General features: G+C 40.8%; 4 protein-coding genes across 6 annotated transcripts in view; 2 read left to right on the forward strand and 2 right to left on the reverse strand.

The window, feature by feature from the left end:
• Positions 1-4,433, reverse strand: part of prpf39 (PRP39 pre-mRNA processing factor 39 homolog (yeast)) — a 7,368-nt gene extending 2,935 nt beyond the window's left edge. Inside the window, exons 1-9 of the mRNA XM_079344135.1 lie at positions 4,290-4,433; positions 2,757-3,215; positions 2,352-2,536; positions 2,057-2,182; positions 1,632-1,750; positions 1,352-1,519; positions 965-1,145; positions 436-543; positions 167-331 (exon numbers count right to left, since the gene is read on the reverse strand). Of these exons, the coding sequence (XP_079200261.1) occupies positions 167-331; positions 436-543; positions 965-1,145; positions 1,352-1,519; positions 1,632-1,750; positions 2,057-2,182; positions 2,352-2,536; positions 2,757-3,215; positions 4,290-4,302 (1,524 nt within the window). The 5' untranslated portion in view covers positions 4,303-4,433. The remainder of the gene's footprint in view (positions 1-166; positions 332-435; positions 544-964; positions 1,146-1,351; positions 1,520-1,631; positions 1,751-2,056; positions 2,183-2,351; positions 2,537-2,756; positions 3,216-4,289) is intronic.
• Positions 4,434-8,692: 4,259 nt separating this feature from the next.
• arf6a (ADP-ribosylation factor 6a) lies at positions 8,693-11,851 on the forward strand. Its single transcript, XM_079359415.1, has 2 exons — positions 8,693-8,974; positions 9,095-11,851. The coding sequence occupies exon 2, from the start codon at positions 9,710-9,712 to the stop codon at positions 10,235-10,237; it is 528 nt and encodes a 175-aa protein (XP_079215541.1). The 5' UTR covers positions 8,693-8,974; positions 9,095-9,709; the 3' UTR covers positions 10,238-11,851.
• A 9,498-nt stretch (positions 11,852-21,349) lies between these two features.
• On the forward strand, positions 21,350-30,771 carry LOC306839251 (E3 ubiquitin-protein ligase pellino homolog 2). The gene is made up of 7 exons (XM_079367836.1): positions 21,350-21,717; positions 25,373-25,502; positions 25,785-25,886; positions 26,369-26,566; positions 26,702-26,887; positions 26,997-27,202; positions 28,172-30,771. The coding sequence occupies exons 1-7, from the start codon at positions 21,638-21,640 to the stop codon at positions 28,554-28,556; spliced, it is 1,287 nt and encodes a 428-aa protein (XP_079223962.1). The 5' UTR covers positions 21,350-21,637; the 3' UTR covers positions 28,557-30,771.
• A 20,441-nt stretch (positions 30,772-51,212) lies between these two features.
• LOC306833156 (homeobox protein OTX2-A-like) lies at positions 51,213-56,462 on the reverse strand. Of its 3 annotated transcripts, none has more exons than XM_079358245.1 (4): positions 56,351-56,462; positions 53,691-53,907; positions 53,298-53,449; positions 51,213-52,887 (listed from the first exon to the last, which is right to left on the reverse strand). In XM_079358245.1, the coding sequence occupies exons 2-4, from the start codon at positions 53,785-53,787 to the stop codon at positions 52,261-52,263; spliced, it is 876 nt and encodes a 291-aa protein (XP_079214371.1). In that variant the 5' UTR covers positions 53,788-53,907; positions 56,351-56,462; the 3' UTR covers positions 51,213-52,260. The 3 variants fall into 3 exon arrangements, with proteins under 3 accessions (XP_079214371.1, XP_079214370.1, XP_079214369.1); XM_079358244.1 differs by having other exon boundaries at positions 56,347-56,462; XM_079358243.1 differs by lacking the exon at positions 56,351-56,462 and having other exon boundaries at positions 53,691-54,067.
• Positions 56,463-60,948: the final 4,486 nt, after the last annotated feature.

Below are 60,948 nucleotides of genomic sequence, written 5' to 3' on the forward strand. Positions count from 1 at the left end.
TCTTGTGTGGCAAGCTGGCCATCCCCTAATACAACAGATACAGTCAAATATCAACGTTACACGCAAAGAGAGTGCAGGACGATTTACTGTGTCGTTGTGATATCATCGTTGTTGGGGAAGTGCAGGGAGGTAGCAGGAGTGAAAGAGAGGATAAAGCTCACGGTACCTTGGTCCAGAACTCCTCGTAGAGTGCACAGGCAATGAGGCAGCGTTCAAAAAGCACAACCACGCGCTCTGGGGTCCCGTTTTCCATTTCAAAGTCCAGGTACTCCTTCCAGTTGTTCAGCTGGGTCTTCTCTAATGCTTTGACGTGGAAGTACGGTCTTTTGATCTACAAGAGAAGAAATTCAGGATTATTTGTTATACAGTGGGCAGAATAAATAAAGAAATGGCTAATTTTCAAAAACCTTTAGAGACAATAAACGTGATACACACCCCTTCTTCAAATGTCCAGCGCTTGCTGACTTCATGTTCGTTGTGGTTGAAAACCTCTTGCCGCACCTCAATCACCTTGTGGCGCATATTCTCGATCTCTGTCACCCTCTACACAAAGACACACATAGAAAAGCCATGGTTAACAGTCACGCATGCTTTGCTTCCTCCACTTAATGTCAAAACTTCTCATCCTGCAGCTGAGGATTTACATCACCATGAGCTCGCCAGATACAAGAAGCCTGTGGGGGGGAGGGGGGGAGGTATGTTTGCACCCTGCACTTCAGCCTCTGGGTGCAGGTGCTGGGTTCAACAGCAAGCGTTGTTATAGGGCGAGAATCCCTGACTGGATGCCAACTTGAATCCCCCCTGGCATTCACTGGCTTGGCTGCTGACATGAAGAAACCTATTCAAACCTGAGCAAAGCTGTCTTTTCACCTCATCATGGAGAATAGGAAGCTCCTGTGACCCCCTGAAAACTGTACTTGTTGTAAATATGTCTCCCCTGGAGGATAAGGAATTGGATTTTTACCTTTGCAGGGTCTGGAAGATCCTCGGTTCCAGGCGGCAGGTCCTCCTGAGGAACAGGGGTCTCACTATCTTCACTGATCATCGGGGTCAGACTGGCTTTCGAGAGCTCAAGCCTTAGTTGAACAAATTCCTCCTCTGACAGGAAATGTTTGGGGTTGTTGTTCTGCACGTGATCTTTGAACCTGTTACAAAAGGTAACACTCCATTATTAGAAAGTTTAAAAAGACATCTTAGAAGAAAGGTAACCATAGCCTCTGAGAGCTCTTACTACGCTACAATCGGGGGGGGTTTTCACACAAGCTATTTGCAGAACATGTGTTGGGAGAATAACAGAGGAACTGATAAAACCAGGCACAACTTAAGATTTTTATTCCGTTTTCCACGTTACCTCTGGAAGTGCTGGGAGTACAGCTGAGTTGGGATGCCCAAGATGCGGTCATAGATGGCTGTGACATTAGCCAGCTTCTCCTGCTCTGTCTCCCAGCTGATGAAGGACTCCCACAAACGGTCTGAGCGGAAGTCTGTGCCTGCTGCAAGCACTGCGTGTTCATAAGCACTATGGTCGTGGAAAAAAAGAATTGATTAGGATTTTTTTTTTACACCATGTAATATATCTGTGAAGTTATTTTTATTTATATATATATTGATATAAAAAAACTTTTACTCACGCTCTAATGCGTCCCTCAGTGTCAGGGTCAGCAGTGTCCGAGTTCTCTTTGATGAAGGTCAGGTAGTGCAGCCACAGGTCAACACTGAGAGGGATGACCTGCAAACCTCTTCGGTACACCTAGGAGTAGTACAAATACATAGAAGCTTGTCAGTGGGTCAAACTTTATCACTGTAGTCGTAGAAGGTGTTCTCTCTGTCGCTTTGCCTCGTCTCTTTCATCATTACTGTAAACACTCACTGAAGAACCAAGGCTTAGGTACAATCACATGTTTTAAATCTGCGCATGATATAATAATGACGTACAGACGGGAACAATGACAGCTAGGTGAGACTGGTGAGCAGCTAAATGTGTGATAAAACTGATCTACATCGCAGGAAAGCTAACAAAAATAAATAAATGTGTGTTGAAAAATTAAAGGCGTACCTCTTCTGCAACTTGTATATTGCCATGCTTTTTCTCAATATCGGCATACTTCTTCCAGTAGCCATAGCAGTAGGGATAGCGCAGGAAGAATACATCAAACGCCTTCCTTACAGCTCCAAGGATGTTCTGCAAACAAAAGTAGAAGGACAGAGTGGTCTCTTATTCACGTTCACTACAACGAACTGTGGTGTTGTGTATTTTAAGGTTTCTTGTAATGTAGAAAAATACAAACTCAACCTTTCTGTTTAAGTTTAGACTATATAGTTTACAATTTATTTGTTTATCTTTATCTTACCTCTTGTTCCACTTGCTGCAGCAGGTAGACCCATCCATTAAAGTCTTCTGGGTTCTCCTCGCACCCCTTAAAAAGCTTTTCAAACTCACTGGGCAGGTCTGGTTCTGCAGGAACAAATGCTTCCTCTGCCGTGTCCTTGGATTGTTCCTCCAGCTCCATGCCATCCTCTGTCACGTGTGTTGTCTCTGTGGCATCAGGAGAAATTAATAAGTATGTACAAAAAAAAAAAAAAACTAAAAATGGAAGAGCAAATCATGTATTGAGTCTAAATTTATTAAAGGGGCTAATCAAGAGGACACGAGTAGATTCTTGTTCTAACAGTTCAACCAGATTTGTTGGGGAATTTTGATTTTATTATATAAATAAGAATTATAGAACCAACTAGCAACTATACTGACTATTTACCTAGACTGGCATCTTGTACAACAGCTTCTGGTTCTAAATTCATTTCATTGCTGCCTGGCTGAGCCTCCACAGATTCTGTGTTGTGTTCTGGGGGCTGTGCTGGCATCTCTGTAGGCTCCTCTGTTGGTTGCGGTGGAGGAGGAGGGGGAGGAGGTGGTGGTGGCTGCTCCTCTTGGAAGAACTGAGCATTGGCCAGCTGAAATTGTTCCACAGCTTTCTCAACAGCACCCAGCCCGCTGGAAATCTGCTGGTCTGGTAGCTGCTCAGGTGCATCTTGGGACACATCTGAATCCTCAGGCAAGATGCTGGTAAGAGGTTCAGGAGCAACCTGGTCCAAAGACCAGTCAGCAGCTTGACCTAGTACAGGATGGTCTGGAAGAAAGGCATCCCCGTTGCTCTCCATAGTAGGAGACTCAGTGTCCAGCATTCCAGTAATAGTGCCCTCTGAGAGTTGTGGGTCTGATGGAAAAACAGGCAAAGTTATCATTAGTGCAACAATAAGTACTTACGACATATGGCACATTTGTTTTAAGAATCATAAATATTTTATGATGTATTTTATTTTTTGTTCAAAGATGAAATCTATAATTTTAATTAAACAAAATAGTAACCATGTGACTAATCAAAAAGAAGAAAAGTCTATCAAAAGACTACTAATCGTTGACAAAAAAAAAAGTTCTGTTTTACAGTTCTGGTTGTGTGAGTATTTAAATGTCCAGTTCATCACATCTTGATGAGCCTACTCTATGTTACGTTAATAAACCAGAGAATCCACATTAAAGTAAATCTAGCCAATGTGTTGGGGAAATAAATGTATACGCTTGGTAATCCTGACAAACATCGTGTAATAGCAGTAGGTCGGTAAAACATTAACATCTAATGTAAGAAGCGCTGCACCTAAAGAGGTCAGCACAGTAGAAGCAGCAGTTGGTTCACTTCCTTGTACAAACGTAAAACGACGCCAGCTTTAGCTTAAACCGGGTTACCTGCTAAAAATAATGCATCCACGTGATAGCTTTCTTCATTTAACGACACTAAGTCGTTACTTAAATATGAATCCATGTTATATATACATTCGCGCGTTTCACCAAACACGATTGTTATTAGCTCTTTTACACCATGTTGAACTAACAAGATTGTTTGCACAAAGTTCATTCGGAAGTTGGGCCTCGACTCCTGTGTATTTCCTGATATGTAACACGGCCTAAGTTAGCTCCACATTAGCGTACATGTTGCTGACGGTGAACACGGAAGGATAAATGAATATTAAGTAATTCATCAGCCCTTTTCGCTTAAGATGAGATATGATTTGATGTCAAAGTAGTATATTTAACAGTAAATTATAGTCTTGGAATCTGAGCCGACAAGAAAAACCACAGCGTGCGAAGCGTTTGAATCCACGTCCAGGTAATAGTCGGTACCATCGACTGTTAGCTGGCCGGCCAATGTTGGCAATTACACGATGTACAAATGCGACACCAAACGCCGATTTAACACATTGTTCATAGTTAAAGACAAGTTTTGATACCTTACCAGTATTTTCCATGAAATTACGTCCACCTTAGGAACTCGTTTGCAGCTTTTGAAGTGCCTAACCTCGTCCAGTCAACCGCGTTTCGCCCACTATTCTTCACGGGGAACAGAGGCAGTGTGGACATGCGCATGCGCAGTGCTGCGCCCACCCGGCTGTGCGCGCGTTCGTTGTAATAAAGGCACAGACCTGTTACTCTTTCTGTTGTGATATTGGTGACATGTTTTGGATCCAATTTTACAACGTGATCACGAAATTAAAGACGCAAAACTAACTAAACAGGAGAGTTATTTTATACTGTAACAACTTGACAACTTGTGGGTGGATGCTGCGCGTAATATTTACAGTCTATGATGCTACATTACAAAACGAAATTAGCAAGCAAAGTAATACAGAGAGACAGACACGGTTGAGGTAAATTATGCATGTTATGTTAATGCTATAGTGTGATGGAATTGCGCCACGATATCAGAAATATATCGTATTTGCACTAAGAAAATAATAAAGCAATTGCTGTTGATCCACGGCCAATTTTCAACACTAAAACACTGTTTTGATCTAAAACAATTAAAAACTGTTAGCAATGCATCGTGGGATGCTTAACTTGAAGAGACAAAGGCCATAAACAGTATAATGATGTTTTAAATTACAGGACACTGCAGTACCTTTTTTTTTTTTTTTTTTAAAGAGGGTGTTGTCTTGAGCACTTGAAGCACGATCAGTAGTGTGGCATGTTGGGTTGTTTTCTTTTGTTTATGAAAATATGCTTTTTTATTTTTCTCACTTAGTTTTCTTTATTAAAATACCCAAAGCCATCAACTCCTGAATGGAGAATCTTTGGAGGATCATTTGAATAGCAGTTTTCAGAGGAGGAAACACAATATGGAGTACATGTGCTAGACACCAACGAGACCTGCTTCATCAACATGCATCGGATTTTAAAACTACAAATTAGACTCTTATTGATATCTTATTTCATTGATATCGCAGAGGATGTTTGATACAAACAGATCCTCAGTAGCAAGCTTGTCTAGGTATTGATTTTAACAACTAATTTATGAGTGAGGCTTAGATTTACATAGTGTAAAAATAATAAAAACCCAACAAGTGTCATCCTTGTCCTCTCAAAGTGTAGTTAGACCACTTTGGCTGTTGTATCTGAACTAGCATGTCTTGTTGATTTAGTTCAAAGGTTTTCCAAGAAGACAGATGTTATCGTCCAGAAGAAGTCTCCTGCAGTCAACATGTCTCTATGCTACTGAAGACCCCCTGACTCTGAATGGGACTTCATACAGGTCAGTCTGCTCTCTTTCATTGGTATTATTATCTTTGTAAGCATTGTTTTTGAGTATATATTGTTTATTTCTGATTGATTATGAATATGTAGTTTTTTGTTGTTTGACAGAGCGACACCGGAATAATGTTGCAGAGAGGAACAAGCCATACGACAGTCATCTCTCCTTTCCACACACCCAGACTCCAGTAGTTCACACAGGAGCTAAGAACTCAGAGTCCTTCCTTTTTCCTGAAGTCAAACACTTGACAATCTGGTCAAAGGACTTTTTTAAAAAGGTCTAATGAAGCTCAGCTCGTAGTGACAACGCACCTACTACACATGTTCTTATCTAAATGTTGTGATGCATATTTTTAAAGAAAATGTGTTTGTTTTGTTTGCTCAGTCATAAAATCAATCAGTTTATGAAGAAGAAGATTCTTTTCCCCACACTACTTCTAGGACATAGAATGTAATCTTAGAATGAAAAGTATCTACCTTTATTACATCTGTGTTTTTAATAACTAAATTTGCAGTATTATTGCAAAAACTGTTAATTTCGCCAATATGTATTGACAGCAGCAAATCTAGTCTGTCTCTATCATCTCAGATGTTTTATTGTTTGGTAAGGGTCAGTCTCTCAAAAATAATTTAATGAATGAATTTACATTTATTGCATACTTTACATAGTTTAAAGCAGACTCAAAGCTATGTCTGTTTATTACTCAAAACCTTTTGAGCTGGAATCTTTGGGTCCCCTTACAGTTTGTTTATTTGTTGTTGATGTTGTTTCAGTTTGACAGTAGCAGCATTCATGTTGACATTGCTCTTACAAATAACACTAACTTTATTTCAGTCGTTTATAAGTTTGTATTGCTTATTTTGTATATCACATTAAAGCATATTTTAGGCAGTTGTGTGTAGTCTACAGAATAATGAAGTTGTATTCTTAGTTGCACTGATATTATACATCTTTAGAATGCTGAATTTAGTTATTTTATTATTTATAGTGCCTATCTATTGTAAACTGTGATAAGTTGAAGTAACATTGAAGTTCTTTACAGTCGTCGTGACTTCCGACCTCCCCACCGGCCCTCCATCGAGGCAGGCGGGTTACCGTGACACCTACTAAATATTTTTGTTTAAATTTGGTTAATTTGTTTGTGTGCTTTACTTGAATCTACTCAATTTAAACAGGTTATTCTTTAGCAACTCATTTGAGTGTCTGCAATAATAATAATAATAATAATAATGTCTGCAATCTGTTACCTCAATTTTATTGAGTAGTTTATGTGTATCTCTTTTTACAGCCTTGATGTCCAAAAACAATATTGTAAGACAGTGTTTAGCTATTTAAAAAAATATCAGTCAACATGGTGAGACATTTGTTGTCAGTGTTGTAAACCTGTTGTATATCAGGATCATGGCAGCTGGAGATAAATGGAACAATAGCTGGTGCAAAAATATGGCCTTTGTCTTCACACAGGGAATCATCTATAGCCTAAGTGGCTATCCTTTCAATAAAAGCCTTTAGCTTTGGTTATTTTGTTAAATCGAGAAACTGTAAGAGCACAATGATAAGTTAAATATACACTTAAAACGTAAAAATAGTGGAGTTACTAAATCTTGAAAGTCACTTTATTGTAATCTGTAAAAACTGTAGATTCTGCTGCCCTGCCCACGTCACAACCTCCACGTCACAGACCGATCGTACGGCACCGTTTTGAATGAATGACAAGACCTGTCAGAGAATCACCTGGAAAACCTCTCTAATTTTCCCAACTAATCTGTTTCAGTTATTTACAACAAGCCTATGTGTTATTCTTGTGGACGATTAAGTGTTAAAGGGTGATTAAAAACAAAAGGAAAGCTTAAATGGCGTCAACGTGATCTAATGGATCAGTCTGCAGTTCCGTTTAGCGCGCATGCGAAATGGCGCGTGCTGCGTTTAAGGACAGTCCGATTTTCTTTTTTACATTTTACAGAGGCATGTTCGTTCCCAAGGCACTCGGTGGTTTGGTTGTAGCCATGATTTTAGAGTGGCTATATTGCTTGGTTATATTCACTACTCTAAATATATTTACCTGCCGGTTGTACCCACAGGTAGCAGATAGGCCTAACTACTACAATAAGTGCACTCACTTATGTTATGTCCATCTAACTCCATACTTCAAGAAGTATGTAGATTCACCAACTACACGTGATAACCTGAGGTTACATGTGTTATGATTACAAAGTTATTCGAAAATCTGGGTTTTATTGATGACTTCTGACAAACTAAAAATCAAAAGCCGACAGAAATTACCATCTTAAATGTCTTCTTAAAGCTTTAACTAATAATTTAATCATTGACCAGAAAGTTTGATTTATTCAATTATTGACTTGTCACCAAACGTCTTGCGAAGGCTTGGGCTTCACTCCTAACCTTTCTGCAATTATGTGCACCACTTGGGATGAACATAAAACATGACATCACAGCCTGGTGATGTCTTAGGAGCATCAGACTTGAAACTTACAATCACAAGGGTCACCGAAACAATGAGTCAGTCAACTAGAAATGCTTAGAAAACTTGAGATTAACTGGCATTATGCGATTTATATATTGCTGAATCGATTGGTATACATGATGAGTATATTACGTCTTGTTTTTCAATCAGAGTCCTACTATCTTTGAACCAATAAGAAGATTATATAAAGGGTAACTACAAGGGATTAAATGTAACATAACCAAAACTGTTCTATACCCCTACCTAAAAAAATAGTGTTCCCATGCCTCTCTCAGTGCAATAAGCTGATTATGATATGAAACTTTCAGAAACTCAAAGGTATCAATAATTACAGCCCCGACATTGCATCTGTAGAAAGGCTACAGTTTTTGTGGCACATGTCACCTATGGAAAGGGTGAAAAAATGTGGCTCAATATTTTAAATAGATGGCCTTCATATTAAAAACACTAGATTCATATCCATCTATTTTGTATCACATAGGCTATGATCATCACAAAGAGATGCCAAATATCTGCTTGAAATATTGTAATATGTAAAAAAGTCTTACATATTGATATTTATTTGCTTCCTCAGAAGTCGGAGCTCACAAGGAGGCCCTGAACGCAGCGCTAGTGTGTACGTGCGCGCGCGTGTGTGTGTGTGTGTGAGAGAGAGAGAGCGAGCTGTGCAGAGGAAGTGGCGGCTGATCTGGGTCCGCACCTTTTCCGGTAACACAGCACCGCCACCACTGTGACTGAACGACTGGTGTGTGTGTGTGTGTAAGAGAGAGAGAGAGAGAGAGAGAGAGAAAGAGAGAGAGAGAGAGAGCGAGCGAGAGAGAAAGAGGGAGGGGAGGAAGAGAGTCAGAGAGCGGCAAGAGCTGGGAGAAAAGGCCCGGCGACAGGGGGATGATTGCCGCAGACGAAGGTACGTACCCCGCTCTCTCGCTTCTTGGTTTCTATGCAGCTTTCCTTCCCGTGAAGAGTGTTTTTCGGGTCCAAAGTTGTCCTCTGTTTTTTTTTTTAACACCCCTCCCTTCTCTCACAGGGAGAAGAGAAGAAAGTCGGATGAATCAATGACGTTTTGAAGAGCTCCTTCCTCTGGATGTCCCGGCGCAGAAACGGGCTGGGCAGGCGCACATTTCGGTGCGTTTTGAAATTCAACGACTGGAGTCGGTTCAGGGCAAGTGTGGACAGCCCGGCAGCAAAGGAGGAAGTGGGAACCCCGGGCTTGGTCAGGGCCTGATTTGTGCTGTAAAAACAGAAGAACGGAGACATTAAGTTTTGTAAGTGAAGAAAAAAAAACGTGTTAAAATGTGGATTTCAAATGAAGTTTGAAACAAGGGGATTTGATTTTGTTTTTCTACACCGGAGGGCAGTGGATCATGAACATATATCCCCACCCAATTCAGCGAGTGCTCCACACACACTGCTGCCACTGAAAGCTCCCTCTCTCAGGTCACATCTTTTTGGTACTTGTTGCGATCTATTCATGAACTGGACCAAACTTGAAATCTTTTGAATTGTGACACTTGTATGAGCCTGCTTCTGCCATCACGTGGGGGCACTTTCACTGTAACTTCCCTCTCCCATTGACTTCAACTCTCTTAAAAAGAGACGCCTTATTTACCTTCCAACAAAGTATTTATGTACAGAAAACAAGATGGGGAAGATGCTGTCAAAGATCTTTGGCAACAAGGAGATGAGAATATTGATGCTTGGACTTGATGCTGCTGGTAAAACAACCATCTTATACAAGCTGAAGCTGGGACAGTCAGTCACCACCATCCCCACAGTTGGATTCAACGTGGAGACCGTCACCTATAAGAATGTGAAGTTCAATGTGTGGGATGTAGGTGGCCAAGACAAGATCAGGCCACTCTGGAGACATTACTACACAGGCACCCAGGGCTTGATTTTCGTGGTGGACTGTGCCGACAGGGACAGGATCGATGAGGCTAGGCAGGAGCTTCACCGGATCATCAACGACCGGGAGATGAACGACACCATTATCCTCATCTTCGCCAACAAACAGGACCTCCCAGACGCCATGAAGCCCCACGAGATCCAGGAGAAGCTGGGCCTGACCCGGATCAGGGATAGGAATTGGTACGTTCAGCCCTCGTGTGCAACATCAGGGGATGGACTCTACGAGGGCCTGACCTGGCTTACCTCAAATTACAAATATTAATGTTTCCTATCACCAGCTTGGACTTTTGGAGGCAAAAAAAGTAGCTGAAAATGAAATCAACAATTAAAAAAAAAGGCAATCTGAAGCAATTAACACCACGACCTCTCTGCTGAGTGTAAATGGAAGAGAGCTGCGATTATATTTTGTTTTTATGCTCCTTTTGATAATGATAATATCACTATAATCACAAATTTCATTTAAACAGAATACTATTTTTTTTAGCTGGCTTTCTTTTTTCTATATTGCTTCTGATCACATTCTGTGTAATCAGTTCTCCTTAAAATACAATAAGCTTAATTTAGTGCAAATTCTTTTGCTTTCCTCCTTTTATTTTGTAATCTGTCCTGAAGGACTTATGCTCTACATATGTACTCTTCTGGTTCTATTCAGTATTCTCACAAACCAGCTACATATCCAAAGGATGGACAAGTCCAGAAAAGAAAACGTTGCCTACATCAGCATATCACTTTGGTTGTTCAAACTGCCTCTGTACTTTGTAAGAATGTGTGTCCTGGATGTGTTTGGACCTCCATTAAATAACTGTTTTCATAATTGATTGTACTGGAGTAAATGAGGAAACGTGTGTGTTCCTTCTCTGTGCAGTGATTACATCCATCATGTCTGCTGTTGTGATTTGTTAAAAAGACACTATGTGGACACTGGATATTCACACACTGTCATATGGATGTGTACTTTTTGTTGTTTCTGTCTGTGACCACCAGTCTTATTATCACACGTTTGCCCTCTCTGAGCTTCCATAACTCTGAGTATTTCTAGTTTCAGCTGCCTTAAAGGAGGTTACAGGTGCCCAAAAAAACTCAAGACAGCTACTACAGCTGAAGGTATGTTTTATTGCTGAGTCTGCTTTTTGGGAGGGAAAGTGGGGGTAGGGTCACCAGCTAGCTGTGTGTGCACATTTTGACTGACTTTCGGACCCCAGCAAATGTTTTAAAAAAATCCCCTACCCCCCTCCAGCTCCAATGTAGGTGTGTCTTCTTCTTCTAATTTTTTTTTTTTTTAAATCTAACTCATCATCTGGTTCTGACACCCTACACAAACCAGCTTTCTGTCAATAGTTTCCTGCTGTTTTGTTTTTATTCCCTTTCTTTTGCTATGTTGATGAAATAAAAAAAATATATTCAGATCAGTTCAGAACTGTGGCCTTTTTGATAAGCAGCTGCCTTCAAAGTAAAACGTATATATCACTTCTGAAAACGTTTAAGAGGAAGTGAGAGTTTAGGCGTTAAAAAGGTTTGAAAAAAAAGGGACGGGGTTAGAGTGAACTGTGAGGTGAAGTGAGCCCCGGCCTGTTTCCTTTCTGCACACGCATGTGTGACTCACTGGCTGTGAATAAATGATGACATCTCTGGTTTCAGAGAAGTGATTGTCAGATAAACCGGGCTTTTGCTGAAGGTCTGAAAGTATCGGTTTGTCGTTACAGATGGAGCTAAATTCAAGAAGGGATTTAGTTTTTTTTTCACACAACAAGAGAACCCATTGGATAAACAACAAGGTTCGTCTTTGTAGAGGGTACAAATAAATGGTGTAACTTCAAATCAATTGTATCTGTTGAAACAAAGGGACAATTTAAATTAAAGTCTGGTACCTTCATAAGCAGGATGTGTGGCACATTTCTTACAAACTTTGTGGATACTGAACATTTTTCTTGTAAACAGAGTGACTTTGGCTCATTGAGAACTTGATGAGAGTAGTGAGTTACTTCATGATTGTGTAACTGCTGAGGCTAGTTTGACAGCTTCACTAAAAGACCCCTTTGCCCCATGTTACATGTGAGTCACCATACTTTATATTGTATCTTCAGTTGAATGTGTTAACCAAGCTGTAAAAAAGAAACATAATGGTGGTGTGTGAGTGTGTGTTTGAGAATAATTCCCCTGTATCTATGTGCATCAAAAAAGGCGTGTGTGATCTTTATTGCTGCTGGTGACACCAAGCTTTGAGAAAAAGATGAAAAAAGGTTGGAAGGAAGTTGCTGGTTCTGATTAAAAACAGTGTCAGCTCCAGCTTGTGTCTACCCCTTAACATTAGATGTTAAGAAAAGCACAATAATCACTATGATTTCCCAATAAGATCTTACTAAAAAGTATCAAATAACAATGTTAAGGAGAGCCACAGTACAGGAATTTTGCTGCAAGAATCCGTGTTCTCTGTCTCTTTGTATTTGCTCTGTAGTGTTTACTCTGTGGCTGCTGATTTGAAGTTTGACCTGTTGCTGTGCTGAAAGTGGTGTGTGTGTGTGTTTGTGTGGACAGGGACAAGCAGTACAGCTGAGATAGACATACAAATGTCGCAGCCTTTTATCTCTCCTGAAACCACCCTGTTTGTTGCAGGAATTCCTGGAAAATTTTCAAAGCATTTAATTCTCATGTAAGCACTGTTTTTAATCAGTTGAGGGCAGCTCCTCTGAAGTGTCAGACATGATCTTGTTTGCTTATAATTTACCATTCACAACTTGTATTGTGAAATTCCAAAGTAAAATCATATCTCAGGAGAGGAAGTGTGTGTGTGTGTGTGTGTGTGTGTGTGTGTGTGTGTGTGTGTGTGTGTGTGTGTGTGTGTGTGTGTGTGTGTGTGTGTGTGTGTGTGTGTGTGTGTGTGTGTGTGTGTGTGTGTGTGTGTGTGTGTGTGTGTGTGTGTGTGTGTGTGTGTGTGTGTGTGTGTGTGTGTGTGTGAGTGTGATATTACATCAGCGCTGAGGCTGTGAATGTCAGAGGCCTTTTGTACTGCTGTCAGTGAACTCAGCAGCAGATGCATTGCACATATTGACGACTGCCAAACGCTGTCAGTATCATCTGTGTTCATCAGTTTAAGCACAAGATTTAAGTTTATGCTCAAACAGGTGCAATTTATATTTTCAAATATTGTGTATGTAGACATGTTCGACATTTATTTCAGTCACTTCCTATAATCCTTAAATGTCACATCAGGATGTCAAAAGTGATTGACCAAAAGCAGACCTGCTTCATTTTCTGTTGAGCACTGCTTTAGGCTCCAAGCACTGCCATTGTGTATGTGTGGGTGGGGGGTGGACTGGACTATTGTATGCCTTTTGAAGGGGCTGGTTTCAAACAATACTTTTAAACTGAGCTTATTGGCAGTTCCTCTGTTGTTTGTGTACTCAGCCATTTCTCTTTGATTTGTATCTCTCTACAGCTCTTTATCCAGAGAACCAGGAAATAGACAGTGAGACAGTGTAAGCAGGAAAGAGACACAAACATGGGTTTATTAAACTGTCATATTTGCTTTATAGGGCACATTTATGTCTTTGAATGATGTGTGTCAAGTGACTCTAAATCATACTTGTCCAATCAGGGTTTGAGTTGCGAAAATAAGCTGTGATTGGGTTTGTGCTAGCTACAGCGCACACACGTATGCTAAGACTCGTAGTGAACTCTAGAGGTGAGTTTCTTCCCTCCCAATTCATTCAGTCACTGTCTGTATATGCCTACGTGTTTCCATAGTGCTGAGGGTTTCACAGATGGTATGTTCACTTTACTTTAATAGTCAGAGGCCAAGAAAAGCACTCAGTGAGAGTTTCACCTTCAAGAGTTTCTCACTACGTCAGTACAAATACATTTAAACGTTAGCATCATTAGCTGCTGTAGATATGTACACAATCCCTGTGTGTATAATGAAAAGCGAACAGGTACACACATTCTGAAAACATTTAGAAAGTGTAGTTTTCGAGTGCGGACCACCAGCATTTAACTACTGTTGTCTGTGACGGTAATAAATGATATGTTGGAGTACTTACTTTATAGTTAGCACAGCAGGTTTTTCCTGTTTTTGCACTCTGGACTAAGCTAAACTAACGGGCTGTTCGCTGTAGCTTCATCTAACTTCTTAAAAGAAAAAATCCTTAGTTAAAGTGTATGAAATAAAGTTGGTTATGGGAGAGAATTTCAGATAAATTGATTTGAACGTTTTATAAGTCTGTCTTTCAGTTCATATAGAAATCAGTTACTTCTGCCAACACTGCAGCATTGTATGTCTTAGTCAAACACCAGTTGCAATACCCTTTGAACAATCCTATTAATTGCATTTACTTTAACTTGAACTTTTTGGAAAACTTGTCATTATACGTTCCTGTTGCCATTCATCTTATAAACCTTTTTTATTTTAACTTTATCAACATTTTATTAAAATTTAGTGGGATTGGGACTAGGTATCTCATCAGCAGCAAAAAAGCAAATTACAGATGGACAGTAAATTCATAAAGTAAAAGAATATATTATAGATCCTAAAAGCGCAAACCTAATCTGTTAGGAAAAACAAGTACCGGTAAATTACACAAAGATTGCATCCATGACACCAATCAAATTTGAAAATCAAAACAACAGCTCTGATTTATTTTATTTTGGGCCTTTCCTCCCAAGCATTTCTGGTCCAACCTCTTCCTGGACTCACACATGTTCACAAAGGACACGATAGATAGATAGATAGATAGATAGATAGATAGATAGATAGATAGATAGATAGATAGATAGATAGATAGATAGAGAGATAGAGAGATGCATAGATAACAATTTTCATTGCACTGACAGAGTCAATAATCAAACAGTTATAGTGCAGTAACTGGATGTGCAGTTTAGAGAGTCTCAGTGTCTCTGTTGTCTATGGGTTCGTTTAAACAGTGTCAAAAAGCAGGATGCAGAGAGACATTCAGGCAGGCAGTTGTAAGCTCTTCAGAATATGTCGCACATTGCCTTTCCTGTTCGCCTTGGACAATGTGCTAATAATTACAGGGAGCCCAAGGCCTGTGTATGCATTTGGTGAAGAAGTTGTGCAGTGGGAGGGATGTGCACTGCAGCAATGATTCAGCCTCACAGATGTAATTAATGCAGTCTTTGAATTAAGAGTGTTACATCTTTCAGAAAAAAACACATTGTTCCAGCAGGATCTACATCTTTATCATTTCTTAAACAAGCAAAATCAAATCAGGTGGAAATAAAGAAATACACTCCAACCTGCTACACAATGTTTGTCTTTGCTTGCATGGACTTCCTAATGCATTTTTTATATTTAACCTAGTCTTTTATATCACTGATGACGTAGGAAACATCCATACAATTTTAGATACAGAAAAGCAAAACGAATCCCTTACTCATGAAAAGTATCATCTTTAAACAGGACGCTATACATGACTTTCTAATAACAGACAGATTGCTCCATTGTAGATAAAAGTGATTGGCGCATGTTGAGTTGTGCTTGTGTTTTTGACAGGAAGTGATGCTGCAACCTTCCTGTGTTATACAGTCCATGGTAAACCACATCAACAGATGGGTAAATTATATAAAACTTGATTAAGAAAAATGAAGAAAAAAAACAAAACAGTACCAGAGTGAAATAACAGTTTAAAACCCAAGCAGCTACTTCCGGCGTTTAAGAAGGAAGTCAATAAAGAAGTTACTAAAGTGTCCACTTTAGGCGGGCACTTTAAGCAAGTTTACCATCTGCTTCAAAAGTTGATGTTGGTCTCTTTAGCTCATATTTTTAATGAGAACACTGTACGGGGGAAAATTATTTGATAACGAACCTGTTTTGATTTATTAAGATTAAGATGCACTATTGAACTATTTTGGTTTGACTGACAGGACCTGGTGGAGTTGTTAAAGTGGGGCATTGATATGAAAAATACACTTTTTTGCTTTCCTTGTGACATCACAAGGGGGATTCTGCTAAAAAAAAAAAAAAAGAAAGAAAGAAAACCCTCACCTCACCTGGTATCGCCACCCATGGAATCCACTTCCAGCCTAAAGCAAAACTTTTGCTCAGGTCCACCGTTTTTATTCTCACTTGCAATGGAGTGATGTATACTGGGAAAACTCAAGGGGGGGCTCATTGCATTTAAAGAGACACGCACCAAAACAGAACGTTGTGAAAGATCTTCATTTTATATTTTGAGCAAAGCACAGCACAGATGTTTCATTTAGACTACAGGGGACTGTTTGAAAAGGTGGAAAAGGGGTAGAATATGTTCTCTTTAAATCCTTCCTGACCTTAAATTATCTACATTGCTTGTGTTGTTTTCATTGTTTAGGAAATCTAGCTGGAAGACAAGCTTCATAAGATTGATGGCCACATTTTAGTGAACAAAATCATTCAGCCCTCCTCAACTCCACCTCTGTGATGTCTTTTTGATAAGCCATGAGTTAGCTCAGGTCAGCATTTCCAATCAATGCTGGTGATCTTTGGACATTAAAGCCTTTTCAGGAACCAGTGAATGACATGGAGACCATGTCCATGTTATAAAGGGGTTAAAACTTGGTTGAAGTGGAGTTATTCTTAAGAAAATGATTTGTCTGATTAAAATGGATTGTAATTACCTGAAGTGACTTTTTGTGATGAAACCAAATCAGGTACATTCCAGATAAGACAGCCCTTTAAATATGAATTACTGAGTGATAATTAAGCAATCAACAAGTGTCCCTTGGCCTCACTTTAAAAGCTGTGGTTATAAAACCTGACGCAGTGAGGTCAAAGATCACTGTTGACACTTTGTTTAATTATTAATAAGTTGGTGGTGGAATACCGATCACACACTGAACAGGGAGCCAATTACTCTAAATGTCGCACTGTTTCTGGTGCACGTTGGCAACCTCCCACTAAACACATAAATAGGCTTACCAACACAACTTTTATCCCTGAATAACACACAACACTGAAGCCAAAAATAACCCACCACACACAGCCTCCCCACAGGCTCTTATTAATGACCTGTCTGAGGAGCCATCTGCTTTTGTGAATCACATACACCAGCAGCTGTGTGTAGCCCTTGTGCTCAGGTCATGTACATGTATGGCAGGTTGTTGGCAGGTGCTGCATGCAGCTACAGTTTGTGAAAGGAGTCAGTGTGCTGGGAGCTATCACAGGAGAACGTTCAACAAAAAAAGGCTTTTCTAATATTTCACACTTGGGATAAGTTTCCTGTCTCTTTGATAATTACAGTTTGTAACAAGGACTGGATTTATGTCTGGTTTTTTTTATTATTATTTTGTATCAATATGACTGAAAACCTATATTTTTGAGCACATTTTCCTAAATACAAGGCAGATAGCTACACAAAGTGGGCAAAATAAAACAGAAAAATCATAAAATCTTAAGATTATTAAGGTTAATAGAGGTCAGTTATGTCAAAAACACATTGAAGAAATAAAATTCAGTTAAAATGAAATAAAAGCGTATTTAAAACCAAGGAAATTCTGTTTTGTTTTGTCATCCGTTAAAGTTAGGGGATGTAGTCGCAGAGGAAAAGGCCAGAGAGAGCCCTCAAAATGATCAGTAAACTCTTGAAATGTAAAGTTAAGAAGCTAAAGGAAGATTAATGTTATACCATTTCTTGTTGTGTTTAAAGGTCTGACAAGAGGTTTGATTCAGGAGAATAAACTGTGTTTTTATGTTTCTCTATGACCGTTCAACTTGAAACCATTGAATACATAAAGTACTGTTTATTGCCATACAAACTGGCTTCAAACATTAATTTTGTCACGTGTGCTGCAGCTTTATTTGGCCCTTTTCTGACTGGGATTTGGCTCAGAAGTGAAGCCCTCAAATCACTTCCTTACCTCCTGCTTCTCACATGATCTCACGTCAGCTCTCCTTTTGTTGCTCTATTGGTAGTGATAATCCCACAATACCATTACGTGCAACCAAAGTGAACACATAATCGAAAACAATTTAAGATGCACAATCTGTTTGAGGTATTATCTACAGTTTATGCCAACAATTACCACCATTTCTAACACCATTTATTTTCAGTGTTTTGCAATAAACCTGCCTGTATATGCAATTACTCTTCCCTGCAGGGAGCCACAATCACTTGTAAAGCCTGTTGTGTCTGTGTGCTTGTGCAGCAAACAGGGAATATGCTGAGCATTCTGCAGCATCATGTCTGATATGTAAGGAGTCTACCTCCCCATCACACCCTGCAGGCATGTGTACACTTGTGCATCACAGGTAGGACACTGTCTTTTTGTTACATGGACTTACTCAACAAATAGTCGATTTCGCAGAGTCAGAGATCATATCAGGGTTAGAGTAACCCTGATAACAGGGTAATTAAATAATTCATGTTAATGTGGTTGGTATTCGTCATACCAAAATACTTTGATTCTGCTCCACCAGTCCATTTAAGCCTTATCTAGACAGAGCTGTGTGGGTCTAAATGACAAAAATACCTTTTCTTTGTTTGCTCGTGTCTCTATGGCAACATCAACAAAGACTACGCAGCAGATGGCTGTGGCGAACCTGAGTGGTCTAGACTGTCCTGCAGGGCTCATCCCTTACTTACAGTTGCAATACCAAAAAAAAAGATTTTCCAGCTTTTAAATCTCCATCAATTAAATCCAGATAGAGGAAGTCAGCCCAGCTTTGACATCACAGATGCACCGACAATGATAAATCACAGGAACAATCCAGAAGCAATCCAGAAGTCACTTTCATTATGAAGCTTGTCGCTCAGTGCTTGCGTGTGTGTGCGTGCGTGCGTGTGTGATTCAAAATTAAGTTTCACAATCAATTTGTCCTGTTTGCTTTGAAAATGTAATTTATTTGCGTCCCCTTACCTTTGCATTTGTGGTTATATGTGTGTATGTTACAGTTTTGTATAAAGGTAATCTGTTATTGATAACATTTCTTTAAAACAATTATTATGTTCTGCATGGGCATGCACTTCCTAATGATCGGTGTCCACCTGTCCTGCTCTGTTTTGCTTGGCTTGAAGTGCACTCAACCAAAAGCTGAATAATGATAGTAGAGGTAATGCATTCCACATGTTCACAATCAGGCACAAACAATTGGATCTGTGATTAACTCTCCAAATATGGTTTTGATATGATTAGGTTCATAGAAGACTACAAATTTCATTCCAATTTGCCTGGTTTGATTCCTCATATCCCTGCTGAGGACATAAATAGCGAAGCAAGTGGCCATAAATGGAGATTTCTAAATTCAACATTCAGCTGACTCACAGCATTGCTGCACAGCATTTATTGTACATTCTGTCTCTGTAAATACAAATATTAATCAGCAGTAAGCCAGTCGAGGCCATATGACAAGCTCCAGAATTTGTCTGGAAGATGAGGTCTTAATTATCCAAAGTGGCTGTCAATCAAAACCGCCACATCCAGTACTGAATATATTAGTTCCTTTTCACTGTAAGCAGAATGAGGTATCAGAACTGACAAAATGATGAAAACAACCCTTCTGCATCCTTGTTTTCCCTTTCCTTTTGAGTTAGTTTGTTAATAATCAGACATTTAGATTGGGAACTAAGATGCAACTCTGTAAGCACAAGCAACTTCTCAACTTACAGTATGACCTCAGACATAAGCTATGGGCAAAATTCTCCTGCGCTAAGGGGATAACTAAAGCACTACATAATCATTAAATACTGTGATTTCCTAAATAGATGGACTGTATTTTATTCCTTCAGAGCATGCTTAACATTGTTTAACGCCCTGGAGCGATGAGACTGAATTAACAATTCCCGCAGTGCACACTGGATCCTCACACTGCTGATTGATTGTTATGGCCATGAACTATGCAAAATGCAGAGAGCTTTGAGGATTCCTCTTGCATGAAGGAATCTAAACATATTTTCTAATTTATCAGGAAATTCAACCAATTAATGGACAGAGAGTGCCTGCTAGAAAAGATCGAGCAGAGAAATGGGAGAAAAGAAAATGTGAGACAGACTGTGAGTGTAAGGAGGGTGTGACCTTAATCCTAGAGTGGGGAAGAAAGAAATGCACAGGCACACATCTGGTCCATCCAGTTTCTACTTTGTATCTGAGGGAAAATATGCTGGGGGTTACATTTCTACATATGATACGGTGAAACTCTTGCGCTGTTATAGTTATGAGGTGAGTCAGCGCTGCAGTTTGTTAATTAGTTATTTTGTGCCTGCAGTGGGCTGTCATTCACATATTTAGGGTGTGGTTCTTTGTTTTTTGTTTATGCTGAAGCACATTCATGACTCATTCAGAATTGCCTGTTGTTGAAGAACTTGAACTTGAATGTGCATGGAACAGAAAGGCTGTTTCTAATTTGAATTTATTGTCATATCACTCATGTAACATCTGGTACATTTGCACAAGCACATGTTTCAATGACACAGACATATCTGACAGCAAGAGCTAACACCACCACAGACTGCAGACTCTTGCAGACAACTGCATGCAAGTAGCTACATGTTAACAACTCTATCAGAACACCAAGGGTTACTGTTCAAGATGTAGATAGCCATGTCTGTGTGGAGATTATGTTACTGACACCCCAGCCCTAAGTTCTGTCCAAGAAGGGCTGCAGTAAAGGCTTTGTTTTCAATCTCATCAAATAACAATGATCAGCTATCAGGATGTTGGTTGCCTTTTTTTTTTTAACTGACTGGAAGTCTTGGTGTCGGCCTGCTTCATGAGTAGAAAGTTCATCTATGTGACTGAGGTGCACTGCCCTCAAGTGGTCACAGTAGGCCCATTGTGAGTACAGAGCTCACACACTGCAGCTTGTGTTTGTGTGAGAAAGAGAGAGATGGAAGTCTGGGATCCAGCCGGCCTATTTATGTCTTCCAACTCCCCACATGAAAATGCAGACAAGAAGAAAAGAAGGTGTCTCGTCTGGGGCGCAATGGTGACCCACATCCTAGCTTTACCACACCCCCCATAAGCATCTCATTACGTCAGACTCCTTTAGGGCCCGCGAGATAAGAGCGATATGATTGATAAACAGGAAATGTAATGGTCTAGTCTCCCACTTTAAATGTGTCATTTCACCCCTATACGCCAGTGGATGTGGACACTTTCTCTGGATTTCGAAATGTCTCATTTTGTTCTATCAGTGTAAGCGCAAGCTCCTCTCCAAGGTTTCACTCATTTCGTCTTTAATAGTAGGGTGTGTGATCGCATGCAATTGTACATTTTGTTTGTAAATGTGTTGTTTTAACATTAAAACACCAACACATATCTACGCACTTTCAAAGTACTCGGAAAGCAAATGTGTCTTTATTTAGATGCGATATTGACAATTATTTTGAGTTATCTTTTTAATACCCCCCCCCCCCCCCCCCCCCCTTGTGAATAATGGTATGCTCCACTCCCTGCCGTTAGCCGTTGTTGTACCCTAGCTACCGCGGAGCAGATATGTTACGTTACTAACTAGCTTCAGACTGGCATTTTAGCAACGAAAAGATGCGCCTGCACTGGATTCAAATAATAAAAGAAACTAGAAGAAGTCGGGGGAAACTTTGCCCAACTATGTCCAAACTTTAATACACTAAAACCCAAATAACTTCTCATCAGTTTCGAGTCTGTTAGCATTGTTTTATCTCCCCCACTATTGCCATTGGACGCGTTTTTTTTTCTTCTGGAGGAGTCCAGTCTGATGAATTCACCGAAAAAAGACGGAGACGATGATGTGCCCGTTAAAGACCCGGTAAAATACGGCGAGTTGGTCATTTTGGGGTAAGTCTCTTAAACCCTAAACCGTTATAGAAATAGTGTGGGACGTAAAAACCCTCCAGAGACAAATGAACCTTTAATATGTCTCGGCACCATCAGCACAATAAACCAACAGATGACGTGGAGTGTATCTTTAATCCACTGTTCTTATCACAGATGTGCCCTTTATTGATACTCTTATGTGTTTCAATCCATCATAGCAGTATATTTGAGCTATTATTTTTCGTCATTTAACATTGCCGTGGTATATGGCCAGTCCATTGCTGTTATTAATATTATAAACTAACTTTATGCTCCATATATAAAGCACATGCTCTAAAACTACATGCCACGTTTACACGGCATGTATGTTGGGTTCAGATCATAGACTGTTTCTGATGTTAGAGGAGCTAATAATGCTAAAACCAAATCACATATGGCTACTACGGATGTAGCTGCTTTTCATCAATGGTTGTAGTGTGGGTAAGCAGCGCTGGATGGCTCAGGCTGAAAATCCCAATGATGTCATACTATGCTGGATATGTGATGGCTATGAGAAGTAGCACAGAGGCTGACATCATTGTCTGAAATATGCTTTTTGCTCGTATTATTTAGTCATAAAGCCTCAGGTATACCTAATTAATAAACGTCGCAGCCAGATGACCATCCATGCCAAGGAAGAAGAAGAAGGAGGAGGAGGAGGAGGAGTAGAAAAGCCCCTTCTACATCACCAGCACACACAAGCAGGCAGTAGGCAGGATGTGCTGATGACAGCCACCAGCTTTCACAGCGTTTTCACCCCTGCAGCTTCACACTGTGCAGGGTCTGCAGGGACCAGAAATGCCACAGCACACACAGCACACCCAGACACAGTCATATCCAAGCTTACACAGGCCTCCCTGTTGCCCTGTGGAGCTTCCTGTGTATGCCAAAGATAACTGACCTAATGGCCTATCTCTTCCCCTCTGGCTGAACATGGAGCGAGGAGGCTGCGGGCCACAGGCATCAGAATACTGATTAGAGTCGTCCTCGTCATTCGACTGTTTAACAGAGCGGTCCTTCACATTCTCAGCACAGAAGGAGGGAGTGATTATTTAGTGCGTAGTTTGAGGTTTGGGGCTTACAACTTATACACTGGGGCTAAATGATGGCTGAAAACGCATTTCAGAGACGCTAACTTTCACGCTATAGTTATTGAGGTTTGGTTTGATGTCTTGTTCTGAGGCTTGAAGGTGAATTGAACTATCACATCTGAGGAAAAGACGCGTAATGAAGGGCAGGATTATGCTTTGCTCATTAGTTATTGTTTTGTTACAAACTTATTTTAAAAATTCTCTCGAACCGGAAGGTCGAGGGTTCGATCCCCAGCTCCTGTGAGCAACATGTCCGATGTGTCCGTCGGGGTGTATGCTGGTCACTGCTCCTGTGGTCGACCACTTGGCGTGTGAACTGCCCCACGGGGATAAATAGTTTTGAAAAAAGAAAAAAACCTTACACTATGTCAGTAGTGACATCCTGATCAGTGGGATTTGTAGTCTGTCATCCATCCTTACACAAACAGCGGGTAACTTTAACATCAGATTCAAAGGGACAGAACAGGCTGCTCTTTCTGCTGCTTCCTGTAATGTTTTTTTTCTCTCTTCTTATGTCCTTCTGTGCTTAGCAACTTTTAGTCTTGATGATGGTGATCACATGTCCTGTGTGGTCGATGTCTGCTTCACTGCAGGCCATGTGATCTTTGCAGAGGCTGCCAGGCTGCCATCGCTCATTGTCCTTAGTTACCCTGGACACCATGTACAGCGCTGCACTGTCCAGCAGCTCGATTCCCTCATAACCCTCTGCCATCACTATGAAAACACCCTCTTGGTCTCCTTTTTTTTTTTTTATCCTTCCCGTAACACCATCTCTGTCGCAGTCCTCGCTCTCTTACCCGCTCTTTTGCAGTGTTTCGCTGAGTCTTAACTTTCACAAAGCCAGGCCTCCTCAGTGGCTTGCCTTTAACGAAAATAAACCAGTGTCGAGGGGCAGAAGGAGTGAATATTTCATACTCTGCTTTACGATGTGTGCACTGGACCCTCGGTCTTTCTTCACCTCTCCGCGTCCCTTCTTCCTGTACCCTTCCATTTGCATCCTTTCATTCTCTGTCTTCTGTTTCTTTCAAGGCGCTGGCTTTCCTTTTCCTTAAGCTTTTCTTTTACTTTTTTTTTTTTTCCCCTGTGCCCTCTTATCCACGCTCCCCTTTCACATCTCCTGCCTTTTAAGCAGAGATGGCTGAAGCCGGTCCTTGTGTGTCTTCTTTTCCTGACCCAGTACTCCTCCTGTCAGATGGGCTCTCGTTTGAGCGGACAGGCAGGGCCTCACAGGCAGCAGGTAGCACTGAGTCATCCTCCGTGACTTAACTCACATCACAAGTCAATGTCCTTGGTTTGAAGGGTTTTTCCAAATACCATACTCGATCCTCTCGTCAACATCCTGCTGACTGCCTGCCCTGATCTGGCCTCAGGGTTTTTCCCACAGAAAAGACATTTTGGTCCAGAGATTCATGAACGTGTTGCTTATTACAAATGTAAAGAGCATTTTCTCAGACACCCACCTTATTCTAGCTAAAAGCAATTCACCCAGTAGATGTGTACTTCATCATTCAGACCTTTGGTTCCCAACTTTGGGTTCGAGGTAGTGTTAGGTTAAGAAGAAGTACGCTTCAGCTTTATTACGCACAGCATGTAAGAGCAGGCCGAGTGTCTTTATTCCACCCTGAGAGAGAGCAGAGGTCTGCTGGTCTGATTGTTTCTGGTGACCAGCACAGACTGTCATTGTCACTGGGAGAGCCTCTCTTCCTCTTTGCCCTCCTCTAAACAGTTTCCTGTTGTCTGATTGAAGTCCTGAAACCAGCACACTACCTTCTCTGTCAGCTCAGCTATGCATCTGTTGTTCATGGATTTAAAACAAACGAGGACAGGGTCTGAAGTTTAGTCAGCAAAGACACCAGAAAGATTTCTTGCAACATGCTTCTCCAGTCACGTTTATTAATGCATGAAAAACTCAGGTTGTCAAAAAAGTGTTGATATTGAATTAGAAAACAACCCGGTCTAGAATACATCATGAACAACTCTCATGACAATAATCTGAATCTTCTTGGTGGTTTCTAATAATGGAAAAATAATAATAATCATCACCACACACACACAGTTCTGAATCCTAGTGAGAGCCCTTACTCAAAGTCACACTGTTTTAATATTTTTGTGATGTTCTTCAGTAATGAAACTGTGTTTCTGAAAAAGGAGCTGAGCCTTTTCAGCAAGCTGAGAGACGTCTGTTCAGTTTAATGTGAATATGCAAGTGTCTGTGTTTGCTGTTTTGATTAACTTCATGTGAATGTGACATTATGAAAGATGTACAAAGTACATTTGAGCTCTAATTGTGGTTGTTTGCTCACACATCTTGTCAGCAGAGCTTATAGCTTCATTTTCCAGAAAGTGCTGACGGAGCATAAGCACAGTAATCAAACAGGTTTGCCATAAAAGGGTTTTTCCCACCATTGGGATTTCTCAATAAACCGCAACAAGCTGGAAATAACATGATTGAACTTGTGTACTTGTTGAGCAATGAATGAGTTGTATTTATCTCTAATCTAGATTAATCTTTGCTCAAAATGTGACCAGCGTTTGCCTTCCTCCAGGTACAATGGATCTCTTCCAACTGGAGACCGTGGGCGCAGAAAGAGCCGCTTCGCTCTGTACCGACGAGCCAAGGCCAACGGCGTCAAACCCAGCGCTGTACACATCCTCAACACACCACAGGACAGCAAGGTATGTGTGTTTATCAGTGTGTAATGTTGGCTTCCTTCCTGTGACTTCCTCTTGTGTTCTTGTAAACGAGGCAGAGGAAGGATGACTAAGCATGATGTCTGTCTTTGTGTGGATGTGTGCGTTTCTGTCGGACCATGTGCTGATGCAAGATGCTTTTATATCACAGTGAATCATGTTGCTACATTTTATTGGCTTGTTAAACTACACAGTGATTTATTCTGATGTATGTGCTGGCAAGAAAAATGAGTGAATCACCTCTGCTTGTTGCTGCTGTTGTTGCAGGCTGTCCACAGCAGAGGGCAGCACAGCATCTCTTTCACCCTGTCCCGCAACCAAACAGTGGTGGTGGAGTACTGCCATGACAACAACACAGACATGTTCCAGGTAATGTAACGTGTCAAATACACCGAGACAGTCAAGTGTTTCATAACCCCTCCGTCAGTTAAGGCCAATTTAACACGAAAAACAATCCTAGTTTAGACAGCATGATCTACTTCTACCCTAAATATGCTGTTACATAATTCCCTCATAGGAGGTAGATTAGTTTCATTCCTAAACTTGAACATTAAGACTTCAGACGTTTGTGGAAAATCTCCAAGAAAAGCTATTTTTATACCCAAAGTTCTGCTCTTAAAGATTAGCTTAGATTGATTTAATCATATCACCATCAGCTACAATAACCATAATCATGTTTGAAGACGAAATACTGTGGGCTTCATGAAGTTAGTGAGTATCTGAAGCGATTAAATAATTATCTAACTGTGCAAATATCTAACTGTGCATTCCACCTTAAAAGGAATTCCTCAGTTGAATGCTTCCCAGGAGTGTCGGTCATTTACAGCGAGCTCGTCTGCTGTTCCTTGCAGATTGGACGTTCCACAGAAAGCCCCATTGACTTTGTGGTGACAGATACCTCTGGTGGGGGGAAGGAAGGGGAGGACCCTTCCATCGCTCCCAGCACCATCTCACGCTTTGCATGCAGAGTCGTGTGTGAACGCAACCCACCTTACACCGCACGCATCTACGCCGCCGGCTTCGACTCCTCCAAAAACATCTTCTTAGGGGTGAGTAGACTGACAGTCCAATCAAGAAAGGTGTCTGTTTTAGTCTAAAGAAGAATGCAATGTTGTAAAAAAAAAAAAAAAGGTAAAGCCAAACATTATCATTACTATTGTTTCTTCGCCTTCATGCCATCCTAGGAAAAAGCTACCAAATGGAAGAACCCGGATGGGCATATGGACGGCCTTACAACTAACGGAGTACTGGTGATGCACCCAGAGGGGTTCCCAGAAGACCCCAAGCAGGGTCTGTGGAGGGAGATTTCTGTGTGTGGAGACGTCTACGCCCTGCGAGAGACGCGCTCCGGACCCAGCCGAGGCAAACTGGTGAGACGCCACCATTTTTGCACAACACCCACGCTGCTTTTATCCTGAACATGGTTCACGAGGAACATCATTTCCTGTTTGTTTAAAAGCATGCGTCTCTCATCTGCAGGCGGAGGGTGAGAGCAGCGCGTTACGCGACGGTTCGCTGGTTGACCTGTGTGGTGCCACACTGCTGTGGCGTACAGGTGAGGGGTTGATGCGTGCACCCACCCTGCGTCATCTGGAAGCGCTTCGTCAGGAGCTGAACGCGTCCAGACCTCAGTGTCCCGTAGGCCTCAGCACACTGGCCTTCCCCAGCCTGCCACGCAGCCACAGGTCAGTTACTGACATAATATGTCCAAAAAAAACCTCAAGGTTATGCGTCTACGATGCAGAACAATGCCTGAGGGATGTAAGGTGTTTATTATTCTCTCACCCTTCACCTGTTAGGGCCTGTTGAGCTCACGTTGATCTCCCTGGAGTAACAGTATAGTGTGAGGTGTTTTCCTACTCAGACTTGAACTGACATTAGCATTGTAAAGGTAGCTGTCTAAGCATGTAACAGCACATCTCAAACCTCAGTCTATCTCAAATAGAAAGAATGATTACTCCACAAAGGACAAACAGATGTCGTTTATTTACAATATTTAAAAGAGCATTATCATATCTACGAAGACATCAGAGCTTTACAAACACAGAGGCAGATCAGAAATCAGTGCAAAGAATTTCTAACACTGGTTGAAGTAAATGTTTTCATGGGCTTTCATTTCAAATCAAAAATCTTTGTGGATCATAAATTGTTTTTTTTCTGCAGGAAGATAAAAAAAAACATTTGAGTAGATAAACGTTATTTACAGATTTTGAGAAAACTAGATGAACTCTATAATCCCAGCCAGCTCAAATCATCCAATTACATCTGCGTGTTGGGTCGACAGTGAAAAGTTGTACATACAGGTGATTTGTTGGCAGTTAATTTGAACTTTCAGTGGTTTTTATAGTCCCATCATAATCATCACCACACACACACACACACAGACAGACCAGCTCCATCACTCTGACGTCTCTCCTTTGGTGCATGTCCTTAGGATCCTGTTTGTGCATGTGTATATTTCAGCCAGTGTGTGTGAGTAGCATGATTATCAGAGTGTAAACAGAATTTCACCTTGCAGGATCAATAAAGTACATGAAGTCTGTGAAGACACAAATTGAGGAGGATTGACTCAGGATTGGTGTTAGCTGTTAGGTTTGCAAGGTTTACTAAACAACCAAGTTACTAACGTCCTGTTTGACGTTTCTTTGCCTTAGCCTTGAGGAGCGTCAGCCCTGGGTCTACCTCGCTTGCGGCCACGTCCACGGACGTCACGACTGGGGCCAAAGATCTGAGGGGGAGGAGCTGCCAGGAGAGGGGGAGGGCTCCACGACCCGGAGAGAATGTCCCCTTTGCAGAACGGTTGGTCCCTACGTGCCGCTCTGGCTGGGCTGCGAGCCTGCGGTGTACGTGGACGCTGGAGCTCCCACTCACGGTTTTGTGCCGTGCGGCCACGTCTGCTCAGAGAGGACAGCCAGGTACTGGGCCGAGACCCCGCTCCCCCATGGGACGCACGCCTTCAGACCCATCTGCCCGTTCTGCTCCACTGCCCTCAGTACCCCTGGCTGGACACGGCTCATCTTCCAGGGGCCCATCGACTAGTTACCACTCCTCAGAAACCACTTTTACTATCACAGAAACATCAAAACGCCTGAGCTTCATTTATGATGCAGGCGTTGATCAGTGTTCAGTATGGCTAGTTTATTGATAAGGAGTTATGAAAGCGTGTGTGCCCTACACTCACGTGGTTACACATTCGGTGTGCAGAACAAACACTGGTCAATGCTGTTTCTGAATGTAGCTCTGGGGTGAAGAACCCCTCCCCTTGTTTATCCTTCCATGCTTATTGATTGGCTTAGGATCTGGAGAATGTTGTCCCCCAACATGGAGATGCTTTTTTTTTCTTTTTTTTTTCATTCCAACAAAATGCAACACAGGTTGATCTAAACGATGCTGCTTGACCTTTTTCAATCGTTTTCCTATAATCAAAAAACCCAATTTTCCACTAACTATATATCCTGTCATTAAAGAAAACCGATCCAAATACCGTTACAGAAGCCATGTATGAAATAATTAGTAGCCTTTTGCACATAAGAAAAGAATGGCCTTTTTGTCTGAGGTGATCAGCAGCACCCGTCTGCCCTTTACTCAGTGAAACACCACTGCTTGCACTACTTGGCCCGATATTCTTAATTTAAAACATTGCTAAATGCTGCAACTCATTGATATTGTTACTTTAATCACCTCTCACCTTTACCTATGACCTCACGATCTCTTTGAAGGTTTGCACACTGACTTTCTTATTTTATTTTCTGAATGACTGGCTGATTTATATTCATACCTTTTACTCTCAGAAGGCCATAGAAATTATGTAAGCTAATTATGTGAGGTTATGAGGTGATATCTGAGGCTGTTATTCAGCTTTTCAACCTCGTCATTAAAACATCCCCCCGCCACCCCCCGAAATCATTCACTGTTCATTATCCTCATGCGTCCGAGTATAATCTATGCAGAGAGCCCATTCATGAGAACCCTTTGTGTTGTATAAGGTTGGAATGAAAGCACGTCGAGTATTTATCTCCTCATCTCTGGAGAGAACACTCACCACTGTATGATCACATCACAAAGGCATCACCTGTTGAGCCCAGATCTTATCCTGATCATCAAGCAGGAGCGAGGATAAGCCAGGTCTAGGGATGAAACCGGGTATAAAATCCACTTCATAACTCTCTACAGCAATAAGAGCCCTCCCATAGATAAGCTAGATGTTGTGCTGTGTTTCGTCTACAGTCGCGTCAAACATGGCTGAATGGTTTTCGGGCTTAACCAGAGGTGTGTTCAATATATAGGTATTGGATCTAAGAGAGTGTGATTAAACCAAAGTACTAGACTTTAAAAATGAGTCAATAGATACGGGATGTTTATTTAAATCCTCATTTCAGATGCATATTTAGCCTCAACATGCTAACATGCTAGCGTGTATCGTCTGCAGAGGAGCACAGCAGGCGTCTGTCACTGCAGTGTTAAATTGAACACACTTCTGGTTACTGCAAAATGCTCAACAGGGTCCATGTTGTTATGATGGAGTGTGAAAACGGTTTGACCTTGTATAACCTCAAAAGAGAACCATTTTTGTTTTTCAGAGAAATATTTTGTTAGGAAATGGGGAGGGATTTATTTGGGGAAGCGGGAGGAATTCTTTTAGGTGTTCAGTGTTAAAAAAAACAACTATTTTTCTAACTGATGATTGGTGATAGTTAACATCTGTTAATCAGTGTAAGCAAGTTCTGTATGTTTCTGAATATTCTCGTGTGGTAATTGTAGGAGAGCTTGTGAGTGAGTAAATATTGCCAACACTGTGTCCAACAAACACACTCAACACACTGCTACCATAAAACATTGCCCAGACAATGAATGTAGCCAAATACTCGGGCTATATTTAGCCTTCCCTGGTGCTCATATTGAATGGTATATATTGTGATACTATTTTTGTAACTGAATATTATGGTGTAGCTTGGTGATATAGGTCAGAAAAAAAGTTGGATAATTTCAATAATAGCCTCAAGTATGGAAGATGTATTACTGATAAAACACACTCACATGGACATTGTCTAGCTTGCATGTGCTGAATGTTCACATACAGTATGTACACTACACATACACTTACTCAAACTTTGCACGGTTGATCACCACGCCGGCGTTCATGCTGAGACCGTTTGTAACAGACCAAGATGTCTTCCGGCTTTTTGAACTGCAACATTTCAGTTTGGCTTATATTTTATTTTGTCCGGACGACCTCTCTAAAAGAAAATGGAGAGAGAGAAAAAAAAAAAGAGCAAGCAAGCCTAAAAAAATCCTAATACTTGATGGATGTGTGAAGTTTGTGAATGAGTTCTGTTGAATCCCACTTTGTTCTACTATGCTAATATGTTCCACCAAATTCACTGCAGAAAGATATCCACGTCATCAACATTGTTTTCAGTTTGTATTTAGACCAATCATGGAACGAACATCTTTAAGTCAGCCCTCTGTTCTTAAAATTGGTTCTTGTTTCCATGTGATGTCTAATTACAAGATGGAAACTCTTTGCAGTGCAGTGGATATCATGGATGTAGTGGTGATCATTACTGTAGCTCAGGATTAGGGATTTAGGATTCACAGCTGGTGAGGCCTGAAAACTGATCACTTCTTTCTAAATGTTTCTCCTCTGCAGAACAAAAAAAAAAAAAAAAAACGGCGTGAGGAATTATTACGAAGGCCAAAACATAAAAAGCATTGTGTCAGATCAACGTGATCAGTCACATGTAGAGCTCTATATAAAGGGAGTCTTGTGAATTGAACAGGCTGTGAAAACATCTTGATCAGCTGGCCTTCACTAAGCAAGCCAAATCCAGTGAATCCTGCTTATAAGATGATATATACAACAATTAATGTAACACACGTTGGCATGTGGATGGATGAAATGTTGCAGCACCGCCATCGGCTTCTAGTTTAAGACCCATTATATTTATTTTAGCTGATTTTTATTCATTTTTCCTTTTTATTGAATCTTTTTTTTTTTAACCCTCTTTGGGATATAGGTGTCCATATGCAATATCCTTCTGTTTTCTAGATGTTAGAGTTTTACAAATACTGTATTTTAGCATGGCATCAGGCTGTTTAAAAAACATCCAGTAAACATCAGTAGCTCTTCCCTAACTTTGCTTTTTTAAATATTTTTATTAATTGACCTTCTTCCTAGATGGTGAAACCTCAACTTATGAACTCATCTTATAACAGGTGAGCGAGTAGCTGACACGTATTATACAGCATAAAAACCTCACAGTTATTAATGCATTCCTTTACATACATCTGTGTTATGTACAGCTGTTTTGTATTATTTTAAATCATATTCTCCTGTCATCGTACGGTGCACAGACAATCGCTATACACATGTCAATAAACCCGTTTAAAAAAAGAAGTCCTCTCTTTTCATGTTTTATATTATTTGTGGGTTTTTTTTTAAAGTGATAGGACAGCACAGAGTCAGAGTACATCTTGAATGAAGTGGAAAGTCAGGAGTTGTACTTCCCTCAGCCAGCAGAGGGCGCTGTCTACCAGCTCTGAGGCTAACAGCAGAGCATACACAGGCTGATGAGGTTGCCCTTGAGTTGCATCACCCTTTTAAAATAATCAACCATACCGATGAGCACTTTGGCAGTCATCTTCATCTCCACGCAAATGTGATAAGAAGCTGAAAAAGCACAGAATGCTTCAGTTAAAATAACACTATTAAAGACTTGAGTTTGCTCCTTTGAAAAGAATTCAAGATTTCTGCTTAAAGAATTCTTAAGACCCACTGAGGGTGTTTTATTCAGAAGTTTGTGTGAATTATTTTACTCCTCTCACCTTTCTCACGGGTTTTGTTAGCAGCACACTACATTTAATCTCTTCTAAAGCATGAGAGAGGAGAAACCAGCCATTTTTTGGATTTTAAAGCATCCTTCAGCTCTCAACAGTTCTCTGTTTGTTCCCTCAAGTATCTCATCAACTTCAAATCCAAAATCAGCATGCAAACGTTTTCTATTTAAAAAATGAGACTAAAGTTACAGTGAATACACAAAACACATCTCAAAGTAAATACTTAATGTTGCTCCTTAACTGCTCGACATATTTGATAGATCGTTCTTGTCATTTGTTATTATAAAGCCAGACTTATAAGGAGAGTTTTTTTCATATATTTTTTAGTAATAAGGCAGCTGTGATGTTTGTCCCACAGACCCACAGAAGGCTTATAAAAACAGATTCTTGCTTCTTTAAGCTGAGTCCAGTCATAATTATATTGAAGATAATGATAATAATGATTACCGGTACATCATACAATAATATACACCTTTTTTTTTTTCTTTTTTTTTTTTTAGAAGACTGTTCAGACTACAGAGAGAGGGAAGAAGCAGGGCGGATAGAGGCCCAGAGTCACGTGTGTGTGCACATGCATATTTGCGTATCGTGGGACCTGGTATAAATGATGGAGGCATCACTGTTAAAGTCTCAGAGGAGGGATTTGTAGGTTTTGATCCCAGCTAATTAATGTGGAACCCTCAATGGAGAGTAATGGTGTATCTGGGAAGTTTGAAGGGAGCTGTGTGTGTGTGTGTGTGTGTGTGTGTGTGTGTGTGTGTGTGTGTGTGTGTGTGTGTGTGTGTGTGTGTGTGTGTGTGTGTGTGTGTGTGTGTGTGTGTGTGTGTGTGTGTGTGTGTGTGTGTGTGTGTGTGTGTGTGTTTTACTGTGTATGTCTGCACGTGTGCATGCAAACAAACACATTTGTTACAAGCGAGAACATGTGAAGGCATCTTGAGTGTGGGTGTTAATAAGCGACTCAGATATCTTCCTCTCTGTGGAGGTATCACAGGGCTTTCAGGCCATTGTTCCATCAATCCACCCATTAACTACAGACACTGGGAAACTTTAATTAATCTGGAGCCTCAGACGATTAATTAACTTTAAGACTTTTACTTCTTTTTTCTTTCCTCACACACATTTTTGTAAGTCACCGAGCCATAGGAAGTGTTAATTTAGTCACATAATTTACAAATCCAATTAACCCCAATATTAAGACACCACAAGCTGCTGTCCTGTGTTCTCCAGTCTTATAAGACTGTTTTCTTTTGTGGCCGTGAATGCAGCACATATAAGCTGAGCACAGTGTATTTAACAGGGGTTAGGAGTTGTAATAAGTTTGATTATTTTATGGAGTTTATTATGCTGTGTTATCCTGTTAGGGAGGTGATGCTATAGCAGCAGGCTGGTAATCCAGATTATTGTGTGTCTCCCCAAGTGGTCTCTTCCTCCCCACCTCCAATGAAAACTGTCATCAAACATCAATATTTCTGTGAAGGGGAGGCCCACCATGGATGTGACTGCTAAGAATCTGACAGAAGAGGGAATCACCTGTCACAGACACCTCACTTAATACTTAAAATACATATTGATGTAATCCAGGTAAGGCTGCTTAAATGTTGACTTCCTGCACAAATGTCTCATGCATACAATTTGCATCATTGTCATTTTGTGTGCAATAGGTGGTTAAAATACCAGGTGTGGCAATGAGACCTTTTATGGGGTATCAAATTCAAACATTTCAATTTTAAACATGTCAAATGTAACCAGCTAAAATAACTTTTAAATAATCATTAGCCCCTTTTTAATCGGGGTGGTTGAAATTTTTTAATTTGTTTAGAGATTGTTGTGTGATTTCATGAACTCAGATTTAGAAAACTATCCTTTATGGCTTTAAACGTCACAAATTCTGTTGACCTAATATGAAACATTTGCATTACTATTTACAGATAAGAAAGTGTATGGTTTTGTGATTTGTTTGGATTCTCCCCTATAAACATTTTGATAAAGTCAATATGATTGTATCATGATATATATTTCAGTTTGAACTCAACAATTATCTTACTGAATGAATTTTATTCACCTTTTAATCACACCTTTTTTTCTGATGTAAAGCTCATTGTAATCAAGCTGACTGTAATGTTTATGAGAATATTGCATTTATAAAGCTAAAGACAGAGTTTATACTGTGAGTTTGCCGTATTTAGTGTTCAATGAGACATGAGACAGCGTAGTTTCTACACAATGCAAATGATGGGCTGAGGTCTGCTTCTTCTGGAGCATGTAAGTGAAGGGTGGGACTTTTGAGAGTTAACATTTGTTTGACCTGGAAAGCTATTGAGATTGAGAATCTCTTTTGTAAGACTATCCAGGCATCACATTTTACAGACATTAACACAAAACAATGGCATATATGTGACCACTTACAATAGGCCTATATATAAAACCAGTTTACAGTAATTGCACTGAATTGTGTTTCCTTAAAAACAAAGTTTTTTTTTGTTTTTTTTAAAAAGGAGTCCATCAGATTATTCAAACGACTAAATCGTTCAGTAGTTCAAACATTTTTGGACCTACAAAGTTAGCACAATACCATATTATCTGTAGCCTATTTAACTTCTGAGTTGGTGAGTTTTTTTAAATTAAAACAAAACAAAACAAAACAAAACTATAAAAGAAAGGAAAAAAGAAGGCGCAATAAATGACGCAGTGAGAAGCCCCGCCCACCTGTTTATGGACCGGAACAAAGTTTATCTGACCTGAGACTTGTTTCGTCAAGAGGACCGGCGGTAATTACACACCAAAAACATCAACATTTTACGTTTTAACATAAATTATATTAAAGCATGAAGTAACAATGCTTTACTTTGAGATCACCTACAGTTTCTAAACTGCGGATGTAATCACGTGAATGGACTTAAATTGTTTCAACAGCTTCTCGCTGGTGAGCTTTCAAAACAGCCATAGTTCATCTGTGAGGTCCTTTATTTCATAAGCCTGGTGGTTTTAGCATAGTAGGAGCTGGTTTGTGTCGTTGTATAGTGTTTTCACAGTCATATAGCCAAGCCTATTACTGAGAAGTATGTTCTCACTGTTTTAGGTATTGTTTGTCATTCCCACCTTTTTAAGTCTATATTTCCAGTCCATTTGGATTTTGCTTTTTGGAAGTCAAGCAAGTGTTCTGGAATATTCCTCATCATTTCACTTATGGAAATGCTGTTGCATCCCTCTGCTGCTGAATGAAAGTAGGCCAAATGCTACTCTGTTTCCATAGCTCCCTGAAGTTTGCTCTTTTCCTCAGTGACATTTCTTTGCTGCTTGCTTCAGCGTGACCAATAACAGCCTCGAGGTGACACCGCTGTAATTCCCTGTAAATGACAACTAATGAAGATGGTATTTCCCTCCTCACTTTGTGTCTTTGAGGCTATTAGAGGCTCTCGCTTGACGCAAGCACGTGCCAATTTGTATTTTACTGTGCGCATCAACTCTTGTAAGATTGTTGTAAAAGTGCTTCCTCCTTTCTTTCCCCCCCCTCTCTTCAGCATCTTCAGCGGTCAAGGATGAGCAGCTCTCCTCTTCTGGCTAAATCAAGCACACACAGCCAATTAGTGTCGCATGGTAGGTGAGAGCCATTTTGAAAACATTTCTCATTACACCTTATCACCGGGGCACAGAGGGGGGCGACATGAAGCAAATTAGAGGAGTGAATGAGAGACGGAGAGCGAAGGAAGAAGGGAGGGAGGGCTGGAGACATCAAAGTGTTCTTGCTCTATTTAAATTGACTGATCTTGTGTGGAAAGATCCCCACTACATAAAGATTAACCCCGTCCTCTCTTACACACGCAGCTAATATCAAACACCCACATACCCTTGGATTTATGTGTCAAGGGTTAATAGCTATCTGGATGAGGACACTGGGGGGTTCATGTGGGGGTGTTCCCGCATATGCACATATAAGTCACTGTCAGCATGTATGTGTATAATGTGTTATATATATATATATATATATATGCAATGCAAAGGTGTGCGCATGTGGAAGTGGAAGGGAGACACTTAGTGCAGGGAGGTAGAGATCACACAGGAAGTGCCAGTGAAGCTCAGTTTCATTTCAAACCGACTGACTGACTGACATGTTACAAATCCCACCAGCCGCAGCACTGAACAGACCCCGCCAGCACTCCTCAGGAAAAGACCCACACACACACACACACACACACACACACACACACACACACACACACACACACACACACACACACACACACACACACACACACACATACAGAGACAGAAAGCGAGGCAGTGTGAGAGTTGATCTGTTGCCTGTTTTTCCACCAGTTTCATCATATCCTTTGGCGAAATGCAAATTCTGGTCCTTTTCAGAACATTGTAGGATACGAGAGTTAAAGCTGTGGTATCCGTGTGTGTGTGTGTGTGTATTTTTGAGCCTGTCATTTTCTCTTTGACTTAATGTGTGTGTAGGTATGTTTCTCCCTCTGTTTCCTTCAGTATGTGAGAAAGTGTGTGCGCGCATCCTGTGTCTTCCCCAAGTTGCCTTTCACTATGTGTGTGCTGAGTCCTACCCGGTGGATTAGTGACGTCGACGGAACTCACCCTCTTCCTCTGATAAGGCCACGCGCGGCCGCCTCCCGCTCTCTGCTCCCCGCGCTCAATTTCAGATAGTGCTAATGGAATCTGTCCTGCGCGATTGTAATGCAAGCGAGACTCATTTTCCACGGAGCTTGGAACTGTCATCTTGGCAGGACTGTTAGGAGGGTTTGAGAGGAGGAGGAGGAGGAGGAGAGAGGGTTGATGGGAGGACGGGGAAGGAGAGGCTGATGAGGAGAGTGTGCGAGAGCGAGTGTGTTTTTGTGTGTGTTTGTGACGTGTGTTATGCTCGGCCTCCTCCCTCCTGTCGGGACGCTGCAGAGGAGCTTCCCACACGCTGCCCATCACAGCTCTACTCTACACGACTACAAACACACATCAAAACTGCACAGTTAACAAAGAGAGACTTTATTTTTTATTACAGCTCAAGTCATTTGCTTCTAGGAAAGAGGTAGCTTCCCAAAATACCTATTTTTCCGATTTACTCTGCTTTGTTTTGGTGTGATTTGGGAAGTATCCAGATTGTGAAATGAAAGAAAGTGCAGACCTACGCTCAACAGTGCAGTCTTTGCTGATAATCTCTGCAACCGCTGCATCTTTCCCGATCTGCTCAAAAACTTTGGTTAGGTTTCAATCAGTCAATATTCTTTTTTTTGTATACGGTTTCTGTGCCTTTGTTAGAGAGATAGGATAGAGCCAGAAATCAAGGAGCGAGCGAGGAACGACAGAAAAGGAGCTATGTGTCAGACTCAAACCCGAGGACTATGGCCTCCGCACACAGGGCATGCACGCTGGCCACGAGGATACTGGCGCCCCCAATCAGTCCATCTTCTTGAGTCTGTTCCAGATGTGCTCCATGATTTCACTGGCTCTTCCTTACACCATGTTTCACCCTTCAACAAAAAAAAATATGCAAAGCTTTTTCCTAATCCTGCTGTCAAATATTCAAATGGGGCGGAAAGAAGCCACCTTCCTGGCAAAATTAACTGTCTGCATGTCTGAAAAACATGTTGTGTGTATTTTGGGGAAAGGCTGCATACTGGAGAAGTTCAGTGACCAAAATTTGCTGAGGCGTCGTCTAGCAAACAGCGAGAGGGCATCTATCACTCAGAATGACTCTCTCGCATGTAAAGACAAACTTGAATACTTGGAACGTTACTTTGTCCAGTCTGTCCCCAACCATTGACATATAACACAAATAACAATTTTGACAAAGATACCTTAGACCTTATGATGTCGACTCGTCAATACTGATTGGTCGAACAAGGAAGCGATTGATATTAACAGGGGAATTGTTCTTCATTTCCTCAAACTTCTCCCTACATGGGGCACGCATACTAACCAGGCGGTGTTTTTCTGTGCACTGAAACAATATATCTGAGATAGGGCTGAGCAATTAATCGAAACCTGACATTCAGAATCTCTAACCGACATAATCTTGCCCATGTCAATTATTTAGATTATTTTCAGTCCAGAGTCATCTGACGACACGTTCAGTCTGCGACATAAAAGGCAATGTCCGATGTTTGGATACATTTTGTCTTTGGGTAAGATGACACCGAACAAAAAGAAGTACAATGTAAACACTGTGGAAAAAAACGATTTGCAAGAAACACAAGTTATTTATTTTCTGCTGTTTTAGAGAAGTTAATTTCTACCTTAAACTAAAATGTTTCATTGTCATTTCAAGTGATGCTTTGATTTTAGTCTGAAATATTCGATATATAACCACAAAATAGTTCCTCAGATATTCACTCTTTCATTCAAAAAGCTTTAATAATTGATTTGAGCGTATTTACAGCAGAGAGCATGTCTGTGCACTCTGAGGGCAAAAACCAAACAAGCAGTGATTAATCGTTAAAATGTTCAATTTATCTGGATATTGATTTCAGGTCATATCGCCCAGCCCTGGTCTGAAGTGTGCTAATATCCGCCAACATATTTCTCTTCAGTCCAGCAGCTCAAGAAAACGATCTCTGTTGGTAAAACAAGCTTCATTGTGTAGTCATTGTAGATGTTAGGGCCCCTGCTTCTTTTGCTCTTATATAGGGTTGCGTCTGTCTGAGCATGTGAATGTTTGGCATGTGTGACGAGCTTGTTTCATTTTCAACAGCTGCCTGCAGGTGGCAGTGTTTGCATTATGAACAGACTTGGAGGAAAACTACTGACCCATAGACCAGTTCTGCTCCCAAATGTTTTCTTCTGGGTTTGCCTTTTGTACCAACCTTATCAAATTTCCTTTCTTTCATTCATCCGCCTGGTCCGACAGAGTATAGGGCCAGAGAGGTCATGGAGGTCACTCTGGAAAAAGTCACTACATGATGTGAGGCTGATTCTCCTCCTGTCACAGTCTCTGGTCATTCGGCTCAGCTCAGGAAAAAGAAGGAAATACCAATTTGGCAGCGCTACAGGGATTACAGTGGTAGTGGGCATTTTTAATCTGCAACAGACTGTGGCATTTGTCTGCACTTAAAACTGTCATCAGTCCTGACCCGTCTATCGGCCTGTCACCCTGTTATCATCCTGTTAAAAAAAAAAAAAAAAAAAACCTCAGCTTGAGCTTGAAAATAAATAAATAAAATAAATAAACGGCAACCTAAATCTCACAGTTGGGGGTTTAGGCTGCCAGAGCCCCCATTACTGGTGCTCTACCCCCTGGGAAGAGTTTAGTGTCAACAGAGCCTTCTTCTGCAGGGGTGGAGGAGGGCCTCCATCAGGGACGTTTAATGACGAGGAGGATGTATAAATAATGTCTAAAGAAGGGTTTGACTTGATGTAGCAGGTAAAGTTAAAACCACCTCTGTCTTTTATTTCATTTTCTTCCACATTTTAAAAGAGACATCTCACAGCAGCCATTTGTCTTTTATTTGAAGGCTGTAGCTATAAACAAAAACAAAAAAATCATTTCTGCATAAAGAACTGGAGCTGGGAGTTATTCCTCAAAGCGTCAGATCTTTTTTAGGTGTTGATTAAGTCTTCATAACATGGTCTACATTTAAAACAGTCTCAAGTTCAACCTTGACAACAAACCTTGTGTTCAGTGAAGAATATAATCTGCTAATTACTGCAGGTCATGCTGCTTTTCCTTTTTTTCCAGCTGTTATACTACTCTACAGACACTGATACAATTCTGGGTGGATAACTATTTTACCTTATAAAGGCCTCTAAGTTAAGGACCTACCCTCTGATTAGCTAACAAACTCAACGATATAGGCGCCACTGTACAGAAAAGTTTCTGGCTCACTTCCCTAAACCAAATTTATTTCGAATAAAAAGAAGTCAGTTTGGTGACGTAAGTACAATTGGTAAAACATTTTGGAAAAGCTTTGACAAAATTTCAAAAAGTTTCCCAGAATGCCAAGGGATGGTTAAATTTTGTGTTAATTGTTACAATTGCCACTTTGCTACCTACTTGGAGGGGCGAGTAAATTGCCTGACATTGAACATTTTACACAGAGCTTGAGGGGACAGACGGTGTTTGTGTTTGCACACGCACAAACTTAAAATGAGCATATGCTTAATCACCACTGGAGTTTCCCAGGAATAAAAAAAGACTGGGGATTAAATCCTTGAAGCTGAACATTAGAGAAGTGCAGAGTTCAGCTCTTACATGGGGAAAAAAGCAAATCATTATCTTCCAAAGAAAGAGAGAGGAAGAGGAAGAATCAGAGGTTGAAGGCGGCGGGCGGTGATAGTGAGGAAGAAAAGGCGTCAGGTTGTAAGGAAGTCAGACTGATAAAAGGAGAAGCCATCGGCAAAGGGAGGGAGAAAGCGCCCCACAAATTGGCATAGGGAAGTCAGGGTCTCTCTCTGCTTTGCATTTCATTTACATGGCTGGCCGTATCGACCAATCGGATTGGGAGCAGAGCCCGTGGCTTAGGAAGGCGAATAAAGACTCCAAATGCCTTCACTGCTCTCATCCCTCTCTCTCATAATACCCTGTCTGCCCTTCTTTTCTCTCGCTCTCTCTCTTTTCTCTCCGCACCGTCATAATACCCTTTCTCTCCCTATTCTCCACTCGCTGGCTCGGTGCTATAAGTAGACCCTGTCCGATGTGATAGTGGGGATGAGGAGAGAGGCAGAGGAGGAAGAGGAGGGGAGGTTGCAGGGATGACTTCTGCTGCCACCCACTAAAAGTAAAAGAAGTCAAAAGAGTGTGTGTGTGTGTGTGTGTGTGTACTTGCGTGCGTATTATCTGTATTTATGAGCTCCTGTGTGGATGTGTATTTTTCTTTATTTAGACAAAAACAGAAACACTTTCATCCCGTGTTTTTTGTTGTTTTTGGCATGTCTGTTGTGCTCACCTGCATGACATACAGAGACTACCAGCTGCAGAACCTTTAGTTAAACTGCCAAATCCATTTAAACAGAACAGAACACACACACACACACACACACACACACACACACACACGCACACACACACACACACACACGCACAGAAAACAAAATGCTCATTGCTCTGTAAAGGCCTAATTAATTTTAATAATGACTTTTACACATACTTGATTAATTTGACTAATAATAAGTAACACTGATAGCATCATTTGTGACTTTTTGATGAACAAATGATGATTTATTGCCGCAGTTTAACGTTAAAAAAACACTCAATGATACTCACATACAATGACACACTTCCCCTTGAATTAATTTGAATAATGGCATGTAAACAGACACATTAGAAAAATCCATGAATGACTCCGGGCAACTTTCACAGACGACATACAAGCACATAACTACGTATGCATATATGCATCACACACTCACACACAGACCTTCAGGATATAATGCTGTGCTATATTACGAGTGTATTAGTCTACCTTCCCTGTGAAAAAGGCCCTCCAGCCGGGAGTCAAATGAAAGTTTTTGGAAAAAGAGGAGGAGGACGAAAAGAGTTATTCACGTCGGTCATACATAATGACTGTATCCACTGCATTCGAGCTGCATATTGAGATTTCCCTTTGTGAAGCCGTGGTGCTGTGATCTTTTTCTTTAGAGTATCAAGTCTTGAAAATGAAACATAATTTTATTTAAGTATAACTAGACATATTTCCTTTTTTTGTCTGTCTTCTTACTATGAGCAGGCTGGTTGAGGTCTAGAGGTCAGAAAAAGGGCCAACATGAAAGTCAACCTCAGAAACAGTTAAAGTAAAACGAAGTACAAAAAAACCCAAAAACATTTAAGTCCATTTAAGAGCTTCAGTTTATAAAAATGATGTCTGACAGATAAAAAAAAAAGTCAAGTCCTCCAAACAATAGAGAGCGTCCAGCTCTCAGCTCCTCAGAGTCACAGTCAGTTGATGATCTACACCCAGTGATCACTTCTAATTCCTCTTTTATCAATAAAAAACAATGGATTTATTAACTAATAAATAGGAGTCAACATTGCTGTTAATCAAGGTGATGTTTTTTATATTATCATTATTAATCTAAAAGTGACTGTGACTACAGCTGCTGGGTGAAGGAGGCGTTACTTGGGTAATTAATTCAGTTTATATTTACTGTTACATATTTAAATGATTTAGTATGAATTATACAACATTATTGAAACTAATATGAAGAGTAACCTGTTATAAAAGAGAAATATTCAAGTTTTTATGACAAAAGCTAGATATGTTTCATTTGTCATATTTTCAGTAAAACAAACTAACGCACTATTTGACCACCAGATTTCTCCCAATCAAATTTTGAGTAACAAAAATTAGGAACACATTTAGGAAACACATTTCAAACAAAGAGGAAGTTGGCACATTAAAGAACTCTAGTAAAGCACAGATACTTCCAGAAAATGCAAAAAAAAATTATTAACTAGTGTAACAAAGTATTACTGACTCTCACACCACGGAGTACAAATATATAAAGAAGCAGCAAATCTTCAAGTCAAGTTCACGGCTCACAAACCTCCTGACTTTCTAAAAGAGAGAAGTAATGGAGCGTCTGTAATGAGAAGTAAAGATTCAAATGTTCTGTGGACTTTTTACGTCACACACGGGAATATTAGAAGATGAAGGTGTGAAGAGTATCATCTTTAACATCACGTAGCACGATATTTATTGTCATCTCACTCAGCTTCATCACTGCATGATGTTAATCTGTGGCAACACTTCACCGTCATCGTCAATCATCACCTGCAGCACCCTCATTATGACACCCACAGTACCCCCCCTCATTGCCGTTAATCATCAATAACAATGCCTTATTTGTCAGGGAGGAATGTTTACAATGGGATGCCCCCCCCGGCTTGTGAGCCCCTCCCCCAACACCGCGGTGTGTCAGTGTGCCACCAATTACCGAGCGCAAACCGAATGAGGTCATAACGGGATGGGGTCATTAGCAAAACAAACCTGCCGACCCCAAGGGGCAAAAGGAGTCTAGGAAGAAGAGGGGGAAGAGTGTGAGAGGTCCCTGAACGCAACATGCGGAGAGTTCATGAGCACTTCCTCCTTTGGCAGTACATCACCATGTTAACATACTTTTACATCACTTTACTATAATTTGTGTGATAGGTTTAGTTCAGACGTGTCACTGAAATATGTGCAGATGACACTGAAGCCCCGAATTACATCATGCACACAAAAGCAAGTGTTACAAAGATGACTGTTAGATTTCCATGCAGGCAGCTGATGTTACTCTCACGCCTCAGGATGATGTTTGTAATTCTTTGTTTCATCACGAGTGACATTTTTCATTCATGTTCCTGTCTTATATGTGACAAATCACATTTTCTTTTTGTGTCCGATGAGCTGAAACTACACGCAAAACTTAGATCCTCACGGAGCCGTCACACTGAAGTCAAATCTTTTTTGGAACTTTTTTTTCTCTCTCTATCAAGCTTCTGATTGTCGTCGAACATTTGAGAAGTGACGACTCAATCTTGTTCAGTTGAATTCATTTAATGACTTCTATTGCTGCTCTGACTTTTTCCACTTAGACTCCGAAGTTTGCCCTCATTATGATTATGAGAATTATGATTTATTATATCTGATGTCTCTCTTTATATCCTTTTCCCTGAGAAACCGGTTCTCTAAACATGCGTGTTATTGATTGATTTATCTCCTTGTTTGCATGAGTTAGTAGGCCTTAGGTTAAAATGTACTCAGTAGAGGTCAAGATGTTTTATTTTATGTTCACAAAAACTCAAGTGCTTTCACAAGTTGTCATGAGCTTCAAATGGATGGCACTATTGGGCTTTATACTTCAAATGGGTATATCACTTTTAATTCTTTTGGAGAACTGAGTCAGAGCTCTGGAGAATAATGTCAAACCACAGACTGAAGTAGATGAGGTCATTGTCGTCAGCCTCTCTGGAGCTGAACAAATGACCCGCTGTGCTTCATTGAGTCACCTTTCTTCACAGGCGTCTGGAGTGGTCTTTGTATGAACCTTGTTTAGTTGGAACTGGACGTGTGCTCTCTTTAATGACACACACGCGAGCACTGCCATTGGTTGTGACGTAGTTGTTGTTGATCTTGTTGAGGTTTGCTGTCACTGACGGGGATTTTCTGTTTTGATGACCTCTTCGAGATGATCGCCTGTTTGGTTTCTCTGTTTACGTCAGTGTTTTTATAGTAGGAAAGTAGGACAGTGTGTTGTGTTCACAGCGGAAAACACGCACACTGCCACCCCCCCCCCCCACACACACACACACACACACACACAGACACACACGCGCACAATTAACACATGTTAAAATAACATAGACTGAATGTAAATCACAGCTCCAGACCTCTCAGATGGCCCCTAAACGCATCTGTCAACAAAAACACAAACCTCCGCCACCACGTCACGCTCAGCCTCCGGAGTCATAATTCCCCAAACTATCAAAATATTGAAGATGCTAGAAGTGATTAGCGGTGAGGCTGTCCAGTGTGTGTTTCCTTTGTTGGCCGAGGGCATATTTGTGTTTGTGTATCTCCATTGTGACGCGTGTAATCCGCATGCTCTCTAATCCCAGAACAGGTGGCCAGGCGTGTGGCGGCTGTGGGGGTGCAGCGAGGGCACACTCCTCCTGCTCCCCTAAACACACACACACACACACACACACGCACACACGCACACTGACACATTCACACACATATGATTGATCCACAAACCCAGAAACATGTCAGTGTATTAGTTCACAATCTGTGCTTTTTTAGGAAACGCAAACACGCTCCTGCACTCGTTCTCACACACACACACACACACACACACACACACACACACACACACACACACACACACACACACACACACACACACACACACACACACACACACACACACTCCTCGAGCTAACACCGTTAGCCTCTGTTACATGTTGTGTAAAAGGAGAAAGATCTCCACAGGAAAGCACGTGCCAGTGTTCCCAGTCCACCCCTCCCCATCAGCCTCCTCCCAGCGTGCGTCCACAGCAGACACGCTTGCGTCCAGGAGCTCAGCTCCGCCATTAACAGGTGGGCTGAGACAACGCAGGGTGGGCAGAGAGGAGCATCTGTCAACCAATTCTGCATCCGTCCTTCTCCACTGTACACCTCTCCATCTGCCCACATGGACACAGAGCGAGCAGGACAGTACGTAAAGGAAGCGAGGAAACTGACCCTACCTAGGCCTGAAACTCACCTGTTTTTAATTCATCCTAATAAACCATGTCTCATTTGTCTCTATGTGTCGTACTTATGGACATAGATGTAGATGTTGTTGTTGAAGGTTTTCTCAACTTTAAGGTTTTTTGACAAGCAGTAGGAGGCCCCGCTTGACCTTTGACCCTTGTGTTGTAAACTCGGTGCAGGAGATGTTTGGCAGTTGAGGTCGCCGTGTTTCTACAAGTGGTCCAACTATTGAGCTGCTGGCACAGTTGTGACCTTATTCAAGGTATCCTCGGTATGCGATGCATTGCATACAGTGCAAAGGAATAGATGAAACGGATACAATTTGAAAAGACTTTGAATATGGTGTGGTCTTCATAACTAAGATGATCGCTGAATTTGGTCAGTGCAAGACAGGAGGCATCCTGTGAATGTGTGTTTGAGTTCATGTGTGTAGTTTGCAATCTGAAAAAACGTCTTGAAGACGATCAACGTGCAGCACATATACGGTGAAATGTCTTCATAAAGATCTGACTTTGTGTTTCTCCTAAATGTGGGTCAAGTAATGATCCAAATATCATGTTTTAGTTTCAACCACCAGCAGACAAACCTGTCTTAACTTATTTCAATAGATAGATAGATAGATAGATAGATAGATAGATAGATAGATAGATAGATAGATAGTGTTACAACGCTCAAGCAACGACTGACGCTTTGCTTGCTGACATGTTTCCCTTCATGTGGTTAAATCCTCTCCTCTATAAACTCTACACGCGTGTAAAAACAGACACAAATATATTCATCTCTAAGTTTTCACAGAGTCACAATGAAACTATTGAAATCTACTCAATTATGACCTCCTCCTGTTTACAGAGAAATGTATTATAATTGTTTTCCAAACGTGTCGATCATCTTCACATTTACCGGTGTTTAAGGTCGCCACTGACTGAACATTGGCGAAACAAACTTGAAATAAAACCTGATGCAGGTGTGTTTTTGACTGGTTGTTCATCCTGCCTCCTTCTCTGTCCTATAGGGCGTCCTCCATTCATCTCCACTTAGTCTGTTTGTGTTAAAAAAAATGCTTTCAGCTTCAGCTTATGGATGTAAACTTGGCCATTAAACAAGTATAATCTGTTATTACGACATCTCCCTGTTGCTTTTATAAGGAGATTTATGATTTTCCTGCTAATGGTTCGTTCTCATGAAGGCAGGAGTGCTTTGTTGGCTTGATGTCCACTGTCAACCTAATCCAAGGTCATGAGGTCACGACGCTAAATGGATGCTTAAAATGAGAGAAAGAAACATTGACTAGGCATTAACTTTGTGTTAAACACTAATTCTCTGATGGCAATTCATTCTTTGGACATATGCTGGATTTACTGAAAACCTGTAATCTGCTTTGTGTCTGCATGTGTGTGTGTTTGAACATTGCTGCATTCCTCAAACGTCAATATTTCTGCATTATTACTCAATTGCGTCACATGTGTAACTGCAGCCACATGGTGGGACACAAGGCTCACATCCTGGCCCACTTTAAAATTCATCGAGTGTTACATTTGTGATTTCTTTTAGAAGTGGCTTGCATGCGTTCATAACAGGCTGAAGTTAAATGTCTGTAGTTATTATTGGATAAGATTTAAATCCGATATGTATTTATGATTTTAAAAGCAGTTCACCATGAACCTTGAAAGGGTTTTTCTAAACTTATGTAAGCTTTCCTCTGTACTTCTCAGAGCTTAAACAACATTTCACTGATTCCAAACAGACTAAAGATAGAATACTAACGCTCCAGACCTTCATGAGAGCACAGTGTGAATGTTGCATACACTGTGTATCTCTACCAGAACGGTGAAGACAATCTCTTTTCCTATATTGTTATATCTCTTAGTGAAAGTGCTCGTGTTTGGCAGATTGTCTCTCTCCTTGCTGGAAAATTAAAACCAGGTGTGCCACTGTCATTGACAGAAGGCCAAAGCGGTCATTATTATTGCAAACACTCCAGGAGGTCCAGGTTTGTTTTGGGGTTTTTTTCCAAATATTTTCCACAGCTATTTAAATCTTAAATTATAAGAGAGCTGGGTAGCCTGCGTAATAGTCATGATGTGCAACAAAGTCAGCATTTTGGGAGCTGCTTTTTTTTTGTCTTTTGGTTATACTTAGCAAAAACATGAACACCGTAAAAGACAACAAGTAAATCTGCACACATAAAGGTTCTGGCCCTTCAGTGTTTCCATCCATTCGATACTACATGTGAAGGCAGAAGGATGACAGGATGTTAACAGGCAGCTCCTTTCACTGGTTACTCTCACTTTGTGATGATAAATAAGTCAGACTTATTCAGAAGTTTTAAAAGAAGTGTCTTGTGTTCATTTCATCATGCAGCTTGTAACAATGAACTCTAAACAGGGAAATACTTTAAAATGCTAAATTAAAAAAAACACGAGATAAAGAATCTTAAAGGCACACACAATATAAATAAATAAAAAATAAAAAACAATTATATCGGGACCCTTCACAATTGGTACATAACGTATAGTCCATAGGGCTGTTTTTTGTACGACATTATGTATCCCTGGATCTTATTTAAACCTCTAAACAAGCATTGCATCAAGCGACTATCTCATGGCTGTCCTGGTCCTCGTCTGTTTTTACTGCTTGTATCAGTTTTTAACAATCCGGTTCATACAAAATCAGTGTTTTGGTCAGCTTTACCCCCAGCGTAAGGAAGAATTAGGCTGCTATAAGAGAAATTTAATTTTTTTTTTTTTTTTTTTCTGTAAACACAAGTGGAGAAATGAGCACCAGTCCAGCTGAACCTATGTCCAAGTTCAGCCCTATATCTGAGTGTTTGGAGCAATTAAAAGAACATTTAGTGTCGCCTTAAGTCCCATTAAAACATCACATGTAACATTTAGCGTGAGCATCTGACAGAAATGAGCTTAATCTCATCAGATTGTGTAATCCAGGAGATAAAATCACTCTAATGGCTTAACACAGATAGAAAGGGTCATAAAGAGTTACAGCTGTGTACTTTTATCCATTTACCATATTCCTTAACCGCCAGTCTGACTCGAGTACAGAAACACTATTGTTTCATTCATTTAAATGAGATTCCTGGACTGTTGTTGTTGCAGATGAATTATGTATGTGTTTCTGTGTTGATATGTAATAGACGTGCTCTCTCTGGGAATGTAGGACACGTACTTATGCATAACAATAGTCTTCAGTTAAATTCTCACCAACAAATTGGCCGTTTATCTCCCATGTCCTCCTCTTCATAAAAGAAAGTATTTTTTTGTTTATTTTATGTAGAAATCAGCTCCAGATCCTCTTTACCAAACGGCCGTTGCTCTGCATTCACATGATTGCCCCACTGTTTCCCCAGTACTTTCACTAAATCCCCCTCTGCTGGAGGACAAAGTCAGACGCCTGTCAGTGACACTGTACAGCTGATAGCCTGTTAAAATGAGCTGTCCTGGGCTATTTGAAATCAGACCACTTCTGTGTCCACACAATAACTGCTTATTCTGCTTAGTACAGTTGTTTTTGTCTAGAAATCATAATCATCTATAAACTGTTAAAACATTAAAGCTTTAAAATCTAATTTTACAAAGTACACAAAACCAGTCACGTGAATAAACTACAATGTTGACTAAGTTTGACTGAGGTGCAAAACAGATAAATCTTCTTGTGATTATATTGAACTGCTACTTTGAAAGATGTCTTAAAATACAACATGGTGATATAACACAGCAGCAGTAACAAAACAATGTAGCCTGTTTCTTTTAATACCCATTTATCTGATGTGTTGAAAGTGTACCAGAAATCAAAACACAATTATTTTCACAATTAAGGAGGTCTAAAAAACCCATGAATGATCATAAAATAGGTTCATTAAAATATTGGACTTAAAGTATCACTAGGTGTACATTATTATGTCAATAAATGGGCGAGAATTTTTTTTAAAAGCTTTTAAGATTGTCGATGTCCCAGGAAAAAACGTCGAAAAAATTAGGTGTTTTGGAGTTTCATGGAAAATAAAAAAAATCAAGTATCTGGGTTTGGTTTATAGCATGCTCTAAGTTTGTAAACAAATGTGTATTAGGTTAAACCGTTTTGGCTTAAACAATAATAAAACATGTCTAGCCTATACAATCTCAGTGGTTTCTTCTTAACGTAATAATATTAGTCCGCAGTAAAACTTGATTAAAGTTATTTAGTGAACTATGGAGGACGTGCCGCTCTCCCATGCCCCCGCAGGCCGGTCGGACCTCCTCTCCCTCCGGCGGGACAACCTTTAAATCCCCGGCCGCGGTGAAGTGGCTCCTCTCGGGGGAAAACCTGCCTTAGGGCGCCGGCGGACAACATGTGTGGTGTCTACCTCAGTCAAGAAGAAGCTTCCGAGGATCATTTGTTTTTGTTGAACATCCTCAGTGCAATGAGAGGATTAATGAAGCGCGTCTGCCGGACCCATATGTCCGCTTTGCTTCTGCTGGTGTTTAATTATAACCGGATAGGCTCCTCGGGGCCCTCGTCCTCCTGCAGGCACATCGACTTACTCTATGCACATGTATACTACTGGACCTGTTGACGTTTTCAATATCAGGACGGGAGCAAATAAAAACAACATACTGTATATAGTTCAATGCACTTGTTACATGCTTACTGTTTATTTACCACAGTCATTGTCACAGTTAAAATAAAAGAGCTTAAATATTTAGGCTACGTGTAGATTAGCCTGTTTAATTATTTTAAAGGTTTACAATGGGGGATTTCCCCCCTTAAATAGCATTCACTATAGACCATTGTAAAAACCACCAATAAGACTTATTTTTTTATTTAACTAATTTTCTTGGTTAAATTCACCTTGTTGCCCTGCAGGTTTATTGGCCTATATTTTATTAATTCATTTTTATTTTTTTCCTTTATTTTGCTTTATATTTAGATCATGTGAGACTTTTTTTAGCACAAGTATTAAGCACTTCCACTTTGTCATGACTGCTGCATGAACTGTTTACGAACATCTTATTCAAAGTCATCCATAGAAAACATGCTGAGGTTTTTTCCTGGTGTTTAACAAAGTGCATTACGGACGGTGTTCGTGTACTTGTCTGTCCCTCAGTTATTGTGTGTCTGTTGGTGCTAATTGGGGGTCAAATAGAAAACAAATCACTTAGCCTACACGGCAGCAAAAAGTCACAAAAGAGTTAAAGAAGTCAACTTGTAATTAGACAGCGCAAGCCCCTCCTCCTCTTCCTCCCTCGTCTTCTTCGTCCTTAATCCTTGCACGAGCCCCTGAACCTGCTCACTCTTCAACCGTAAACTCAAACTCTGCAACAGATATCTGGGCCAATAAATAAACTTTATAAAGTTATGAGCTAAAACACAATTTTTTAAGATGAATAAAATAAAGCAGTGATTTGTTAATTCATGTCACGTGATATTTAGCCGGGCTATTATTCCAGACGAGTTCTACGTGATTCTGTCTGCAGAGCCGGATTAAAAAGTACCCAGATTGTCTTCTTGCATCACAAACAGAACAAATTATATTTTAGCATCCTTTAATTCCACTTCACTGTCAGGATTTATTTTTCTTATTATTTATTTATTTGGGCCTGTGGACAGCAGAAGTCTTTTCTCTTCTCCCCGTGTGAACTGAGCAGCGGTGCACCCTCAACCATGAGAGAAGCCATCAATACAAATGTTGGATTATCCTCTTTACGAGCCTAGATTAACATAGCTCGAACATTACTCACATTCCTCATGGCATGGGCAGAATTTAAGGACTCTGGTGTAGAAATAGAAAGTCTGGGGAAATGATCATGAAGTTTGGCACTAAAAGTCTACATGGCTTTTATGCTTGACATAAATTATAAAAAAAATTAGATCATACAAAAGTGACAGAAACAAAGAAAATATATGGATTTACACTTCAGTCACGGCAGTGTTGGGTCAGGTCAAGTGGTCTTTATTGTCATTTAGTGTGTTTGTGTCCTTTTCACAGCACATTACAGCTCAAATTAACCATATCATTTACTCTGCACTCCCTATTCAATTCAACTAATATGTCCGTTTAATAATTTATTTATTTAACACTCAACATATGGAAATGAATCTATTAAATTCACAGCTGGGTTTTTGTGTCAAACTTGCATACAAATAACAAAAAGAAAAAAAGTAATCTAACACATGGGGAAATGATTCAAAAAACACATAAAGGAGACATAAGCAAACGCAAACGGACTGATTGTCTCTGATTACTAAACCTATCTCTTATAAATTAATAGTGCATCAAGGTTCATATCCGAGCTGCTTTTACTCACACACACTCACTCACGCACACACACACACACACACATCATCTCCACAACACACATGCACACAAATGCTTTGATCAAAGGGGCCCTTCAGCGTGCCAACAAAATAAAAAAAAAAAGACAAGAGAGAGGGGAGTCTTTAAGGAGCTTAGAGAAGAAAACCTGACCTACTCCTCAAACTCAACCCAAGTTAGAAGACTCTTTTGATCCTTTTTTTTCTTTTTGGTCAGCACATTTGTTCCGTGTCCTTGATCAAAGATCGAGAGAATCAGTCAGTAGGCTATGTTCAATAAATTAACCCAACAAGTGAGACCTGCAGTCCTGGAGGTAGAAGTTGGGGCCTTAATTCTTGTCGCGCCCAACTTTAGGATTCAATTCGCCTATAAAGTCTGTTTGTTTTTTTGTAGAAATTGTCCCTTTATTTCTCTCCTCTCACAATACTTGAAACTTCCACGCAGACTGGTCTTTGTAATCCAAACAGTCCGCGTTGAAATTGAGCTTCCACGATGACGTTTGGTCCTTATAGTCCAGGCAGTCCGCTGCTCCAGTGAAACCCAGACCTGCCGCTCCGTACGCCGATGTGGAGAGCGAGGAAGCTGGGCTCAGGTGGCTGTTCACCCCGCTGCCGCCCATGGGGCTCATGGTGGAACCCGCGGCGGAGAGCTGGTGGTGCATCGGCGAGAGGTAGGAGCCGCAGTCCATCCCGGTGAAGTAGGACGAGGAGCCCGTGTAGCCCTGGTTGTAGCCCGATGCCTGGGTGTAAGTCATGGGGTATGAGCGCTGCATGCACGAAGAGGAGGAGGAAGTGGACAGAGGGTCCGAGAGAGGGGAGATAGAAGCCGGGCTCCAGATTGACACCGGCGCTGCGCTGCTGCTCACAGCCGGGAGAGGTGTGCTGGAGGGCGGCGTGAACTGGCCACTGGCTCCGCTCTCTGAACTGACCTCTCGGACTGGAGAGCATTTCTTCTTCACCGGTTTGCTGACCACTTTGTTCTGAACTCCACTTTGGGTTTGCTGGGCCTGCTGGCGGTGTTTGGCTCTTCGGTTTTTAAACCAAACCTGCAATGAAAAAGCGTTCGAATCAGGCTGGCATACTTAAATCTCATTAGGGATATGAGTGTGGAGATATTCAACTGATTGTTTTAAAGGGACTCCAAAACCCCTGCAGTGGTTGGGTAAATTAAGAGAAATCGCCTATCAGGAAGTCCACGCAATATTCATCTATATATACATCCGATGTAGGCCTAGTGACATCAAATAGCATAATTTAGTCGTGTATAGTGTTGATATATTTTAGACAAGTGGGTAACTTATAAAGTTTTGTTTGTACACCCAATGTGATCAGTCACAGAGACGACATCCCCTCAAGCATTTCTCTGACAATGAAGACGACACTTTACTTTTCTCGACTCTTAAAGACAACTGATCTGTGAAAAGAGGACATTGTAGTTTTGAAATATTTGACTGACCTGCACGCGGGACTCGGGCAGGTTGATCTTTAAGGCCACCTCCTCTCTCATGAAGATGTCAGGGTACCGGGTCTTTCCGAACAGGTTCTCCAGCACGTCGAGCTGAGCCCGCGTAAAGGTCGTCCTCTCTCTCCTCTGTTTGCGAGGAGCACCTGAAAAGAAGTGAGTTGACAAATGGTCATTAAATTATAATATATAATAGCTTTTAATGACAAACCTCTGAAACGCATATCTGGATAACATATCTTGACTCAAATGTTTAAAATGAGAACTTTAAATTATGTATTGAGGCTATGTTTATTGTCTGGTGCTGTATGAATTATGAATTTCGTTTTCAATCCGAACTTGTCTTTATTTTTTATTTTTTAAATGGCGCATCCTATGGTTTATTACCTTGGTATCCCACAGAAGGATGCAGCAGGTCCACTCCTGAAGCAGATAAGCTCAGTCCGTTCACCGTGTATGGTGGCTGTTTCAGATAGGACATCATGCTGGCGTTCGAGCGAAGGGGCACCAATTTGAGGGAAAAATAATCGAAAAATCTGGCGAAAAGTACGTCTTTTAATCCTCTTGCGTCTCTATCTGGCTTTTTCACGTTGTCCAGGCGCACCTGAAGCGGGACATAAAACAGGATGGTTGTTTAGTTTCGTCTGTGTGAGCTGGTTTTACGCACGGCGGCGGTTTTTGCACAAGTGGGCGTCCACACACTCGCGGGGCTCTTAAAGCTGAGTTGAGACCCCCAGCTGTCCCTGCTGGACTGAGGATGTTCTGTCTGGTTGACTGGCGTTTACGCCATCACCCCCCACTAACACACACACACACACACCAACCGATACTATAACCCCGCCCCTTACCACTAACACCCCCTCCCCAAACACACTCCTCTCCTAGTAGCACCAAAACAAAACATTGTCGTTAAAATGCGCACACTCGTGGGCCCCTACCGGGTTCTCAATTAGCATATACCCACAGGTTAGGCGAAGCTAAATAGACAGCTGATTGGGGGGCCATTTGCAGAAACAAAGCCCACTGTTGACCGATAAGTAATGCTGATAACAAAAGAGTTAAGGGCGCAAACAAAGAGGCCAATACTGCAAACTGAGCGCGCTTTCACATACAACTCAGCATCTTCATTTCTATATCTTGAGCCCATTGTTGGTTTCCACTAAAACCCTTGTACATTCAAATGTAACGAAATTAAAATACGAAGGACAACTTTACCAAATAATTAGAAACATGGAGGTCTCCCCCCAAAGTTAGTTTGGGTATATTTCTGACACTCTGGGTGACTCCCCCTCCTCCGCTAATGAATCGCTCCCGGTAATTAGATTTGGAAGGTGAGACTATCGATAAGTGTTGATTAGAGGAAAACACTTCATCTTAATCTAAACAAACAAGGAGATGGACCACTACAATTATGTACACGTATACGCATGCTGATGGGGAAATAAAATTCGAGAGGTTTTTTTTTTTTACCCCATAGTCTACTTTCAAAATTCGATTTGAATAACGGAAAGCTCAATGTGGATGAGATCTGTTAAAGACATTACCGTTAAATTTAGACAAAGACTTCTATAAACAAAAACATTTATAATCACAAAATAAGAAAAAATATATTATTATTAACAAGATATAGTTTAAAACATGTTTTATTGCATTTTCATATACGTATACAACGTTTAACATTCATTAATAATTCGTCACACATTATGCTACATTGTTGGGAGGAATATCAAAAACTAAAAATGTTTTTTGTTTGAATAAGAAATGTCTATTAGAAAAATCTAAAATAACATGGTCTGTTAGAATTGTTACCAAAAATAAATAGCTACTAAATAAAGCTACAAATATTGTTAAATATACATTAAATTAATCATAGACATTTTTGCTCCATAGAGCATCATTTCATGCCTAGAAGCCAATAAAAGAGAAAATACTGAATTCAATCAATACACAAATCCAGCGCTTATTAGGCCGTATTATCCTATTTCTTTTCTTTTCTTCTTCTTTTTTTCTCTCAATAATAATAGCTAATTACCGTTAATACCATATGCTGTTGTATGGGGCCTCGTAACATTTCCAGTGACACCTACCTGTAGCATAAAGTTCCCAGGACCCCAGGGTGCTCCCCTCTTTCTGGTTCTTATACAGCCAATAACGGCCACTCCTCGATTCTCAATCTGTCACATTTTTTTTCACCCCGACCCACCGGTCGCACCATATCCGTTCAATACTAAAAAAAAAAAAAACAACCTCCCACGCAGCTATTAATTATGATCGGCTACATGAGATGTTTTTTTCTTCTTCTGTAAGAAATTAACGAGATAATCCGGACGGCACGCGCTGGCCTGATTACAGGACGCCAGCCACGACTCCGCATTCAGGCCTCCGCAATTTTCTGCGTCACGAAAATAAAACAAAGCCTGGCATTGTATTTATCAGACCAGCTGACTGCCAGACCCCCCCTCCCCCCCAGCCCCGAGCCCCCCTAAAACACAGACCAACCAAACCTGACACTCACTTTCCCAAACTGACACTTAATAACAACTAACTTATTATTACACACGTTTTTGATATAGTACATTGTAAACAATAAATGGGCCTATGAGACTCAAACCCCCCCCCCCCCCCCCCAAAAAAAAAAAACAAGAATAAACTGCCTTGCTAAAATGCCTCACACGCGTATTTACAGCCAACAAAGCGGAACCTTTATTGCAAATTAAATAAAACCTGTGATCCATGATTTAAACACAAATCAATCCATTACAAGTTGTCTTTGTGTGTTTTCTACTCCAAAATATTCAAGCTTGGAGTATGTAGTCAAACAGCAGCAGTTGCAGAGTATTATCTGAAGTTGTGGGCTGCTATTAATCGCTTGAATGACTCTTCGCTGCAGATCACGGCGCGAGGCAGAAAAGTTTACGCCTCTCCAATTACCTCCCTGCAGGCTCAATCCAGCGCACGTGAACCTGACTGATTTCAAAATTCTAACTGTATTCCTCTCAGTAACTCTGTTAACGTCTGTCTGCTTAAGGAGAAAAACAATTACTTACCTCGTTTTTTTTCGACGCGTGTTACTTAATGAAAGTGTATTTCTCTCTCCTATGCAGATGGTGTTTTTCTGTGAAATGCATGTGATTAGTTTCCTCCCGTTAAGTTCGTTGGATGCGGATAATACACAGAGATGCTCAGTATTTATGGAGAGAGAGAGAGCGAGAGAGAGAGAGGATGAGAGAGGAATTTTTGCAGCCAATGGAAATGAGAGAAAAAACGATGGTGTGCAGAGGTGTGAGGGGATGCATCAGTTGGAGAAAAAGTGGCCTTGTGGAGGCAACATCAACCCAGAGGCCCCCGAATCCCCAATAATAATTATGCCTTAACAATGACATAATTAAATAAAATCAACATGAAATATTTATCTCATAATCAACTTTAATGTATTAGATGGAGGTCTGATGCATTGATCTAAAGCAGCCAATCGGAGCTAAGCACCTGGGCTGGCTAAATGATCAGATAATTTTGTTAACTATCATCACCGTCCTATAGTGCTTATAATTATAACTGTAACCCCCATCAGAATTTAAATAGTATAAAAGGTGAACAAGCACAATTGAAGTTTTTTTTTTTTTGTGGCGATAAGTGGGAAAAAAATTTATTTGGGATCTGTCACGGTTTGATTCTGTGTAACCCTGTAAAGGAGATTTTAAGGGGAGGAGGAGATGGTGGCCCACAAAGCTACACCCCCACAACACTTTCTCATATATTCTTTAAAAAAATATAATAAAAAAAGTTACATTTTCTGGGTTAAACCACTTGAACAAAAATCTTTGGGTTGGATAATCAATACAGCCGTTTCTTGTGCATACAGGATTGAAAAGCTAAATGTCCAAATGGAGTATAAATGCCATGTTTTAAATATGGCTTCACTCTATTTTGACCAAACTGTGCCCTCAGCAGTCCAGACTGGACTGACTGTTGTTGATGCTCCCAAACAATCAGCAGGTTATTAACTGCAGGATGAACAGACTGTGAGGCTACTGGTTATTTGACCAGAATACTCAAATCAATACAACCTTCTCAATAAAAAACATGCTCCCCATGGAGAAAATCATATATTGTTTAAGATCTAATGCAAAGATGAAGTCAGTGCTAACAGGAAATCAAACATTTTGGGGGGGGAATGTAATTATTGTGACTTGATGTTGGTCATTATTGGCCGAGATGTTCTGCATAAGTGTATTTTCCCTCAGAGATTCCCTAAAACAAACAGTCGAACAGATCTGCTCCCTTGTTGTTCTTGGCTCCCACAGAGCTCTTTCATCTCCAGCTCTGATTCATAATTCATCAGAAAATATCTGACAGCCCGGGGGAGCGTTTGAGCTAAACGGGCTGCTGGTTGTAAAAAGGTGAAGTCTCTTGTTAATGTCTGTGGCAATCTGCCCTCCTCCTGTCTGCGGGCAGATTGAAGGAGTCACGCTTTTCTCCTCCTGCTGCAGGGAGACGAATTGAAGGCTAAGAATCGTGGGACTGAGATATAACACTCTGTCACTGTGTGTTTGATAATACAGGCTGGCAGCAGGAAGCGGGATTCGCGTCCTCCTCCTGCTGCAGCTCTTTGTTAGCCTAATGTACAACTGGTCTGTATGAATGTTGACAACAAATAATGGCTAAAAATTATAAGAACACTGACTATCAGATTTTTATTAATTAGATCAGTTGTTATTTAAAATTCATATTTATTTTTGTTTTTTATTCTATCCGTCCGTCCATCCTTATTTTATCCAGTGTTTGCATCATTTCAGTTCAGATTTCCATCTCAAGGTCAAATCAATGTCTTGCCCACTCAGCCCCATCTGTTACACACACACACACATACACACACACACACACACGACTCCTTTGGACATTGAAAATGCTGGATTTTTTCCATCTGCACAGTCTCATCGATAGATTTATTGATAGGTTTGTTGTTTGAGCAACAAACTGAAGGGAGCGTCCATGTGGATATTGAACTCCAGTGTTATCAGAAAAGGTTGCATGAGCTTTGGACAGCAGGTGTTTCTTTCCTGAGGAAATCAACACCGATGAGCCTACGAGTTACATGTATGTTTATGGACCTTAAGGCACAGTCACTGTGGCTGCTCGGTTTATCCAAATACTCAAATCTTATTGTGATCAAGTGCTAGATAAAAAAAGTAGGGGCTTTACATTTTTGGGACTTAGCTAAAATGTGTAAAAAAAATAAAAAAAATAAGCAGTATTGTAATGATGCACTGAACATCTACAGACCTTGTTCTGCTGATTTAGGATTTATCTAAAAATCTTTCTCCAATAATCCTGAATCATATTGCAATCAGAATTTCTATTAAAATAATCCCACCATGACTTTTTTCCATATCAAGCACCTGATACGGCTCACTACATGTCTGTGATATTATATTGGCTTTACATTCTTCTGTGAATTCTTGCATTGGGTGGTCTTGTCAATTTGAGCTTAGCAAGCATAACTAATATTTAAAGAGTTATTAAACAACCTGCCTTAACTTGCCTCTGCTTTGCAGCAGTATGGCACCTCGCTCACGGCTCCATTTAACTAGAACAACCTCCGAGCTCTACATTATCCTTCATGTAAGTTTATTGCTTGCAAAGCTCCAAATGTAATTACACTGTCTGCAGATTATTAAGTGACCGTCGACACACTTTTTGGATTGTTGAGTTTTCTTCTGACAAACTGTCAAAGTTTGGTTGAGTTTGGGCAACAAAGCTTCTTGTTTGGGTAAAATCAAGGTTTGTGGCTGTGGAAAAAGGTCTTTCCCAGAAGAATTCATTTTGAGTTGTATTTTAGTTTCGCAGAGTAAACAGCAGAGCTGTGAAGACAAACAACTACACTGCAGCAGTCAGAAAAATTGCCTTCATCCCGCAAAACCTACCTGGGGAAACAACATTTTAAGAGAGACCAAGATGAGTTGTAGGACTACAGTTGCTCACACCTGATGATATACTTGCTCCCTTCTAGCATGTTTTTATTGCAGTTACGATCAAATAATACAATTCATAGCATCCATGTGACGTCTTGCTCACCGCTGTGAGCTGCCACCTCCATGCTTTTTATTTCATTTGGTGTCGCTGAATGTGATGCACTCACTGACAACGTTGCTTTTCTACAAAATGTATTTGTAAGAAAGATAACATAGAGAGAAGGAGATTGTGGATTAATGCTGTAAGATGTTCTGCTGTCCCTTTGAGGGTACAAAAAAACTTCTCAAATCAAGACTTCTTACCCTCCATAAAATATTGAGTTAGCTTGATCAATATCTCTAACTTCCGCAGAACACTGACTGACAGTGACAGCCAACAGTGCTTGATACTATCGTTAGGTAACATTAGCTATGTTAGATAACTAGCACTCGCTGACACATGGGTGACTGTTTTGTCCTTCACTTTCCAAATGGGCATTACTGACCCAGCAACATCAAAAACCACAATACCTTTTTTCAATTTACACCTGCAGAAAACTTTCCTTTAAATTCCCTCTGCCCCCTCCAGAGCCGGCCTCCATCAAATCACATTCATGCCCCTCATTGAGATATACTGTACCTCCACCACTTGTGCTTTGCCCAGGGGAGGGTTGAATGTCTTGTCCCTGCTGGTAACTCGTTAACCTCCCATGGCCTGCGGCTAGTGTTAGCCAAACTGCGAAGCCTCTTACCTGGGTATTGGTCAGCAGGGACTGGCCCCAGGGAGCCCTGGACCCCCCATCAGGCAAGGGGAGGGAGGCAGGCGGGACAGAGGAGGGCCAAACAAAAACACAACCTGGCATCCCCACGGCAAACAGCCCACCTACTGACAGCAGGCATCTGGGGCACAACACACAGTAACTCTATTCACATTCGTATGAGGGCAAATACTAAGCAGCACTGTCACACACATCTACACACACACACACACACACACACACACACACACACACACACACACACACACTAGTGCAGGAGGCGTGGCTAAGATACCAAGTATTTATACAATCATATTGTATACATATTCAACCTGCAGCATTAATTAAAAACGTTTTGCATTTGGGTTCTTGCTTCTTTCTTGTTTAGAGATTACACCCCAAAATGTTGTAGTGTTTTCTAGGTCTATCGAAATGCTTTGAATGGTCTCTTTATCTTTACTTTCAAGGAAATATAGTTCATGTGGAGAACAAAGCTCAGAAACTGCAACATAGAAAGACTGACAGAAAGAGATTTAGGGAGAGAGTGACAGAGAGGAGGAAAAAAAGGGAGGAGGAGTGTAAAGTTAATCCAGTCTGAATCGACGGGCCTGGCTGCAGGAGTGACACTGAAAACAGTTTTTCTTTTCTTTTCTCTGCAAATTTGCTCTCCCCTCTTCTCCCTCACTCTTTGCTTCCTCCCGTGCCTCTCGCTATTTTTCTGCCTTCTTATCCTTTTTAATTAGAGGGGCTATTCTGCTGCACAGAGGACCCTAATCCCCAACTGACCAACAATGCAAAAAGCCAGCCTTTGAACAGCCGACCTGCCCTCCTCCTGCTGCACCCCCACCAACACCACCAATCGCTGCTCAGCCCAAAAACTTCACCGCTCCCATCGTTGGGAAAAGTGGCCTCTCTGCCTTCTTCATCTTTTCCTAC

This window comes from Symphodus melops (genome assembly GCF_947650265.1).
Source record: "Symphodus melops genome assembly, chromosome: 1".
Taxonomy (NCBI): Eukaryota; Metazoa; Chordata; class Actinopteri; order Labriformes; family Labridae; genus Symphodus; species Symphodus melops.

Bases quoted from the DNA above. Each gene is read 5' to 3' on its own strand.
- arf6a (XM_079359415.1), top strand. From the start codon at position 9,710: ATGGGGAAGATGCTGTCAAAGATCTTTGGCAACAAGGAGATGAGAATA.
- LOC306839251 (XM_079367836.1), top strand. From the start codon at position 21,638: ATGAATTCACCGAAAAAAGACGGAGACGATGATGTGCCCGTTAAAGAC. The intron at 21,718-25,372 runs GTAAGTCTCTTA...GCCTTCCTCCAG, and splicing joins GGCGAGTTGGTCATTTTGGG to GTACAATGGATCTCTTCCAA. The intron at 26,567-26,701 runs GTGAGTAGACTG...ATGCCATCCTAG, and splicing joins CCAAAAACATCTTCTTAGGG to GAAAAAGCTACCAAATGGAA.
- LOC306833156 (XM_079358245.1), bottom strand. From the start codon at position 53,787: ATGATGTCCTATCTGAAACAGCCACCATACACGGTGAACGGACTGAGC. The intron at 53,450-53,690 runs GTAATAAACCAT...ACTTCTTTTCAG, and splicing joins TCCTTCTGTGGGATACCAAG to GTGCTCCTCGCAAACAGAGG. The intron at 52,888-53,297 runs GTCAGTCAAATA...TTTTCATTGCAG, and splicing joins TGCCCGAGTCCCGCGTGCAG to GTTTGGTTTAAAAACCGAAG.